At 39.6% G+C, this 72,089-nt stretch overlaps 2 protein-coding genes and 1 pseudogene across 2 annotated transcripts in view; all 3 read left to right on the top strand.

Annotated features, from left to right (window-relative positions):
• LOC133061582 (olfactory receptor 7A17-like) overlaps positions 1–930 on the top strand; it is a 969-nt gene extending 39 nt beyond the window's left edge. The window contains exon 1 of the mRNA XM_061149554.1: positions 1–930. This exon is cut by the window's left edge and continues 39 nt beyond it. Within this exon, the coding sequence (XP_061005537.1) occupies positions 1–930 (930 nt within the window).
• An 11,721-nt stretch (positions 931–12,651) lies between these two features.
• LOC133061580 (olfactory receptor 7A17-like) lies at positions 12,652–45,491 on the top strand (annotated as a pseudogene).
• A 14,858-nt stretch (positions 45,492–60,349) lies between these two features.
• LOC133061579 (olfactory receptor 7A17-like) lies at positions 60,350–71,866 on the top strand. Its single transcript, XM_061149553.1, has 2 exons — positions 60,350–60,846; positions 70,918–71,866. The coding sequence occupies exons 1-2, from the start codon at positions 60,350–60,352 to the stop codon at positions 71,864–71,866; spliced, it is 1,446 nt and encodes a 481-aa protein (XP_061005536.1).
• Positions 71,867–72,089: the final 223 nt, after the last annotated feature.

The following is a 72,089-nucleotide window of genomic DNA, read 5'->3' as shown; positions in this document are numbered from 1 at the left end:
CTTCTGGGATTTTCAGAGGAACCAGAACTGCAACCTCTCGTATTTGGACTTTTTCTCTCCATGTACCTGATCACTGTGTTTGGAAACCTGCTCATCATCTTGGCTGTCAGCTCGGACTCCCACCTCCACACCCCCATGTACTTCTTCCTCTCCAACCTGTCTTTTGTAGACATCTGCTTCACCTCCACCACCATCCCAAAGATGTTGTGGAACATCCAGACCCAGAGCAAAGTCATAACATTTGAAGGCTGCATTACCCAGGTGTATTTTTTCACACTCTTTGTAGTACTGGACATTTTACTGCTGACCATCATGGCCTATGACCGATTTGTGGCCATCTGTCACCCCCTGCACTACACAGTCCTCATGAACCCCCGGCTCTACGGACTGTTGGTGCTGGTGTCCTGGCTCATCGGTGTCCTTCATTCCTTGTTAGAAAGCTTAATGGTGTTGAAACTGTCCTTCTGTACAGTCTTAGAAATCCCCCACTTTTTCTGTGAACTCAATCAGATGATACAACTTGCTAGTTCTGACCCCTTTCTCAATAACATACTGATATATTTTGCAGCTGTCCTGTTGGTTGGTGGTCCCCTCTTTGGTATCCTTTACTCATATTATAAGATACTTTCCTCCATACGTGGAATCTCATCAGTTCAGGGGAAGTATAAAGCATTTTCCACCTGTGCATCTCACCTCTCTGTTGTCTCCTTATTTTATTGTACAGGTTTAGGAGTATACCTTAGCTCTGCTGGTACCCACAGCTTACACTCAAGTGCAACAGCCTCAGTGATGTACACTGTGGTCACACCCATGCTGAATCCCTTCATCTACAGTCTGAGAAATAAAGACTTAAAGAGGGGTCTGAAAATACTCTTTGAAGAGGTAACTCTAAAATGTCATTTTGTCCTTGGGCTTAAGAAGTGCCCATGATAGCAGAGCTCAAAGCCTGTGCCAAACATTGCCAGTCTTTTATCATATTGTGGAAGTAGAACATTGCCTCTTTTATTTTCCTTGGAATTTCTAGCTTGATTTTGACTTCATACAAGGTGTGCCACACACTTGTATGTTTTGTCATATCTCTGATATGCATGATTTTTCCCTTTTTCATTTTCCTACTCTCACAATTGCATTTCTAGTCTTGGATGTGAAATATTTGAAAATACCCTTTTATCTCAAGAGTCTACATGGATCTCTTAAGAATTATTTCCTCTAAAATAAAATATGTCATATTGAGTATTTTTTATTTTATTTGACTAAAAGAAATAATCATGAGCTGTACCATTCCCATAAGTGGGGTGAAAACTTCTTGGCAGTCAGAATATTTGTAAGTTTACAACAGATGAAAATCTGAGACCATCATTTCTAACTTTTGCAAAAACCATTCTTTACATATCACTACATTAATTGCTCTTTTTGATAATACAAATTTAACATACTGGTTGTTGTCACTGATCAAGGGTATTTTCTACTCATTAAGCTCTTATTTTCTGCACAGTCTTGTGTCTACTCTATCTACCATAGTCACTAGCAATATCTGAAAATAAAATACATCTCCTAGTGGAATCTATGAAGTCACCTATTACTAATAGATATAGTATGGCTACTATGGCCTTGGAGTGGGCTTCCCAGGTGATGCTAGTTATAAAGAACCCACTTACCAATGCAGGAGACACAGGAGATGTGGGTTCAACTCCTGGGTCGGGAAGGTTCCCTGGAGAAGTAAATGGCAACACACTCTAGTATTCTTGTCTGGAGAATCCCATGGACAGAGAAGCCTGGCAGTTATGGTCCACTGGGTCACAAAGAGTAGGACACAGCTGAAGTGACTAAGCCTTAGAGTAGGGTTAAACCTAAGTACGATGAAACAAAATATTAGTCTATGAAAAAGATGTATTTTCCAGACAGTTCACATACTCATCAACATATGGGCCATCAGTGTTCATTTATAAGGTATATTCATTGAGCTGAAGGACTGGAGGCACGTTTTGGTTTTTTATTAAATTATTTTCTTGTGTCTGTTTGAAATTTCCACTGCCTTCACAACATTTGATTCCTTCCATTCCTCAGAATGAAATAACATCCACTCTTCAAAATTTTCTCACAATTGCTAAAAGGGCAGAGAATGAACAGTATTAATATCATCCACTATATATTACCCTTCATAATTATAGGATGACTCACTGGAAAGCTTGGGTTCCTGTTGTGCAAATATGCATATCTTTTCAGCCTCTCCACATGACCTCAAAGGGAGTCACTTTTCCATTTTTTAAATTTATTTTGGCATATTTTTGTTTTGTATTTTATATAAAATAAAGTTGAGCAACAGAGTAGTCATGACAGTTATCTTCAAATTTCAAAACAAATATTTTGAACAAGCAGAATGAGACGATTAAAATTACCTTCAATTCCATTCAGTTTTATTATCACATCAGTTAGCTGTGAAACTGAGCAGGACCTTGTGGGGTCTTCCCAGAGACAGACCCTCTTGTGGCTCCTTCATCTTGTGTGCTGAGAATTTTAGCCTCTTAGGCTTTCCCTGAGCTCCAAAGAACAGATTTAATCAGAAAAGTGTGAAAATGCAGAACAAAGGAAAACTGTCAAGTAAGACAAAACAAAGTCAAGGACCTTTGAGCTTCCCTGGTGGCTCAACAGTAAATATCTGCTTACCAGTGCAAGAGATAGAGGTTTGATCCCTGGATCAGAAAGACCCCCCTGGGAAAGAAAATGGCAACCCACTCCAGTATTTTTGCCTGGAAAATCCCATGGACAAAGGAGCCTGGCAGGTTACTATCCATGGAGTCGCAAAGAATCAGACACAACTTACTGACTAAACAAAACAAAACACAAAATAGCAATAGCCTAGCCATAAAACAACGTCAGGGCTTCCAGGGTGCCAGTAGTAGTAAGCAACTCGCCTGCCAATTCAGTAGATGGAGGTTCAGTCCTTGGGTTGGGAAGATCCCTTGGAGGAGGGCATGACAACCTACTCCAGTATTCTTGCCTGGAAAATCCCATGGACAGAGGAGCCTGGCAGTCTATGGTCTGTAGGATCTCAAAGAGTCAGACACGATTGAAGTGACTTAGCACGCACAAAACAAAGTTAAGGACCTTTGCTCCTCTTCAAGGGCTATACATAATTCCCCTTTTTTAACATTACGGTTTTTTCCCAGCTATTCTTTTTCTTTAATTAATTTATTTAATTGGAGGATAGTTACTTTGCAATATTATGATGGTTTTTGCTAAACATCAATATGAATTAGCCACAGATATACATGTGTCCCCTCCAACCTGAACCCACCTCCCTCCCCATCCTATCCCTCTAGGTTGTCACAGAACACTGGCTTTGAGTGTCCTGCTTCATTCATCGAACTTGCACTGGTCATCTATTTTACATATGGCAATGTACATGTTTCATGCTATTCTTTCAAATAGCTCCACCCTCGCCTATAGATAATTCTTGCACCATAGGTTTGAGTCATCCTGAAGAGTCTAAAACTCCAATCAGGTGGAAAATCTTAACTGCACGCTGACCACAGGCTCCTAGACCCCAGACCAGTTGGAATAAGAAGATTGATGACTGTGATTCCAAAAATATTATTCTGTTAACTTACCACCAATCAATCAGAATAATGGCACACAATCTGGTCTCACAACTTTGACCCAGTCTCTCACACTGTCTTTAAAACCTCTTCCCAGAAATGTATCAGAGATATGGGGTCTTTTGAGCATGAGTTGCTCATTCTCCTTGTTTGGGACCCTGCAATAAACCCTGTGCTTTGCTGCATCACAACCTGGTGTCAGTAGATTGGCTTTACTGCACTCAGGGGAGTATACTCAAGTTTGGTTCAGTAACAACCGCTATATACAAACTTGCCTAAATAGAACAGATTAATAGAACATCTCTATTATCTAATGTCATGACAGGATGGGGACTTGTTCTGATCTCTGCAGGGCTTTTCATGAGTCTGTTGCTCTTCAGTCCCTAAGTCATGTCTGACTCTCTGTGACCCCATGAACTGCACCATACCAGGCTTTCCTGTCCTTCACTATCTCCTGGAGTTTGCTCAAACTCATGCCCATTGAGTCAATGATGCCATCCAACCATCTCATCCTCTGTCGCCCCCTTCTCCTCCATGAGTCTAGTGTAGTCAGACATGAAACTCTATGTTGTGATTCTAAGACTCATCCATGATGTCGTGTGAGGCTGTACTCCTCTTCTGTATAAAACTCCTTTGATATATGTAGGCTAATGTCCCAGTTTTTAGGGGGGAAATGAGTTTATTAAGTGTGAGTTGTCTTAATATAATTTAACTACCTTACATGTGTGTGTGCCCAGTAGCTCAGTCATGGCCAACTCTGTTGCGATCCCATGGACTGAAGCCCACCAGGCTCCTCTGTCTGTGGGATTTCCCAGGCAAAGAATACTGGAGTGAATTGCCAATTCCTTCTCCAGGATATCTTCCTGACCCAGAGATGGAACCTGTGTCTCCTGCATTTCCTGCACTGGCAGGCACATTCTTTACCACTGATCCATCTAGGAAGTCTTTAGCTACTTTAATATCCACATAAGAAGCTTTGCTTTATCCCACTTAGAAGCAAAACTTCCCACTCCTGTTAGATGTGATTCAGTTACTTTTGCTCCAGATACTACCATGACATGCATACTGGAATTTTTAAATATTCATAAATTGATTAAAGCATAGTTACATATAATAAATTGAACCCAGTTAAAAATCATTAAAATTAAAAGTATATACAACCTAGTTCCATTTCTATATATCTTGAGAAGGTACCCAATAAGTTTTGCTGCTTTGCTATGAACTTTTAATAAATGGAATTCCCCTGGCCTCTGTTTGCTTACTTCTAAAGGTAATGTGGAATAATAAACATAACTTCTGAGGGATGCTGTGAGAAAATAGGAAATCTATAAAAATAGCTGTATAGCTTAAAAATTCATATGTAAGAGGCACATGTGTGTGCATTAATTGTATATAATCTTCTCTCAAATAAACACGTCAATATACATGCAAGCACATGCACACAGAAACATTTATAATCCAATTTTTTATGTTGAAAGAAACTTTTAAAGAAAGTTGGAATATAAAGAAATTATTAGAACAAATAATTTCACAATTTGTATAGAATTACAAAAAACCTCAAATAGCCAAAGCAATCTTGAGAAAGAAGAATGGAACTGAGGGAATCAACCTGCCTGACTTCAGGCTATACTACAAAGCAACAGTCATCAAGACAGTATGGTACTGGCACAAAGACAGAAACATAGATCAATGGAACAAAATAGAAAGCCCAGAGGTAAATCTATGCACCTATGGACACCTTATCTTCGACAAAGGAGGCAAGAATACACAATGGAGAAAAGACAGTCTCTATAACAAGTGGTGCTGGGAAAACTGGTCAACCACTTGTAAAAGAAAGAAACTAGAACACTTTCTAACACCATACACAAAAATAAACTCAAAATGGATTAAAGATCTAAACATAAGACCAGAAACTATAAAAGTCTTAGAGGAAAACATAGGCAAAACACTCTCTGACATATATCACAGTAGGATCCTCTATGACCCACTTCCCAGAGTATTGGAAATAAAAGCAAAAATAAACAAATGGGACCTAATGAAACTTAAAAGCTTTTGCACAATGAAGGAAACTATAAGCAAGGTGAAAAGACAGCCTTCAGAATGAGAGAAAATCATAGCAAATGAAGCAACTGACAAAGAATTAGTCTCAAAAATATACAAGCAGCTCCTACAGCTCAATTCCAGAAAAATAAGCAACCCAATCAAAAAATGGGCCAAAGAACTAAACAGACATTTCTCCAAAGAAGACATACAGATGGCTAACAAACACATGAAAAGATGCTCAACATCACTCATTATCAGAGAAATGCAAAAAAAAAAACCACAATGAGGTACCACTACACGCCAGTCAGAATGGCTGCTATCAAAAAGTCTACAAACAATAAATTCTGGAGAGGGTGCGGAGAAAAAGGAACCTTCTTAAACTGTTGGTGGGAATGCAAACTAGTACAGCTATTATGGAGAACAGTGTGGAGATTCCTTAAAAAGATGGAAATAGAACTTAAAAAGCTGCCATATGACCCAGCAATCCCCCTGCTGGGCATACACACCAAGGAAACCAGAATTGAAAGAGACATGTGTACTCCAGTGTTCACTGCAGCACTGTTTACAATAGCCAGGACATGGAAGCAACCTAGATGTCCATCGGCAGATGAATGGATAAGAAAGCTGTGGTACATATACACAATGGAATATTACTCAGCTATTAAAAAGAATGAATTTGAATCCATTCTAATGAGGTGGATGAAACTGGAGCCTATTATACAGAGTGAAGCAAGTCAGAAAGAAAAACACCAATACAGTATATTAATGCATATATATGGAATTTAGAAAGATGGTAACAATGACCCTATATGTGAGACAGCAAAAGAGACACAGATGTATAGAACAGACTGTTGGACTCTGTTGGAGAAGGGGAGGGTGGGATTATTTGAGAGAATAGCATTGAAACATGTATATTAACATATGTGAAATAGATCACCAGTCCAGGTTCAATGCATGAGGCAGGGTGCTCAGGGCTGGTGCACTGGGATGACCCTGAGAGATGGGATGGGGAGGGAGGTGGGAGAGAGGGTCAGGATGGGGAACACATGTACACCCATGGCTGATTCATGTGAATGTATGGCAAAAAAAAAAAAAGAAGAAGAAATAAAAAGAAAATTTTAATTTAAAAAAATAAATAAAAAATAAAGAAATAAAAATAATGAATGTCTGAATTAACATGAAATTCAAGGGATATAGAAATTTAGGCAAAATAATTTAAGTTAAAATGGGCTTCCCTTGTGGCTCAGTGACAAAGAATCCACCTGCCAATGCAGGAGACACGGGTTCAATCCCTGGGTTAGGACGATCCCCTGGAGAAAGAAATGGCAAACCACTCCAACTTTCTTGCCTGGGAAATCCCATGGACAGAGGAGCCTGACAGGCTTAGTGACTGAACAAAAATTGTGCGATATTACTTTTGATAAAAATGACATCTTAATTATCAGACCCACACTTAATAATTAGACCCACACTTATATTTATGGAATGAGAACTCAATGTACCAACTAATAGGGCAAATATATCCAAACTGACTCATTTTTGTCTCCTATTAAAGTGGGTCACTCATACAAAATACCTTAATCCAGAGGAGACCAAATGACTGAATTGAAAAACTTAAACTCAGTTCCTGTGAACTGTACTTTATTGGCTAAATGACTCAATTCATTCCTACTGCTGCATAACAAATTACTGCACTAGTGCCTTAAAAATTAAAGTCCTAAGAATCAGAAGTCTAGTTTCATCTCAGTGGGCTGAATACAAGGTGTCTGTGAGAACTGGGATCCACCTGGATGCTCCAGGGAAGAAAACTTCCCTAGATCACTTTCTAGTAGGCATGTGTATTCCTGATCAAGTGGTTCTTTTGTTGTTTTTGTTCACTGTTGTTCAGACACTAAGTCTTGTCCAACTCTGTGACCCCACGGACTGCAGCACTCAAGGTTTCCTTGTATTTCATTATCTCCCAGAGTTTGCTCAAACTCATTTCCATTGAGTCAATAATGCCATCCAATCATCTCATCTTCTGTCATCCCCTTCTCCTCCTGCCCTCAATCTTTTCCAGCATTAGGGTCTTTTCCAATGAGTCAGTCCTTCGCATCAGGTATTACTTTGTCACCTTCAAAATGTGCAGCATAGCATCTTCAAATCTCTCTCTGATTCCAGTTCATCCTCTAGTCAACACATTTAGAGGACCATTAAGATTACTTTATACAAACCTGGATAATCCAAGCTAATCTTCTCATTTTAAAGTCAATGATTAACAAATTTTTAATCTACCAGCATTATGCTGTAAGCTAACATATTCAAAAGTTCATGGGATTAGGATGTGGACAGCATTTTAAGGCCCATATTCTGGCCACTACAAGGCTTTTTCTGTTGTATGTTATTTGATGTCATTCAAAACCCCTTACATAAAAATTAAACAGAATTTATCACAGCCTCTGCAGTGAGTGAAAACTTTTCTTTCAAAGTTACATACAAAAATGATTTGGGGGGACTTCCCTGATGGCCCAGTGGTTAAAATTCTGCCCTTCCAATGCAGAGGATGAGGGTTTGATCCCTGGTCAAGAAACTAAGATTCCACATGTTCCCTGGGGTACAGCCAAGAAAAAATGATTTTGGAGAGAGAACACAGAAACATTCCTGTAACTGAATGTAACACAGGACCAAAGCTTTGTTACTCAAAGTATGACCTACAGACTAGAACCTGCAGCTTCACAGTGCTCAGGATCTTGTTAGCAATGCAGCGTCTTAGAGCCCAAGAGACATTCAATCGGAATTTGCCCTGAATTAGAATTCCTGGTGATATATTTGTATGCACAGTGGAGTTGGAGAAATGTTGGTGTAGATGAGTTTTCTCACATTCTAGGGGTTAACATTTGGGGCAGGATAATTACTTGTATTGAATGTAATCCCATGTGTTGTGAGTGTTTAGCAGCATCCCACCTCACATTGACAAATAAGTTCAGGAGCAAAACCATCTCGGCTTGAGAAACACAACCCAAAGTCTGAGAACTGGAACCACACTGATAAAAATGCATTAAAGATTCCATCCCTAAATTGGTTTGTAATGTTCAGCAGAACATTAAATGCCTCTCAGACTCATTCCTGAAATGGTAAATGGAGTTATAATAGTACTACTTCACAGAAGGAACTTCTCTAAAAATTAAATCAGATCATCCCTATAATGTACTAAGATAATGAAGTGAAGTGAAATTTGCTCAGTCATGTCTGATTCTTTGCGACCCCATAGACTATACAGTCCATGGAATCCTCCAGGCCAGAAAGCCAAAATATTGGAGTGGGTAGGCTTTCTCTTCTCCAGGGGCTCTGCCCAACCCAGGGATGGAACCAAGATCTCCTACATTGCAGGTGGATTCTTTACCAGCTGAGCCACAAAAGAAGCGAGAAGGGAACTAAGATAGATAATGGTACATAAAAAATCTAAACATATCTCATAACTTACAAACATTTTATAATAAGGAGCAAAATGACAGCTCTCTCCTTATATATAAATGTAAAATGCCAATTGGTTTTGGCAAAGCTGTCAGGGAGCCAAGGAGTGCACTGTACAATGTTTTACATTAAAAGAACAAAGTTGTCCCTCCTATGATGAACTGAATAATAAATTACTCAGCTATAAAAAAGGAATGCATTTGAGTCAGTTTAATGAGAAGGGAAAACCACTAGACCATACAGGTATGACCTAAATCAAATCCCTAATGATTATACAGTAGAAGTGAGAAATAGATTTAAGGGACTAGATCTGATAGACAAAGTGCCTGATGAACTATGGATGGAGGTTTGTGACATTGTACAGGAGACAGGGAGCAAGATCATCCCCAAGAAAAAGAAATGCAAAAGAGCAAAATGGCTGTCTGAGGATGCCTTAAAAATAGCTGTGAAAAGAAGAGAAGCCAAAAGCAAAGGAAAAAAGGAAAGATATACCCGTTAGGATTCAGAGTTCCAAAGAATAGCAAGGAGAGATAAGAAATCCTTTCTCAGTGACCAGTGCGAAGAAATAGAGGAAAACAATAGAATGGGAAAGACTAGAGATCTCTTCAAGAAAATTAGAAATACCAAGAAAACATTTCATACAAAGATGAGCTCAATAAAGGATAGAAATGGTATGAACCAAAGAAGCAGAAGATATTAAGAAGAGGTGGAAAGAATACACAGAAGAACTGTACAAAAAAGATCTTCATGACCCAGATAATCATGATGGTGTGATCACTCACCTAGAGCCTGACATCCTGGAATGTGAAGTCAAGTGGGCCTTAGGAAGCATCACTATGAAAAAATCTAGTGGAGGTGATGGAATTCCAGTTGAGCTATTTCAAATCCTAAAAGATGATGCTGTGAAAGTGCTTCATGCAATATGCCAGCAAATTTGGAAAGCTCAGCAGTGGTCACAGGACTGGAAAAGGTCAGTTTTCATTCCAATCCCTAAGAAAGGCAATCCCAAAGAATGTTCAAACTACCACACAATTGCACTCACCTCACATGCTAGCAAAGTATGCTTAAAATTCTCCAAGCCAGACTTCAACAATACGTGAACCGTGAACTTCCTGATGGTCAAGCTGGTTTTAGAAAAGGCAGAGGAACTAGAGATCAAATTTCCAACATCCTCTGGATCACCAAAAAAGCCAGAGAGTTCCAGGAAAAAATCTATTTCTGCTTTATTGACTATGCCAAAGCCTTTGACTGTGTGGATCACAGTAAACTGTGGAAAATTCTGAAAGAGATGGGAATACCAGACAACCTGACCTTCCTCTTGAGAAACCTGTATGCAGGTCAGGAAGCAACAGTTAGAACTGGACATGGAACAACAGACTGGTTCCAAATAGGAAAAGGAATACGTTAAGGCTGTATATGGTCACCATGTTTATTTAACTTATATGCAGAGTACATCATGAGAAATGCTGGGCTGGAGGAAGCACAAGCTGAAATCAAGATTGCTAGGAGAAATATCAATAACCTCAGATATGCAGATGACACCACCCTTATGGCAGAAAGTGAAGAACTAAAGAGCCTCTTGATGAAAGTGAAAGAGGAGAGTGAAAAAGTTGGCTTAAAGCTCAACATTCAGAAACCTAAGATCAAGGCATCCAGTCCCATCACTTCATGGCAAACAAATGGGGAAACGGTGGAAACTGCGGCAGACTTTATTTGGGGCGGCTCCAAAATCACTGCAGATGGTGACTGCAGCCATGAAATTAAAAGACGCTTACTCCTTGGAAGAAAAGTTCTGACCAACCTAGACAGAATATTAAAAAGCAGAGACATTACCTTGTCAACAAAGGTCCGTCTCATCAAGGCTATGGTTTTTCCGGTGGTCATGTATGGATGTGAGAGTTGGACTATAAAGAAAGCACAGAAGAATTGATGTTTTTGAACTGTGGTGTTGGAGAAGACTCTTGAGAGTCCCTTGGACTGCAAGGAGATCCAACCAGTCCATCCTAAAGGAGATCAGTCCTGGGTGTTCATTGGAAGGACTGATGTTGAAGCTGAAACTCCAATACTTTGGCCACCTGATGCAAAGAGCTGACATTTGAAAAGACCCTGATGCTGGGAAAGATTGAGAACAGGAGGGAAAGATTGAGGGACCACAGAGGATAAGATGGTTGGATGGCATCAGCGACTCAATGGACATAAGTTTGAGTAAACTCTTGGAGTTGGTGATGGACAGGGAGGCCTGGTGTACTGCAGTCCATGGGGTTGCAAAGAGCAGGACATGGTTGAGTGATTGAACTGACTGACTGAATGAGATGGGTGAACCTAGAACCTGTTATACAGAGTGAAGTAAGTCAGAGAAAGAAAGACAAATATGGTATATTAACTCATATATAGGGAATCTACAAAGATGGTATCAACGATCCTGTGTGCAGGGCAGCAAAGGAGACACAGACATAAAGAACAGACTTTTGGACTCAGTGGGAGAAGGAGAGGGTGGCATGATTTGAGGAAATAGCATTGAAACATTTACATTACCATATGTAAAATAGATAGCAAGTGGGAGTTTGATGTGTGACACAGGGCCAAAGCCGGTGCTCTGTGACAAGCTGGTGGGATGGAGGTGGGGGGAAGGTTCAACAGGGAGGGGACACATGTACACGTGTGGCCGATTCATGCTGATACATGGCAAAAACCATCACAATATTGAAAAGTGATTATGCTGCAATTAAAATACATAAAGTTAGTCAAAAAAGAGAAGAGAATAATTTTCTAAGTGTTTTGCAAGGTATGTAGCCCCCCTTGAAAAACTTTGCAAGTCAATGTTTTAATGACTCATCGAACCTGTTCAAGAAAGTTGCTTCAGTCTCACATCAGTCAGCCAGTGCAGTTGCTCAGTGATGTCCAACTTTTTGCAACCCCATGAACCGCAGCACGCCAGGCCTCCCTGTCCATCACCAACACCTGGAGTTTATGCAAACTCATGTCCATTGAATCGTTAATGCCATCCAACCATCTCATCCTCTGTCGTCCCCTTCTCCTCCTGCCCTCAATCTTTCCCAGCATCACGGTCTTTTCAAATGAGTCAGCCCTTCGCATCAGGGGCCAAAGTATTGGAGTTTAGAAAATTTAAATTCAGGGTTGAGATAACATGCTGGGAGTTTAGACCTCTGGAAAGCAAGTGAGTTAATGGAGAAGGATCAATAAAAACTGAATTCACCTGGCTTATAAGTGGTATCCTAGGAGCAAAGAAACAGTAGGGGAAAAGCCTTTCTGTCCAGATGAAGTCCCACAGGGAATTACAGGTTGTAGCACCATGAGGGAAATGTATCTAATGAGCAGACATAGAGAGCTGTAAATACCTCCTCTGCTGCATCCTGGAGCTTGTACAGCCTGGGCATGATTGAGACGCAGTTTTTGCTCTTGGAGTCCTGAGGCTATAAAAGGCCAAAGCTTGACCCCTTCCTGCTGTCTTGTCTGGGGACAGAGCTTCAGTCTTCCTCCTCAAGTGTCCAGGAAGGGATTCAGATTTCCACACAAAGAACTTCTCAGAGTTCCCATGCAGGTGAGTCCAAGAACCCAAAAGACAACTGATGAAAAAAATCAGAGAAAATGAAATCCAAGAATGTTTACCTGATGCCATTTGAGCACCAGCCCCACCCAGAGCACAGAGATCACTGTGATGGTTTGTTTGCTGGATTAAATATCAAGGTAACTTTATGATACAAAAAAAGAGAAGTGAACATTGGATTCAGTAAGGCAACGTTCAGGGATGACAATTAAATGATAGGAATGGAAGCCCAATTTGAAGAGAGATGAGAGGCATAAAGTACTTCCAGTAAAAGTAGAACATGTATCCAAATATTTTATCAATTAACTGGAGGGCTGATATGGGTATCAACTATGTTGTTGTTGTTCTTTAGTCACTAAGTCGTGTCTGACTTAGTGACTTGCAACCCCATGGACTGCAGCCCGCCAGTCTCCTCTGTCCATGGAACTTCCCAGGCAGGAATATTAGAGTAGGTGGCCATTTCCTTCCCCAGGAGATCTTCCAACCCAGGGATTGAACCAGCATCTCCCGCACTGGCAGGCGGATTCTTTACCACTGATTCATCAGGGAAGCCCCAGGGTGTTAATTATGGAGGAATATACAATGAAGAGATTTCTTACTAATTTTTATGATGGGCCATAATTAACCATGTTTTTATATTGAGAAAGATCCATGTCAAGGATAGCCTGGAAATACATGTTTGCAACAATAGTACATGTATTTCATAGTATCTGAGACATCTATTTCACAGTGCCTTCTGTGAAGTAAATAAAAAATTTGTTAAGATGTTAAAGGGTATGTATGTGCTAATGATCTTACTTTGGAATTATTTCATTTCTCATGAGGCTAACTATGTATGTGATTTTGTTAGCCATTTACTTTCTCTACCACGAATTATCTGAGTCCTTTGCTTTTTAAAATTGAGTTAATTCTCTTTTTATATCAAGATGTAAAAGTTCTTTAGCAAAACATCTTTATTGAGACACTTGATGTATAGATATTATATATACTAAAGGTATAAAACCTAATGCAATGACATGTGTATAAATTATGAAAAGATCATCAGGTCAAGCTAAGTAACAACAGTTACTGTTTTGTGTGTTTGTGTGTGTATGTTCGACTTCCCTGATGGCTCAGACGGTAAAGCGTCTGCCTACAATGCGGAGACCCAGGTTCAGTCCCTGGGTCGGGAAGATCTCCTGGAGAAGGAAATGGCAACCCACTCCAGTATTCTTGCCTGGAAAATCCCATGGGCAGAGAAGCCTGGTGGGCTACAGTCCATGGGGTCACAGAGAGTCGGACACGGTGTATGTTCAGAAGATTTAAGATCTTTCTACTTAGCAAATTTCAAGCGGTGAGCCCTTCGCTTTTGTATGGTAGGATGAAAGAATTTTGCTTCTGTTTTTCATTGCACTCTTTCAAATAAAGAATTAGAGTTTTCCCACAAGCTGGATCTTTGCCTTTTATTTACTTTATGTACATACATATATATTTAGCTTCCCTGGGGACTCAGTGGTAAAGAATCCTCCTGTCAGTGCGGGAGACAGGTTCAATTCATGGATCAGAAAGATCCCCTGGAGAAGGAAATGGAAACCCATTCCAGTATACTTGCCTGGGAAATCTCATAGACAAAGGCGTCATGTGTTCTTTCCATTGCTTCCTTTTATGAAAGAAAAAAAACTGTCATTTTAATATTCTTCACTTGCAGATTATTGTTCTAAACAAAGTGATAGTGAAAGTTCTGCATGCTTAGTGCTAAGAAACTGCCTTTATATGTTTTTCCAAAAATTTTGCATCTGCTATTCCTTATTATTATTTTGAACTTTTGAATCTAAATCCATTTCCAAATGTTGAATCACACTTGTCCATTATTTGAAAGGCATTTTCCACCACTGTTTGACCGAAGATCACCCTTAACTTCCTTAAGCACATTGAAATCACCAAATCTTCATAGAAGATGAAATGATAAATTAGACCCTACAGTTTCCCTACATTTTAAAAATATTCTGTTATATTCTTTTGTTTCCAAGTCATTGACAATGTAATTTTATTTTATGAGCCTCATTCATGTTGTTAAATTCTTTTATTTCATGTCTTTACATAAATGTCAAAGTCCAAGAACAACAAATAGATGAATTCACATGTGAAAAGGGAGAAAGAAATTTGCCTCCTCTGCTATCAGACCATGTTAAAACAGTCATATATATATATATATAAAGGAAGCCCATTATACAGAGTGAAGTAAGCCAGAAAGATAAACACCAATAAGGTATACTAACACATATATATGGAATTTAGAAAGATGGTAATGATAACCCTATATGCAAGACAGAAAAAGAAACATAGATGTATAAAACAGACTTTTGGACTCTATGGGAGAAGGCAAGGGTGGGATGATCTGAGAGAACAGCATCGAAACATGTATATTTTCAAGTGTGAAACAGATAGCCAGCCAGTCCAGGTTGGATGCATGAGACAAGTGCTCGGGGCTGGTGCACTGGGATGGCCCAGAGGGATGGGATGGGGAGGGAGGTGGGAGGGGGGTTCAGGATGGGGAATACATGTAAATCCATGGCTGATTTATGTCAGTGTATGGCAAAAACCACTGCAATATTGTAAAGTAATTAGCCTCCAACTAATAAAAATAAATAGGAAAAAAAGAAATTAAAAATAAATAAATAAAATAAAATTGTGCTTTAGAAAATATTTTTATTATCATTTTCTGAAGACTTTCTTATATATCAGATGGTAATTTTCTGTCTGCATAGGCAATGATTTTTTTTTCAATCTAACATTTGTCTATGGTATTTACAGTTCTATTTTTGCTTTACAAAAAATGTTTTAAAATTATATAATCAGATATGCCTGTCATTTAGTATACAACTCTGGTTTCTTGTTTGGTATAAATAAATATCCTCTGGTGAAGTTAATTGGTTGTTTAACTGTGGAATATGTATGTCACATATTATGCAGTCATTGAAACGAATAAACAAGAGCTATACCATCTGAAAAAATATATATATATTTTATATACATATAATATACATATATATAATATGTGTATATATTATACATATGATATATATGTTTTGTATATGTATATTATTGTACATATAATATACACATATATATAAAGGAAGCACAGGAAAACCAACTTTTGTTGCCTGCTATTAAAAATAGCCAACATTCAATTCATTGTCATTGTGCTTTGTATACATTCTTTTGTGAAACTTTGCTTATTCCTTTTGCTCATTTTTCTCTTGAGACTGTACAATCCATAAGTGTTTCAGACCATCAAGATATCAGCACTTTATCTTTGGATAAATTTATTTCTGTTATGCATTATTTTTCCTGGAAATCAAGGAAATATAACAGCAAATAAAATATCACCAGAACCAAAGAAGCTTTTCTTTGCCACATTCTCTTAAGAACCACCGGAGATTGTGTTAGTGCTAGTTGCCCAGTTGTGTCTGATGCTTTGCAGCCCCATGGACGGTAGCCCAGGCTTCTCTGTCCATGGAATTCTCCAGGCAAGAATCCTGGAGTGAATAGCCATTGAAATTAGGTCTTTATTACCTTTTGTGTCCACTGTCTCTCACTCTCTCTCTCTCTCCTTCTCTCTTTCTCCCAATATATATGCATATCTTGAAATTAAGCTTTAGAGAAAGAACATATATCTGTATGTATATCTATACACATACAGGCATACTTGTTCAGTGGAAAAATAATTTCTGTATCTTTGATACAAAGCAGAAAATGGACATAAAAAAATCATACTACAAGTTTATTGGTACCTGAGATTAAAAACTAGATTTTCTAGATGCCATTTGTATATAATCTGATCTGATCAGCCTAAGCTGTATCAACCTCTAACACAACGAGCATAATTAGGAATGAAAAATATGTGATAATAACACACCCTCAGAAGTCAGGGTGTACTGCGTGCGTGTGCATGTGTGTGTGTGTGTGCGTGATGTCCTATGGAGTGTGAAATATCATTAGAACAGGGATACTGAGCTCATATTCCAACGTGATTATCATTCATAGAGGCCAGAACACAATCAACAGAAGGTACTAGAGAAGAGTCATTTAAACACACAGGCCACCTTTGCAATAGTTTCATAAACTTCTAGAGGTACATAGTGGCTTCCCAAGTGACTCCAGGGTGAAGAATCTGCCTATCAATGCATGAGATGCAAGAGACACAGGTTTGGTCCCTGGATTGGGAAGATGCCCTGGAAAAGGGAATGGCAACCCACTCCAGTGTTCTTGCCTGGAAAATTCCACGGACAGAGGAGCCTGGTGGGCTACAGTCCATGGAGCTGCAAAGGACTTGGACACAACTTAGTGACTAAACAACAAAGAGGGACATGGTGTGTACTGTGTACACCTGATCTGAGGTCTCAGCAGCAGCAGGGAGGCCACCTGGTTCCTCAACATCCTCTGACACCATCACTCATCACTCTCCCTCCTGCTCATGTTCCTCCAGAGATTGACTTAAAAAGAAAAAACTTTAACATCTAAAACAAGCACATTCTTCAAGGCCCTATTTGCATGTCTTGCCTGAACACCCATGTGAAACAGTAGCCACACTAACTCCTTTCCTCATACTTGCTTTCATTTTCCTCATAGTGTCTGCCACCATCGAACATGCTATATATGATGCTTTATTTGTGATATTCTTTATCCATGATGAAATTTTAGAAGACTTTGTTTCTCAGAACCCTATACACATTGCAAAATCCATGGGCAAATATTAAAATTAATATTGGACAGCAAAATTTAAAAGCAACATTTCAACAATGTGAGACATGTCTATTTGTAGCAAATTTTTCGTGTTATTTTTCCTCTATCCTTGTAGGCGACAAGGAACAACACAGGAGTTTCAGAATTTCTTCTCCTGGGATTTTCACAGGAACCAGAACTGCAGCCCCTCATATTTGGGCTTTTCCTCTCCATGTACCTGATCACTGTTTGGAAATCTGCTCATCATTCTGGCTGTCAGTTTAGACTCCCACCTCCACACTCCCGTGTACTTCTTCCTCTCCAACCTGTCCTTTGTAGACATCTGCTTCACCTCCACCACCATCCCAATGTTGCAGAAACCAATACTCGAAAAACCAAGCACCACACTCGGAGAGTCGGAGAACTCAGCTTTATCAAGCCAGCAGACCCAGAGGAGTTAACACTCCAAGCTCTGAGCCCTGAACAAAGGGGTTACAGAGTTTTTATACAGAGAGGCAGGATTAAGCAGGTTTGCAGGGGCTTGGTGATTACAAAGAGCAGGACAAGGGTGAGTGAGATAAACTCCAGTTCCTAGTATCATGAGTCTCCACTTTCTGAGACTATGTGACCTACATGATCCAGACTTTGCAAGGAGCAAGCTGAGTTATAGAGGCAGAAGGAGCAGGAGGTTATGTGAAATTTTAACTTTTCCTCTTCATTCCCCCCTCTTGGTGCTTCTATCACTCATTGTAGAAAGCATCATCTCATGTTTTGGTAGGACATTCAGAGCTCCCCATCGTTTAAAGGGCTATATTGAGCTATTACCATTTGTAACTTTACGGATTTAATTTGAAAGGTTATGAACTGGGTAGCAGCATTGAGAATACAAGTGCCAAACAAGAGTGCCCGCCACAAAGAATATGAAGACAAGACCAGTTAAAGGGAGAAGCCACAATGCCCAGCTCCAGATACTGTTCCAGTCACCCCAGGAATTAGCTAGTTTCTCTCTCCATTTCATGATTTGTTCCCTTAGCTGTTGGGCCATGTCCCTGACTATTTCTGATTGGTTTACATAAAGGCAGCATTCTTCATTCAAGAAGAGACAGAGTCCTCTCTTTTCAGCTGTCAGTAGGTCCAGCCCTCTGCTATTCTGTAAAACCACCTCAGCCAGGGAGACTAGTTGGTCCTGTAATGAAGAGCACGGCAATAATACTGATTAGAGATAGAGCCAGAATAGACAATGAAAACCCACTGATATTTTGATAGCTGGATCCTCAAGCTTCCACCACGCATTGACCAGCCAGTTGACGGAATGTGGCTGGAGCAAGGCTGAAGAATCCTCAAGCTTCTGCCATGCGTTGACTAGTCAACTTCTGGATGACTAGGGCAGGGCTTAGAGTCCTTCATGGGTGACGGCCGTTGTCTTTGGAACTGGACCTTGAAGGGGGGGGGGGGGGGGGGTCCCAAACTGCCTTCCAGGTGTCATCACAGGAAGCTGCTGACTTCTTGACTCTGGTGTGGTGGATCCAAGGGATGACACCTATAACTTTAATAGCAGTAGAGGTTGCCAGGACGACCGTGTGAGGGCCTGTCCAAACTGGCTAAAGTGTTTTTGTTTTGTTTTGTTTTGTTTTTTCTAATCTTTAACCCATACTTCATCTCTTGGCTCATAGGGATGAACCCAATTGCCCAAAGGAATGGGTGTCCTTTGTAAGGTTTACTGGGGATACAGTGGAAAACTTTTCCCAGGGCCTGGATGTGTTGGGACATCTCCTGGTCAGCTAGCTGTTGGTGGCCTCCCTTGAGCTTTTCTATCACTGGGGGTGGTCTCCTGTACAAGATCTCAAAGGGAGACTAGCCTGAGGACTTTGGGGTGCACTTACATAGGGAGATGAGAGTCCACAGAATAAGACAGCTTGTTCCAGCATTGTTTGGGTGTTAACCAGGGGATATTCTTGTCATACTACTACTCGGGGAAAAAACTTAACAAGAAGGTTAAGGATATATGGCCCAAAGATTAATAGAAGTAGGAAAGATGTTGTGGGGCTAGCCAGGAGAACCAGGTCCAGACATTGGTTCATGACATTAGTGTTTCTCTAGGTAAGAGAAGATGCAAGAATTTGGACTCATAAAAATCTTTACCTAAAAACATTTGACTATCTGAAGGGCTGTTTTTCTGGGTTCTTCCCAGAGCACCAAGTGCCTTATTTTTTTTCTCTCCACCCTGAACTTCTTTCAAGGGGATGTTGAAGGTCAGCATCTTGTAGTGGCTATGATTTAATCTTTGTAGAGGCAGCTGACGAGGGTCAACTTCCAATCAGCAGGGCCCCTTCATAGCCACATATTTGACCATATTTTGGGGACATTTCATGATCATTGTGTCCTGCAGTCCTGGGAAGGCTCATTCCCAGGCCTAACAAAGATTCCATTGACAGGCCACTCAGTGTGTTGTGACTAGACCAGGCCTTGTAAGGAGCAAAAGTCTCTGGAACATACCTGCCTTACTAACCTCTAGGTCCAGAAAAATATTTGCTCTTGTTGCTTCTTCCCGTATCTAGAGTTACACTATTACAATTATTGATCTCATATGAAACTGCATATCAGCAGTTTATCACAGGCTCGGTCACACATTTAGTAATGTAAGAAATAATCTTCTGAAGCAAGCTACATAGAAAATAATATAGCTAGCAGCTATTAGTAAGGTCACAAGCAAGAATTTAAGTCAAGATCTTTTATTGGGTATAGCTCAATATACCCCAGGTCATCTGACTCAGTTAAATAATTATAGCCAACTGTTCATCTCCTGGTTGTACATCATGGAGCATCAGACCTTTATCCAGAGATTGGTTACTGAGATAAGCTTTAGAAACAATCTTAGAGTGTACTTTTTAATAACTTAATTAAACTTTTTAGCAATATAACATAGCAAAGAACTATCTCAGAAGTGAGTAAGCACAGACCTTAATTCACAAACTAGAACTTAATATTCAGTGAAACATGAATTTTTTTTTTTTTTTTTAGAACTCATTGTGAGGGCATTAACAATGTAGCCAGGGAAGGCTTTAACCCATCAAATAAAAATGAGGTCTGTCAGGAAGCTGGGAAAAGCCAAGCAGCCATCTTGGATTTCCCATAGCCCTGGCTCTTTGATTTTCAGCTGTTGTTTATCCATTTTTAATTTCCTGATTTAGAAGCAGACTATTGCCATGTTTTAAGAACATCAGGATAGCAAAAGTCTTACCGTGAGGGGTTACTTTTTGTAGAAGCAGAATGAGCTTTGTCTACATGTACCATAATCTTAAATCTTTATTTACTTTACCAAAGTAACAAAAGATTTTAAAAGCAACTATAAATCACTTAAAGACAAAGAATTTATAATTTGTTATCAAAAGCTGCATTCTAAGAAAACTTTATTTTCTAAACAAAGAGAAGGCCAAATTCTAGCCTGGTACCAGCTTACTGTTAGTAACAAAATTTGTTTATCTCTTTAATCTTAGAAAGTCTTTTCCACAAATCTTGAAGAACTAGCAGTATTCTTCTAAAGGCATGAGACTAAAACCATAGAAGGCATGTTTAAAATCTGATTCTATTGCAATTGACAAAGAAACCTGGTCATAAAATTTTAATATGATAACTAGAATTATAATTGACCATATTTTATCAGGGCATATCAGATCTATATGAATTTCACACAATTTTAAGATATCTATTTAGTAACATCAACCATACAGTATAACCTGAAAAGATTTATCACCCCTCTAGCAGTACTTCCCATGTAATTTAACATGTCCAATGAACCCAGGTAACTACTAAGTTACCTGTCTCAGGGGCCCTCTGAAGCATCCCAAAGTTAGCTAGAAGTCAAGTTATTTAGGAAGTTTTGTCAATAAATATCAAAAGGATTTATAACAGTCAGGTAGGATAATATAAGTTACTGGGAAATAATAGCTATTTACTTAGCCAAAGTTAACAAAAGATTTCAAAAGTAAACATAGGACAGATCAATTAAGAGGTAAAGAAAGTTAAATTTATTATTAAAAGCAGTTCAACATCTGAAGAAAGTTATGTCCTCTTAACAGAGAGAAAGGCTGAATTCAAGTTTTGCACCAGCTTACTTTAAACTCATTTAGGTAAACTTAATTAAATTTATTTTAAACTTGGTCAGTACTAATCATGCACAATTTTTTTTCAGGGTCACTTGCCACAAACCTTCTAATCACTTTTTCTAACAGCCACCTATAAGTCAGACCTACTTTTTTTCCCTTCATAAAATGTAATTTTATTTTTTATACTTTTTTTATTAAAAACATACCTCCTACTTCCTTATTAGATTAACAAACAAGCATTAATACTAGATATTTAATATTGAATATTTCCCAGTTCACATGAATCTGAAATTTATTTAGGATAATTTTTCTTGTATTTAGAATTGTTTGATTTGTAAGCGCTTACTTTTCTTAAGGCCAATTAAATTAGAATTCATTTACAACTTCAACAATATTATCAGAAAAAAACAAAAGACATACACAGAGATATACATAAACCAGACAGACAGATTGACAGAGATCTTGTCGTTTTCTATTTGAGATTTAAAATATCTCTTTTACACCCCCCTACCCCTTTTTTTTTTCTTTGCTTGAAGTTCTAATTTGCCCAAAGCTGAGGTCTCAGGCAAAGTTGGCTGTGTATTTTAAGGACATGGAAAGGGTTAACTTCAAGGTTTCTCCTAGGTAGGCCTTTTAACAAGCTAGTTGTTTTTAATTGTATATGCAAAAAGAACTGTTTTTGCAGTTTCCAAAAAGAAAAATTTCTCTCACTCCATTCAATCAGCAATCTCACACTCACAATCATTCAGAGGTTATCACAATGCCTCCTTTCTCCCGAGTCCCCAGGTTTCCTTAACTGTTGCTCCCTTCCCGGGAGCTCCAAGGAGGTGATGAGTCTCCCAGTTGGAGTAGGATCTGACTGGGGACTGGCCTGGGGCCTTACCTGATCCTGTGGCCATTCCTGGTGGGTTGGTCCGTCCCTCCGATGAGTCCAGTTGGGTCTCGGCCGTCCAGAGAGTCAGAACACTGATCTGAAAGAGAACCTGGAATACCATCAGGTGGCACGCCTCCTTGTTCGTTTCGGGATTTCTTTTTTTTTTTTTTATCTAGATATTATTTATTTCTAGACAATTTTCAAAAACCTTTATTGCCTAATTTGCTTTATTTTTTTTATTATTATTTTTTTTTGATCATACATTGATATGAATCAGCCATAGATTTACACGTATTCCCCATCCCGATCCCCCCTCCCACCTCCCTCTCCACCCGATTGGATTTCTGGTGGATTTCTTTGCTCCAACTCAGCCAAGCCACCAGTGTGGCAACTTAAAGGGCCAGCATGGTTGGAATCTCACTGGGGCCTCCAGAAATGTTGCAGAAACCAGTACCACACTCAGAGAGTTGGAGAGCTCAGGCTTATTATGCCGGCGGGCCCAGAGGAGTTAACCCTCTAAGCTCTGAGCCCCGAACAAAGGGGTTGCAGAGTTTTTATACATGGACAGGCATGATTAAGCAGATTTGCAGGGGCTTGGCGATTGCAAAAAGCAGGACATGGGTGAGTGAGATAAGCTCCAGTTCCTAATATTGTGAGTCCCCACCTTCTGAGACTACATGACCTACGTGATCCACGCTTTGCAAGGAGCAAGCTGAGTTATCAAGGCAGAAGGAGCTGCTGCTGCTGCTAAGTCACTTCAGTCGTGTCCGACTCTGTGCAACCCCATAGATGGAAGCCCACCAGGCTCCTATATCCTTGGAATTCTCCAGGCAAGAATGCTGGAGTGGGTTGCCGTTTCCTTCTCCAATGCATGCACGCATGCTAAGTCTCTTCAGTCATGTCCGACTCTGTGTGACGCTATGGAGCAGGAGGTTATGTAAAATTTTAATTTTTCCTCTTCACCAAAGATGATGTGGAACATCCAGACCCAGAGCAAATTCATAACATTTGAAGGCTGCATCACCCAGGTGTACTTTTTCATTCTGTTTGCAGAGTTGGAAAATTTCCTCCTGACCATGATGGCCTACGATCAGTATGTGGCCATCTGTCGCCCCCCGCTCTATAGAGTCATCATGAACCCCGGCTCTGTTGGCTGTTGGTGCTGGTGTGCTGGATGATCAGTGTCCTGCATTCCTTGTTAGAAAGCTTAATGATGTGGTGACTGTCTTTCTGTACAGTCTTAGAAGTTTCTCACTTTTTCTGTGAACTCAATCAAAGGATCCAACTTGCCAATTCTGACACTTTTCTCAATAACATGGTGATGTATTTTGTAGCTGTGTTCCTGGCTGGTGGTTCCCTCTTTGGTATCATTTATTCATATTCTAAGACAGTGTTCTGCATACGTGAAATCTCATCATCTCAGGGGAAGTATAAAGCATTTTCCACCTGTGCATCTCACATCTCAGTTGTCTCCTTATTTTACTGTACAGGTTTAGGAGTGTACCTCAGCTCTGCTGCTACCCACAGCTTACACTCAAGCGTAACAGCCTCAGTGATGTACACTGTGGTCACACCCATGCTGAACCCCTTCACCTACAGGCTGAGAAATAAAGACTTAAAGAGAGGTCTGAAAATGCTCTTTGGAAAGGTGTCTCTAAAAGGGTCTATTTATCCTAGGACTTAAGAAGCACCCTGGGTAGCAGAGCTCAACATAAGGGCCAAATGTTGCCACTCTTTGATGAGACTCTAAACATAGAACATGCCTCTTCAATTTTGGGGGGAGGGGAAGGGGTGGATTTCTATTTTGATTTCAAATTCTCTATACAATTTATGTAACTCTATTTTACATTTTGTAATACCTCTTATAACCAGGATTTTTCCATTTTTCATTTTTCAAATCTAATCATTGTATTCCCAAGTTTGTTTGTGAAATATTTGGAAGTTCCCACTTATCTCAAGGAACCGCATGGATCCCTTTAGATAATTTCTGTTTTTTTTTTTTTTTAAATCTTTTTTTTTTTTATTAGTTGGACGCCAATCACTTCACAACATTTCAGTGGGTTTTGTCATACATTGATATGAATCAGCCATGGATTTACACGTATTCCCCATCCCGATCCCCGCTCCCACCTCCCTCTCCACCCGATTCCCCCCGAGTCCTCCCAGTGCACCAGGCTGGAGCACTTGTCTCATGCATCCCACCTGGGCTAGTGATCTGTTTCACCATAGATAGTATACATGCTGTTCTTTTGAAATATCCCACCCTCACATTCTCCCACAGAGTTCAAAAGTCTGTTCTGTATTTCTGTGTCTCTTTTTCTGTTCTGCATATAGGGTTATCGTACCATCTTTCTAAATTCCATATATATGTGATAGTATGCTGTAATGTTCTTTATCTTTCTGGCTTACTTCACTCTGTATAAGGGGCTCCAGCTTCATCCATCTCATTAGGACTGGTTCAAATGAATTCTTTTTAATGGCTGAGTAATATTCCATGGTGTATATGTACCACAGCTTCCTTATCCATTCATCTGCTGATGGGCATCTAGGTTGCTTCCATGTCCTGGCTATTATAAACAGTGCTGCGATGAACATTGGGGTGCACGTGTCTCTTTCAGATCTGGTTTCCTCAGTGTGTATGCCCAGAAGTGGGATTGCTGGGTCATATGGCAGTTCTATTTCCAGTTTTTTAAGAAATCTCCACACTGTTTTCCATAGCGGCTGTACTAGTTTGCATTCCCACCAACAGTGTAAGAGGGTTCCCTTTTCTCCACACCCTCTCCAGCATTTATTGCTTGTAGACTTTTGGATAACAGCCATCCTGACTGGCGTGTAATGGTACCTCATTGTGGTTTTGATTTGCATTTCTCTAATAATGAGTGATGTTGAGCATCTTTTCATGTGTTTGTTAGCCATCTGTATGTCTTCTTTGGAGAAATGTCTGTTTAGTTCTTTGGCCCATTTTTTGATTGGGTCATTTATTTTTCTGGAATTGAGCTGCAGGAGTTGCTTGTATATTTTTGAGATTAATCCTTTGTCTGTTTCTTCATTTGCTATTATTTTCTCCCAATCTGAGGGCTATCTTTTCACCTTACTTATAGTTTCCTTTGTAGTGCAAAAGCTTTTAAGTTTCATTAGGTCCCATTTGTTTACTCTTGCTTTTATTTCCAATATTCTGGGAGGTGGGTCATAGAGGATCTTGCTGTGATTTATGTTGGACAGTGTTTTGCCTCTGTTCTCCTCTAGGAGTTTTATAGTTTCTGGTCTTACATTTAGATCTTTAATCCATTTTGAGTTTATTTTTGTGTATGGTGTTAGAAAGTGTTCTAGTTTCATTCTTTTACAAGTGGTGGACCAGTTTTCCCAGCACCACTTGTTAAGGAGGTTGTCTTTTTTCCATTGTATATCCTTGCCTCCTTTGTCAAAGATAAGGTGTCCATAGGTTCGTGGATTTATCTCTGGGCTTTCTATTCTGTTCCATTGATCTATATTTCTGTCTTTGTGCCAGTACCATACTGTCTTGATGACTGTGGCTTTGTAGTAGAGTCTGAAGTCAGGCAGGTTGATTCCTCCAGTTCCATTCTTCTTTCTCAAGATTACTTTGGCTATTCGAGGTTTTTTGTATTTCCATACAAATTGTGAAATTCTTTGGTCTAGTTCTGTGAAAAATACCGTTGGTAGCTTGATAGGGATTGCACTGAATCTATAGACAGCTTTGGGTAGAATAGCCATTTTGACAATACTGATTCTTCCAATCCATGAACACGGTATGTTTCTCCATCTGTTTGTGTCCTCTTTGATTCCTTTCATCAGTGTTTTATAGTTTTCTATGTATAGGTCTTTTGTTTCTTTAGGTAGATATACTCCTAAGTATTTTATTCTTTTTGTTGCAATGGTGAATGGTATTGTTTCCTTAATTTCTCTTTCTGTTTTTTCATTCTTAGTATATAGGAATGCAAGGGATTTCTGTGTGTTAATTTTATATCCTGCAACATTACTGTATTCATTGATTAGCTCTAGTAATTTTCTAGTAGAGTCTTTAGGGTTTTCTATGTAGAGGATCATGTCATCTGCAAACAGTGAGAGTTTCACTTCTTCTTTTCCAATCTGGATTCCTTTTACTTCTTTTTCTGCTCTGATTGCTGTGGCCAGAACTTCCAATACTATGTTGAATAGTAGTGGTGAGAGTGGGCACCCTTGTCTTGTTCCTGATTTCAGGGGAAATGCTTCCAATTTTTCACCATTGAGGGTGATGCTTGCTGTGGGTTTGTCATATATAGCTTTTATTATGTTGAGGTATGTTCCTTCTATTCCTGCTTTCTGGAGAGTTTTAATCATAAATGAGTGTTGAATTTTGTCAAAGGCTTTCTCTGCATCTATTGAGATAGTCATATGGTTTTTATCTTTCAATTTGTTAATGTGGTGTATTACATTGATTGATTTGCGGATACTAAAGAATCCTTGCATTCCTGGGATAAAGCCCACTTGGTCATGGTGTATGATTTTTTTAATATGTTGTTGGATTCTGTTTGCTAGAATTTTGTTAAGGATTTTTGCATCTATGTTCATCAGTGATATTGGCCTGTAGTTTTCTTTTTTTGTGGCATCTTTGTCTGGTTTTGGAATTAGGGTGATGGTGGCCTCATAGAATGAGTTTGGAAGCTTACCTTCATCTGCAATTTTCTGGAAGAGTTTGAGTAAGATAGGTGTTAGCTCTTCTCTAAATTTTTGGTAGAATTCAGCTGTGAAGCCATCTGGTCCTGGGCTTTTGTTTGCTGGAAGATTTTTGATTACAGTTTCGATTTCCTTGCTTGTGATGGGTCTGTTAAGATCTTCTATTTCTTCCTGATTCAGTTTTGGAAAGTTGTACTTTTCTAAGAATTTGTCCATTTCATCCAAGTTGTCCATTTTATTGGCATAGAGCTGCTGGTAGTAGTCTCTTATGATCCTTTGTATTTCAGTGTTGTCTGTTGTGATCTCTCCGTTTTCATTTCTAATTTTGTTAATTTGGTTCTTCTCTCTTTGCTTCTTAATGAGTCTTGCCAATGGTTTGTCAATTTTGTTTATTTTTTCAAAAAACCAGCTTTTAGCTTTGTTGATTTTTGCTATGGTCTCTTTAGTTTCTTTTGCATTTATTTCTGCCCTGATTTTTAAGATTTCTTTCCTTCTGCTAACCCTGGGGTTCTTCATTTCTTCCTTCTCTAATTGCTTTAGGTGTAGAGTTAGGTTATTTATTTGGCTTTTTTCTTGTTTCTTGATGTAAGCCTGTAATGCTATGAACCTTCCCCTTAGCACTGCTTTTACAGTGTCCCATAGGTTTTGGGTTGTTGTGTTTTCATTTTCATTCATTTCTATACATATTTTGATTTCTTTTTTGATTTCTTCTATGATTTGTTGGTTATTCAGAAGCGTGTTATTTAGCCTCCATATGTTTGAAGTTTTAACAATTTTTTTCCTGTAATTGAGATCTGATCTTACTGCACTGTGGTCAGAAAAGATGACTGGAATGATTTCAATTTTTTTGAATTTTCCAAGACCAGATTTATGGCCCAGGATGTGATCTATTCCGGAGAATGTTCCGTGTGCACTTGAGAAAAAGGTGAAGTTGATTGTTTTGGGGTGAAATGTCCTATAGATATCAATTAGGTCTAGCTGGTCCATTGTGTCATTTAAGGTTTGTGTTTCCTTGTTAATTTTTTGTTTAGTTGATCTATCCATAGTTGTGAGTGGGGTATTAAAGTCTCCCACTATTATTGTGTTACTATTAATTTCCTCTTTCATACTCGTTAGTGTTTGCCACACATATTGTGGTGCTCCTATGTTGGGTGCATATATATTTATAATTGTTATATCTTCTTCTTGGATTGATCCTTTGATCATTATGTAGTGTCCTTCTTTGTCTCTTTTCACATCCTTTATTTGAAAGTCTATTTTATCTGATATGAGTATTGCGACTCCTGCTTTCTTTTGGTCTCCGTTTGCATGAAATATTTTTTTCCAGCCCTTCACTTTTAGTCTGTATGTGTCTCTTGTTTTGAGGTGGGTCTCTTGTAGACAGCATATATAGGGGTCTTGTTTTTGTATCCATTCAGCCAATCTTTGTCTTTTGGTTGGGGCATTCAACCCATTTACATTTAGGGTAATTATTGATAGGTGTGGTCCCGTTGCCATTTACTTTGTTGTTTTGGGTTCACGTTTATACAACCTTTCTGCATTTCCTGTCTAGAGAAGATCCTTTAGCATTTGTTGAAGAGCTGGTTTGGTGGTGCTGAATTCGCTCAGCTTTTGTTTATCTGTAAAGCTTTTGAATTCTCCTTCATATCTGAATGAGATCCTTGCTGGATACAATAATCTAGGTTGTAGGTTATTCTCTTTCATTACTTTCAGAACGTCCTGCCATTCCCTTCTGGCCTGGAGGGTTTCTATTGATAGATCAGCTGTTATCCTTATGGGAATCCCTTTGTGTGTTATTTGTTGTTTCTCCCTTGCTGCTTTTAATATTTGTTCTTTGTGTTTGATCTTTGTTAATTTGATTAATATGTGTCTTGGGGTGTTTCGCCTTGGGTTTATCCTGTTTGGGACTCTCTGGGTTTCTTGGACTTGGGTGGCTATTTCCTTCCCCATTTTAGGGAAGTTTTCAGCTATTATCTCCTCAAGTATTTTCTCATGGCCTTTCTTTTTGTCTTCTTCTTCTGGGACTCCTATGATTCGAATGTTGGGGCGTTTCACAGTGTCCCAGAGGTCCCTGAGGTTGTCCTCATTTCTTTTGATCCTTTTTTCTTTTTTCCTCTCTGCTTCATTTATTTCCACCATTTTATCTTCTACCTCACTTATCCTATCTTCTGCCTCCGTTATTCTACTCTTGGTTCCCTCCAGAGTGTTTTTTATCTCATTCATTGCATTGTTCATTTGTAATTGACTCTTTTTTATTTCTTCTAGGTCTTTATTAAACATTTCTTGAATCTTTTCAATCTTTGTTTCCAGGCTATTTATCTGTAACTCCATTTTGTTTTCAAGATTTTGGATCATTTTTATTAGCATTATTCTAAATTCTTTTTCAGGTAGATTCCCTATCTCCTCCTCTTTTGTTTGACTTGGTGGGCATTTTTCATGTTCCTTTACCTGTTGGGTATTTCTTTGCCTTTTCATCTTGTTTAGATTGCTGTATCTGGAGTGGGCTTTCTGTATTCTGGAGGTCTGTGGTTCCTTTTTATTGTGGAGGATTAACCCAGTGGGTGGGGTTAGACGATTGGCTTGTCAAGGTTTCCTGGCTAGGGAAGCTTGTGTCAGTGTTCTGGTGCGTGGAACTTGATTTCTTCTCTTTGGAGAGCAATGGAGTGCCCAGTAATGAGTTTTGAGATGGGTCTATGTGTTAGGTGTGACCTTGGGCAGCCTGTATGTTGATGTTCAGGGCTATGTTCCTGCGTTGCTGGAGAATTTGCATGGTATGTCTTGCTCTAAAACTTATTGGCTCTTGGGTGGTGGTTGGTTTCAGTGTAGGTATGAAGGCTTTTGGACAGTCACTTATTACTTAAAGTTCCATGTAGTCAGGAGTTTTCTGGTGTTTTCAGGTTTTGGGCTTAAGTCTCCTGCCTCTGGATTTCAGTTTTATTCTTCCTGTAGTCTCAGGACTTCTCCAACTATACAGCCCTGATAAGAAAACTTCTATGTTAATGGCTAAAAGATTCTCCCCCGTTAGGGACACCCAGAGAGGTTCACAGAGTTACATGAAGAAGAGGAGAGGGAGGAGGGAGATAGAGATGAGCAGGAGGAGAAAAAAGGGGACTCAAGAGGAGAGAGACAGATCTATGCAGCTGTCTGTTCCCAGAGTGTTCTCCGTAGCCCAGTCACCTACAAAGAATCACAGAATCGGATTGGGAAGAGAAGGGGAAAGGAGGAAATAGAGGTGTTCTGAGGTAGAAAACAGAGAGTCAAGATTGGGAGAGAATAATCTTCGATTTAAAAATAGGGCTTCTCTTCTTTTTTTTTTTTGTAAGGTTATAGTGTATTGAAAATGAAAATTAAGGAGTAGTAGAGGAGTACTAGAGGACTTTAAAAGAAATAAGAGAAAAAGAAAAATAGAAAATAGAAGAGAAAAAGGAAAGAAAAAAAAGAAGAAAAAAGAAAAAAGAAAGAAAAAGAAAAAAAATTTTTTTTTCCCTAATTAAAAAAAAATCATAAAAATCTATGGAAATGAAAGTTAAGGAGTAATGGGGGAGTAATAGGGGATTTTAAAGGAAAATAAAAGAGAAGAAATAAAAAATTAAAAAAAGAGAAAAAAAAAAAAAAGAGAAAAAAGTAAAATTATATCTAGGAGTTTCTCTGGAGCTGTTATGGTCAGTGTGGGTTTGGCTCAGTTTCAGATAGCTCCTCGTTCCAGCTTACACTTCTCGATATCTACAGGCCCTTTCCGGTGTAGTCAGTGTTTTCTAGAGGGTTTTTAATCTGTTTCACCAGTCCCTTCTGAAGCGGTTCCCTTTGTTTATTTGGCTTCTGTATGCCGGTCTCTTCAGAGCCTCATTTCCGCCCTGACACAGGCGGGCGGATGTGGACTCTTATTCAGGTAGCTAGTTCCGTCGCTCTGCGGGGCAGGGAGGGGCTGGCGCTGCGGGGCGGGGCTGACGCTGCCGGGAGGGGCTGACGCTGCTTTCTCCATCTGCGCTGCTCAGGCTCCCGGCCGCTCTATATGGAGTGCGCCCCGCGCTGCGCGAGGTTTCAGCCCTCGGGTGTTCCACAAAAGCGCGAAACGAAAAGCTGCGCCTGCTCTCTGTGCCTTCCCCGTCAGAGCGGTCCAGGCAGCCAGGGGCTCAGTGGGCGCACTCTCCCCAGGTGTGGCACGCCCCCTCCCTTCCGCGGACCCAGTCTCAGTTTCAGCTGGCGCCAGTCGGGTGCGCGCGCCTTCTGCCCTCTGCGACCCCAGCCCCAGTCCCCGCCTGCGCTGGTCGGGTGCCTGCGCCCTGTGTCTCGCCGCGACCTTCCCCTCCCCCCTGCCTCCCGCCTCCGGCGGGGCTTGGCCAGTCCGCAGACTGCGTGCTCTTCTCTGGACTTTCTCGGTCTCTTTGTTCTGCGAACGGCCGGCAGTGTGTTCGGGCCGGTTAATTTACTCTCCCTCTTTTGGTCTCCCAGAGTTCAAGTTGGCAACTCACAGAAGCTCCCTCCGATTGTCCTCCGGGCACTCAGGCCCGGACCCTACCCCAAGCAATGCGGCCTAAGACTTCCCGGGACGGATCTCCGTCCGCAGCTCTTTCGTCTCACTTTTTATCTTTTATATTTTGTCCTACCTCCTTTCGAAGACAATGGGCTGCTTTTCTGGGCGCCTGATGGCCTCAGCTAGCGATCAGAAGTTGTTTTGCGAAGTTTGCTCTGCGTTCAGTTATTCTTTTGATGAATTTGTAGGAGAGAAAGTGGTCTCCCCGTCCTACTCCTCCACCATCTTGGCTCCTCCCTTTAGATAATTTCTTCTCAAATAAAATAGATCATATGGAGTACTTGCTGTTGTTGCTTTTGTTGTTGCTGATTCTGAGAGGGTAACAGGCAGGAAGGCCAGGGATCTCCAAATGGAGGAAATAGGCTGCAAGTGCCAGACATTTTTATCTCTCTTAAGCTGCAGGAGGAAACAAACTGGTGATATTTTTTTCTTCTCTGTACAAATTTAAAAGGAGGTTTCTCTTAATATGCTCTGTTGCCATGACACCTGGTTTCACCTGAAGCTAACTATTCTCAAAACCTTGAGTTAACCAATACATTTTTCTTATGGAAATGTTTGTCTTAAACTATGTTAATGTGGTATGCATTTACCCCAGACTCTGTAAGTTCCGCCAAATGGCTCAGAAGCTACTTGACAGACCAGTATGTTATACTCAGATATTGTTCCCCTAATCTAAGCAAATGAAACTATTTGTACGGTAATCTGCCCTTCTACAAGATTCAAGTCAATCATTTTATGGCCTGGGATAAATTGTCTGGTGCCATTCTGAGTTTTAAGATATTCCTTTCTTTTCAATAACAGACTGCGAGTGACTATATAACATCCAGCTGAAGACTAGCAGGGGGTACTCTTTTGCCCCCTTCTGATGCCTATGTCAGAAGCTTTCTCTATGTCCTTTATACTTTAATAAAACTTTATTACACAAAAGCTCTGAGCGATCCAGCCTCGTCTCTGTCCCCGTATTGAATTCGTCTCCTCCGGAGGCCAAGAATCCCGGCGTGTTATCGTTCAGCAACAACCTTTCAATTCCAAGCCCTTACTTGTTGTTGGAGCAAGCAATAGAGACTCTTTGGAAAGCCTGCAGACCAAGAAAATGGTAAGCAAGTGTCTCAAAGAACCATTTTTCTGTGTTTGAATGCTTGTTTCTTTTATAGAAGAGAGTGGTAAAGGGTAGGTAAAGTTAAAGGGAATGAGGTGTTGCAATTGTTTCCTAGTTCCACCCAGGCTCTGGAGGGAATGTAGTCATTTCTTCTTTCCTGAAGCCATTTACAGGTGGACATTATCAGGATGTTTTTTGTGAAGTAAACAAAGATAATTTAGTTTAGATTCAGACATGGGGGTTCTATCCCTGGGCAAGGAAGATCTCCTGGAGGAGAGCATAGCAACCCACTTCTTGACTGGAGAATCCCATGGACAGGGGAGCCTGGAGGGCTACAGTCCATAGAGTCACAAAGAGTCAGACACAACTGAAGTGACTATGCACGCACGCACAGACATGGGAGGCAGGGTTCCAGGAGATGGGCCATTATGTCTACTTCAAGCCATAGGCACTATCCCTTTAGTGATTAACTTGTACCCAAAGCACGAGTCCCCTGGAGGAGAGCATGGCAACCAACTCCAGTATTCGTGCCTTGGACAGAGGAGCCTGGTGGGCTACAGTCCACGTGTGTGCATACTCAGCCACTTTAGTCATGTCCAATTCTTCACAACCCCATGGACTGTAGCCCATCAGGCTCCTCTGTCTATGGGATTCTCCAGGCAAGAATACTGGAGTGGGTTGCCATGCCCTCCTCCAGGGGATCTTCCTGACCCAGGGATTGAACCTGTGTCTCATGTCTCTTGTGGTCACAGGTGTTGCGCAAACATCCACAATCTTCCAGCTTTTCCATGTGACCTCTAAGGGACCAAAGTGGTGTCACTTGTTCATACAGTTATATGAAACAAACTTGAGCAACAGAGTAATCATGAATATCATCTTCAAATATCAGAACAGATGATTAGAAAATGTAGAATCAGATTACTACAATTATCATCACCTCTCTCCAATTTGATGTTTGTTTCAATTAGCTATAATTGCTCCATAAATGTGGACAAGACTGGAAGAAAGTTGGAGTGAGAGAGAGATTTGAAAATGCTTTACAGCTGGTTTGGAAATGGAGAACATGCTCTAAGCAAAAATACGCATGTGTCCTTTACAATCTGTAATAGAAAAGGAAATGCATTTTCCAATGGAGCATCATGTAGCATCACAGCCCTAAAGATATCTTGATTTTAGTCCAGTGAGACCCTTTTCAGGATTCCACCCTCCACAATTTAAGATATAAATTTTTTTTTAGAAGCCACTCAAATGGTAGTTTGTTATAGAAGCAATAGGAATCAAACACATATATACGATTTAGTTTGAGAGAACTAAGTTTAAGTCTCTCAATTCACTCATTTAGCTTCCCTTGGGCAATGGCATTTTGTGTTGAAACCCTACGTTAAGTAGAAGAAGAAAATGAGAGTCAAACTGAAGATATCCTGCCCCGTTAACTGAAACAACAAATTTCTCACTGAAAAATTGGGAATGTGTGTTTTATTTTGAGGCCATTAAGGAATTAATGTGGGAAAGTAGGTCTATTAAAATTAGGATCATCCATTATAATTTAAATATTTTCAAATTTATACACTCTTTCAATCCCATGAAAATTCAAACATTCATTTTTTTACTTCTATTCTTTCCAACTTTCTCTCAAGTTTTCTTTCAGTATTATAGATGGGACTACAAATGAACATATGATTGTACATATGTATGTGTGTGTGCATGTATGTGCTCGGTCATGCCCAACTGTTTGCAACTCCATGGACTTAGCCTGCCAGGCCTCCCAGTCCATGAAATTTTCCAAGCAAGAAATACTGAAGTGGATTGTCATTTCCTTCTCCAGGGTATCTTCCCGAGCCAGGGATTGAACCCGAGTCTCCTTTGTCTCCTGCATTGGCAAGCAGATTCTTTACCACTTGCGCCACCAGGGAAGCCCAAATGAGGGTGTGAGAGTGTTTATTTGAAGATGTACAAATGCACACACACACATAATACACATACTCCTTACTCCCAAACATTTTCTTTAGACTTATAAAGTGTTTTTACACATTTTTGTAACTTACTAAACTTATTTGACAAGTAAAGCGGGATAAAATTATTTGGTATATAAAGTGGGGTAAATGTATTCAGTGTTATGATTTAATACCCATGTGCTGTGCTGTACTTATTAGCTCAGTCATGTCCAACTCTTCGAAAACCCCTGGACTATAGCCCGCCAGGCTCCTCTCTCCAGGGGATTTCTCAGGCAAGAATACTGGAGGGGGTTGCCATTTCCTTCTCCAGGGAATCTTCCTGAACCAGGGATCGAACCCATGTCTTTTGCATCTCCTGCATTGGCAGATGGATAATTTACCACGAGGGCCACCTGGGAAGCCCCCTTCAGCAGAGGAAGGACACAAGATTGAAGGATTCAGAGACCCAGAGTCAGAAACTGTGAATCTTTTTTTTTTTTTTTTTCAGATTAATCAGATTGAGGAAGTACAGCTTGCTCCTTCTGTTTATTTTCTTGCATTTTCATTTCTTTGATTTCAACTCCTCTGTACAGTTTGTGTAACTCACTTCATTAAATCTTGTGATCTGTCTCATATTCAAGAGTTTTCCCATTTTGTGGTCTTCCCATTCTCTCAAATGTATTCTCAAACTTGATTCTGAAAGGTTGTTGCTGAACGATAAGACGCCAGGATTCTTGGCCTCCGGAGGAGACGAATTCAATCTGGGACCAGAGACGAGGCTGGATCGCTCAGAGCTTTTGTGTAATAAAGTTTTATTAAAGTATAAAGGAGATAGAGAAAGCTTCTGACAGAGGCATCAGAAAGGGGCAGAAAGGGTACTGCCCTGCTAGTCTTTAGCTGGATGTTATATAGTCACTAGCAGTCTGTTAATGAAAGAAAGGAATGTCTTAAAACTCAGAATGGCACCAGATAATTCATCCCAGGCCATAAAACGATTGACTTGAAATCTTGTAGAAGGGCAGATTACCACACAAATAGTTCTGTTTGCATAGATTAGGGGAACAATATCTGAGTATAACATACCAGTTTGTCAAGTAGGTTGAGCCATTTGGCAGAACCAACTTGAAGACAGAGCCTGGGGTACATTAACATAGCTTAAGACAAACATTTCCTTAAGAATAATGTATTGGTTAACTCAAGGTTTGAGAATAGTTAGCTTCAGGTGAAACCAGGTGTCATGGCAACAGAGCATTTTAAGAGAAACCTCCTTTTAAATTTGTATAGAGAAATAAATAAATAAATAAATTTGTATAGAAAAGGGAAAAAAAATATTGCCAGTTTGTTTCCACCTGCCACTTAAGAGAGATAAAAAGGTCTGGCACTTGCAGCCTATTTCCTCCATTTGGAGACCCCTGGCCTTCCTGCCTGTTACCCTCTAAATTCCAAACAGTTAGGGAATTACCATTTTTTCATATGACTAGATGGATTCCTTAAGAACAATTGAGTCTCAAATAAAATATATACTGGAAGTCTCTCAGTCATGTCCCACCCTTTGCGACCCCATGAACAGTTCATGGAATTCTCCAAGCCAGAATACTGGAGTGGGTAGCCTTTCCCTTCTCCCGGGGATCTTCCCAACCCAGATATCAAACCCAGGTCTCCTGCATTACAGGTTCTTTACCAGCTGAGTCACAAAGGAAGCCCCAAATAAAATACATAGTACCAAGTATTTTTCTCTTTTCTTTTACTAAAAGAATAGTCATAAGTTTTACTGGTGCTGTGGGAAAAAAACTACTTTAGGCACCCATAGCTACTCATATGTTTAAAAGAAGGAAAATCTCTGACCACAGATTTCACTTGTGTGAACTTCATTCCTTTGTATATCACTACCTTAACTACTCTTCCTGGTATTCTGGAATTCAACATACAGTGTTTTATAATATGGCCTGGTTAAAGCCACGCTTTCCGGGAAACAAACTCACTCAGAAGGACAATGCAGATAGTGGAGTGCAGTTTATTACACCGGCGGGCCCAAGGCAGAGTCTCCTCTTAGCCAAGGACCCCTACCAGCATTTGTGAAAATTTTTTATACCCCATGTGTACGTGTCCAAACCCACCACCCCAAATTCCTTGAGACTTACATAAACAAAGGAAGGGTAAATACAACTGCAATAACCCCATCATTCACGTGTTATGTGTTCAAACAGTTAATAATCAATAAGCCTGTGGTCACATTCCAACCAGTTAATAATCAATAAGCCTGTGATTACATCCCGATAGATACGGAAAAAGTTTATGACCTATCCGGAGGCAGGGGTGATTAGGGTATGTTTCCTCTTAGGCGATGAGTAACCTGGATGTGATCTTCAAGGTTCCCCTGCCCAGAGGGGGTCTTATCCTTCTATTATTGTTCCCATAGGCGCTAAGCACAGAGTTCAGAGTCCACTGGAGAGGTGGCCGCACACGACCAGCACGGACAGGCCTGAGATGGAGTCCAGGCCCTATGAATTCCTTTCTTCAGCATTGAATGTTATTTTCCTCATTAGAATCTTATTCTCTTCTTCATATCTATGCCCACAATACCTACCACAGTCACTGACAGAAATAGATTATAAAATACATGTCTTTATGTGGGAGAGGGATGCTGGGGGGAAGGCATAGTTAGGGAGTTTGGGATGGACTTGTACACACTGTCATATTTAAAGTGAATAACCAACAAGGACCTACTGTATAGCTCAGGGAACTCTGCTCAGTGTTATGTGGCAGCCTGGATGGCAGCGGGGGTTGGGGGAGAATGGATACATGTATTTGTATGGCTGAGTCCCTTTGCTGTTCACAACATTGTTTGTTAATAAAATAAAAAGTTTAGAAGAATTGTATACAAAACTTTTCACAGCCTCTGGAATGAATACATACACTTTTCTTCAAAATGTCATGCAAAGGTAATATGAGGTAGGGAAAACTATGTACAAGACGCTAAAACAGCCTGACTTACTCATGGAGTGGCCACAGTCCAGTACCAGCTTCATCAGCATCATCCAGGATCTTGTTAGAAATGCAAAGTCTCTTGACTCACAAGGCAGGACAAGCTGAATCAGAAACTGCATTTGAACCAGCATCTGGGTGACTGGTATGCACAGTGAAGTGGAGAAAGTGTTGGTCTAGAACAGGCTAATTCGCTTTCTCATTGTTGACTTTTTGTGACAGGATCATTATTTGAGCTGGGTACTGCCCTGGGCTGGAGAAGGGCATGGCAGCCCACTCCAGTATTCTTGCCTTAAGAATCCCATGGACAGAGAAGCCTTGAGGGCTATGGGCCATAGGGTTGAACATAGGGCTATGGGCCATAGGGTTGGACAGGACTGAAATGACTCAGCACACATGCACTGTCCTGGGCATCATAGATGTTTAGCAATATCCCTTCAATATGACCAGATATCATGCCGGACAAAGGTATGTCTGATTGAGAACCACTGGCCCAGAGTTTGAAAGGTAGAAACAAACTGGCAGAATTCCAATAAAGGCCACGTACCCTAACTTGGATTATAACTGGCAAATCACTCATCCACAGGAAACCTATTTCTGCAATGGAAAATGGATTTTGTAAAGTACTATCTTATGGAATGTTTGTTTCTAAAAACGAAAGCATATCATTCCTATGAAGTGCTAAGATCTGTATGTCTCAAGCTTAACGAACATTTTCTAACGAGAGGTTAACTGTGACAGCCCCTAACTTATGCTGTATGTATGAAGCTCCTAATTATTTTGGCAAAACTGTTGCGAATCCAAGCAGCATACTGCCCAAGTTTTTTTTTTTTTTTTTTTTTCTCTAGTTGCAGTGAGAAGCCTTCTCATTGCAATGGCCTCTCTTGTTGCAGAACATGGGCTCTAGAGTGAGCGGGCTTCCACAGTTGAGGCACATGGGCTCAGTACTTATGCAGATTCTTAACCACAGGACCATCAGGAAAGTTCTGCCCAAGGTTTTATATTAAAATAACAAAGTTATCCAACTTATTGAAGATGGGAAGAGTAATTTTTCAAGGGATATGAGGAGCTCTGACCTACCAATGTTTTGATTAGGAACCTAATCAAGACAGTATCCTCTCTGAGACTCGAGAAAACTTGAACTCAGACTTGTGAAAAGATGCTGCTATTTAAGGTTTGTTCTCCTAAAAAGACAGGAAAGATCATGGAAAAGGAAAAATAATCACTGAATGAATTCAACTGGCTTTTAACATTGTCTCCACACAGAGAATGAGTGGAAAAATTCTCTTATCTGTCCAGACCAGATCAGTGTCCCACAGGAAAATTAATTATTAGAGGCTGGTGTAACAGGAGGGAAATGTGCTAATGAGGAAACACAGGGAGCTGTAAATATCTCCTCTGCTGCATCCCTCAACCTGTGGGTCCTTCGGATGGAGAAGACGTGACTGTAGATTGTGGACTCATAACTCTGCCCAGAGGACCAATGCTTGACTGCATCCCACTCTCTTGTCTGGAAGCAGAGCATCTTTCTTCACCATGAACCATCCAAGAGGAACTTGGATGTCTATATGCAACCTTCCTCTCAGAGACCCCACCCAGGTGAGTCCAAGAGCCCAGTAAACCCTGCAGGATATCAACCAGAACTGCAGCCAAGAACATTTACCTGAGTTCACCTGAGAGCCAGCCCAGACTAGCCCAGAGCCAAGACCACTGAAGTTGTTTGTTTGCCATGATTGATTAACATTTTAATTTGTGATGCCCAAAATAGTAGTGAATATTGAACTCATTAATGCAAGGGTCAATGTTGACCATTAAATGACTCAATTTGGAGAAGGAATAAGAGGTATAAGATGCTTCCAGTAGAAATAGAACCGAAATCCAAGGAACTTTGTGATTAACTGGAGTAAAGATATAGGGTATTAGCTGTGGAGGAATGTAAAGTGATGTAGGGTATTTTTTAAGAAGGGGCATATTTGACTATGATGAGTAAGATCCAGACCAAGGAATGCTGGCAAACATTTCCCTGCAATAGCAGTTCATGAGACACACATTTCTAAGTATCTCCTCCCTCTTAATATTCAAATATTTTTTTTAATTTATTACATGTAAATGGGTAGTGTTTAGTCACATGCAACACTCTGTGACCCAGCAAGAATACTGGAGTAGATTGCCATTCCCTCCTAATGGGGATCTTCCCGACTCAGGGATCAAACCTGTCTCTTGCATCTCCTACATTGGTAGGCAGAGTCTTTACCTAGCACCACCTGGGAAGCTCATAATTGGGTAGTGCAAAAGTGAAAGTGTTAGTCGATCAGTCATGTCCAACTCTGTGACCCCATGGACCGGGGTCCGCCAGGCTCCTCTGTGGGATTCCCCAGGCAAGAATACTGGAGTGGGTTGCCATTCCCTTCTTCAGGGGATCTACCCAACTCAGGGATCAAACCTGGGTCTCCTACATTTCAGGCAGATTCTTTACCATCTGAACCACTAGAGACGCCCATAAATGGGTAAGCTAGAGCTTAATTTGCAATGAATTCACTCACTGTAAGGCTGAATGTATTTCCAGATCAGTTAGCCTGTTAATTTCTGGATTTAAAATTGCCTGTTCAGGGAAATCTGCTCAATGTGATGTGGCAGCCTGGATGGTAAGGGAATTTGGGGAAGAATGGACACAGGTATATATATATGGCTGAGTCCCTTCACTGTCCACCTGAAACTATAACAAATTTGTTAATCAGCTATACTCCAATACAAAATAAAAAGATTTTAAAAAGTAAAATAAAATTGTCTGTTCAATCCATGGATTAAGAAGTAGACATCTTTGGCAGGGAGGTGGAGAGGAGAAGGGGGCATTTTTCACCCCAATATATAGCCCTATTTAAAAGTGCTTCTTTGAGACTTCTGGCAGTCCTCTGGTTAAGACTTTGCCTTCCAATGCCCAGGTGTGAGTTTGATCCCTGGTCAGGGAGCTAGGATTCTACATGCCTTGTGGCCAAAAAATCAAAACATAAAACAAAAGCAATGCTGTAACAAATTTAATAAACGACTTTCAAAATGGTCCACATCCAAAAACAGGTGTTTTTGTGGGTTTGCTTTTTTTTTTTTTTTTTTACTTTTTTAAATTTATTTAATTGGCAGATAACTGCTTTACAGTATTGTGGTGGGTTTTACCATACATCAACATGAATCGGCCACCAGTATTTATATATACCCCATCCTGAGCCCCCCCACCTCCCACTCCACTCTGTCCCTCTGGGTTGTCCCAGAGCACCGGCTTTGGGTGCCCTGTGTTCTTTTGCAATACTGAGCTTTATTCAGGGCAAGATAAAAGACTAAAGACATTAGGTTACATGTAGTTAAGAAGTTGTTAGGGCTTCCCTCTTGGCTCACATGGTAGAAGAGTCTGCCTGCAATGCATGAGACCCAGGTTCAATCCCTACGTCAGGAAGATCCCCTAGGGAAGGTAATGGCAACCCACTCAGTACTTTTGCCTGGAGAAGTCCACTGACAGAGGAGCCTGGCAGGATAGTCCATGGGGTTGCAAAAAGTTGGAAAGACAGAGCGACTAACTTTCACTTTCAATTTCAAGATGTTGAGATGTTGTTAGGGGCTTCCCAGGTGGCACTAGTGGTAAAGAACCCACCTGCAATGAGATGTGGGTTTAATCCCTGGGTGGGGAAGATCCCCTGGAGAAGGAAATGGCAACCCACTCCAGTACTCTTCCCTGGGAAACCTCATGGACAGAGGAGCCTGGCGGGCTCCCGTCCATGGGGTCGCAAAGAGTCAGACATGACTGAGCACCAAGGTGTTGTGAAGGTAGAGTGTGTCCCCAGTGAAACTGAACTGAATTCCTGAGTGAAAAAAATAAAATATTTGTGACTAAAAAATAAGCAAATAAATAAAATCCCCTGCTTTTCATTAAATTCACTTCATTTCTATTTGAATATTGGGCCTTTATAATGATGAACAACAAATAGTTATTTGGGTTTTGACTTGGCCCAACTTGAGAATTTTTGCCTCTAGTGGGGAAATTAAATTGATTTTAATATACTGACATCCCTGGCATATTTGTTTTGCCCTTTTTTTAATGTAATTTTTGTTCTGCTTTTGGAAGAAGTTTTCTATACTGTCCTGTTGCCTTTCTTTTCTTTTCTTTTCTTTTTTTAACTTTATAATCTTCTTATTGTCTTTATGTTTTACCAAAGCTTTCTTTACTCTTCCAAATGTCAAAATTGTAAGGGAAATATGAATATGTAAGAAGTTTAACACAATTTTACTTCATCTACTCAACCAAAGATGTTAATATTGGGGGTAAATTTCAGATAAAAATTATTTTTAAAACTTTGTATTCTTTTTTTTTTTTTCAATAACACCTTTGCTGGAACATAGTTTACATAATGGGGGCTTCCCTGGTGGCTCAGATAGTAAAGAATCTGCCTGCAATGCAGGAGACCCGAGTTCGATCCCTGAGTCAGGGATCCCCTGGAGATCCCCTGGAGAAGAGAATGGCTACCCAATCCAGTAGTCTTGCCTGGAGAATTCCAAGGGGAGAGGAACCTGGCAGTCTATAGTCCATGGGGTCACAAAGAGTCAGATATGACACTACATAACTCACTATTTTAATGTGTATGTTTAAGGGGCCTTTAACATTTACAAAGTTGTGTATTGATTACTGTTGTCTAACTCTAGAACATTTTTATCACTTCCCAAAGGAACCCCACATCATTAGAGTCACACCCTCTGCCTCTTTTTTTTTTTTTCTGGCCCCCAGCAACCACTAATCTACTTTCTCTATAGATTAGCGTACTCTGGACATTTCATATAAGTGTGATCATACAAAAAATAAAGGAAAATTGCCTGTTCACGTCCTTTGTTCTAGATAGTGAATTTCAGCATGTTTGGTAAGTTTTTTGTTTTGTTTTTAATTTTCGTTGAAGTCTAGTTGTGTTAGTTTCTGCTGTACGGCAAAGTAAGTCAGTTGTATACAAACATATATCCCCTCTTTATTGGATTTCCTTCCCATTTAAGTCTCCACAGAGCAGCTTATGAAAAGATGCTCGCCATCACTAATTACTAGAGAAATGCAAATCAAAACTACAATGAGGACTTGGCCTTCACTGAAAATCTACAAACCATAAATGCTGGAGAGGGTGGGGAGGAATGGGAACCCTCTTGCACTGTTGGTGGGAATGTAAATTGATGCAGCCATCATGGAAAACAGTATGGAGGTTCCTTAAAAAAACTAACCATAGAACTGCCATATGACCCAGCATGTTTTTTATTCCTATTTTTTTTACTGTATTCTTTCAAACTAAGAATTGAAATTTCATCATCAATTTGCTGTTCCCCATTTAGATACTTTATGTGCCTGCCTGCTAAGTTGATTCAGTAGTGTCCGACTCTGCAACCCCATGGACTGACATGCCAGGCTCCTCTGTCCATGGGATTCTCCAGGAAAGGATACTGGAGTGGGCTGCCATGCCCTCCTCCAGGGGAGCTTCCCCACTCAGGGATCAAACCCAAGTCTCTTAGGTCTCCTGCATCTGCTGGCACGGACTTTACCACTAGCACCACCTGGGAAGCCCATTCAGATATTTGTGCAGAAGGTCTGAGAGTTTCTACATTTCTGTGGTAAAATCTGTGTCAATTTTATGTTCCCTCCATTATTGGTTTTTTTTTTTAACTGAAGCAATTGTGTTCACCTAAATATTCTTCACTTGCAAATCCTTACCTTAATCAAAAATGAAAATGAATGCTCCTCTTCATACTCAATGCTAATAAGCCATGCTTTATGCATGCTTTCAACTACTTTCCTCATCTTATTCTTAGATCTTTTAAATTTAGAACTATCTCTAAAAGTTGCATAATGTTCAATCTCCATTTAAAAGGGGTTTCTCTTTACCTTTGTCAATTTTCTTCCAAATGCAGAATTGAATGGATATATTTCTGTCTAAAAGGAAATTATACACAGATAGTGCTTCCATCTCATATTTTAAAAACTGTTGAATTATTTTATATATATATATATAATTATATAATTATTATATATTACACATATCTGTGTAATCCAAAATTGAAGTCATTATTAAGTTATAAGTACTGTATTATCTTTTCTTTTAGAAATTTAGTTTTGATTTTTCCTTAAACTGTCTTTTGTATAGGTGTTTTTAATATATAATTTCATAAAGCACCAAAGATACATAACAGCAACAAAGGACCCCTTGAGACTTGAAGTTTCAGCAGCAGGGAGACCACCTTGTTCCTCAATATTTTCTGACACTTTCTCTCCTCACTCTTCCTCCTGCTCATTTCTCTCACCCCCTGGCTTCTTTTTTAGACTGGAACATCTTAAAGAAGCACCCTCCTCAGGCCTTCACTTTGATTTCCCCTTGCCAGGCACACACTTGCCAGGTATGCTCATCCACTCTCTTTCTTCCTTTATGCCTCTGTTCAAATATCACATTTTTTACAGGTCTTGCTTAAACATGCATTAAAAAGTAGCACTCCCTTTTCACTCTCTCCCTTATACATGCTTTTGTTTTCTTTGTAACACTTCTCACCATCTGGCAAGCTATATGATTTTCATTTGCTTACATATGGTCTCCATAATGGGCTTTTGAGAGCTTCTGCTTTTTGACACCCTATACTCCCTGCATAGACATTACCTGGAACATTGTCCCAAGTCAATTTATATTTTGCAAATGCATGAAAGAATTTCTCATTAAAACTGCGAATATGTGACATCTTTGAAAAAAATGAGAAAAGCACAAGTTTGCTTCTTAGAGATGACACAGGAGTTTCTCTAAAGTGGACCAAATCCATGAACAAATATTGAAATTAATTTCCTAATGGGAAACTTCAAATGGAAGCACTTGCAATGTGACTAATGTACATTTGTGTGAAAATTAGTTGTGCTATTTTCCCCTTTTCTGTTAGTCACCTCCACCACATGGCACAAGGGAATCAAACAAAAGTTTCAGAATTTCTTCTTATGGGATTTTCAGAGGATCCAGAACTGCAGCCCCTCATATTTGGGCTTTTCCTCTCTATGTACCTAATCACAGTATTTGGAAACCTGCTCATCATCCTGGCCACCATCTTTGACTCCCACCTCCACACCCCCATGTACTTCTTCCTCTCCAACTTATCCTTTGTAGATATCGGTTTCACCTCCACCACCATCCCAAAGATGCTATGGAACATCCACACCCAGACCCAAGTTATAACCTATGAAGCCTGCATCTTCCAGATGCATTTTTTCACACTCTTTATAGGATTGGACATCTTCCTCCTCACCGTGATGGCCTATGACCGCTTCGTGGCCATCTGTCACCCCCTGCGCTACACGGTCATCATGAACCCCCGGATCTGCGGACTGATGGTGCTGGTGTCCTGGATCATCAGTCTCCTGCATGCCTTGTTAGAAAGCTTAATGGTGCTGCAGCTGTCTTTCTGTACAGTCTTAGAAATCCCTCACTTTTTCTGTGAACTCAATCAAATGATCAAACTTGCCAGTTCTGACACTTTTCTCAATAACATGGTGATGTATTTTGTAGCTGTGTTCCTGGCTGGTGGTTCTGTCTTTGGTATCATTTATTCATATTCTCAGATAATGTTCTGTATATGTGAAATCTCATCATCTCAGGGGAAGTATAAAGCATTTTCCACCTGTGCATCTCACCTCTCAGTTGTCTCCTTATTTTATTGTACAGGTTTAGGAGTGTACCTTAGCTCTGCTGCTACCCACGGCTCACACTCAATCGTAACAGCTTCAGTGATGTACACTGTGATCACACCTATGCTGAACCCCTTCATCTACAGTCTGAGAAATAAAGATTTAAAGAGGGGTCTGAAAATGCTCTTTGGAAAGGAAAATATAAAAGTGTCTATTGTCCTAGGGCTTGAGAAATGCCTGTGATAGCAGATCTCAAAACCTGAGCCAAATATTGCCAGTCTTTGATCAGATTATGAAAGTAGAACATGCCTCTTCTGTTTTTCTTGGAGTTTCTATTTCAACTTCTCTATACAACTTATTTAACTCACTTTTATTTTTTATGGCATCTCTGATATCCAAGAGTTTTTTCCCTTTTTTTATTTTTGTACTCAATTGTATTCCCAACATTGGAGGTGAAATATTTGAAAATTCCCATTTATCTCAAGGGATTTCTTAAGAATAATTTCTTCTCAAATGAAATATATCATACTGACATGTTTGACTCCTTGTGACCCCATGGACTGTAGCCCGCCAGGCTCCTCTGTCCATGGGATTTTTGCTTGTTGTTTGTCTAAAAGAGTAGACATGAGCTGTAAAAATCCTATGTACCAGAAAACTTCTCTATAAATAGCTATTTATAAGTTTATAACAGAGGAAAACCTGAAACCACTCTTTTTCACTTTTGTTAACATCATTCTTTGCACATCACTACCTTAATTGGTCTTCTTGATTATCCAAACCTTAACACATTGATTGTTATCACTGATCAAGGTTGCTTTTCTATTCATTAGGATCTTAGTCTACTACATAGCTTGTGTCCACTTGAGGCAGGAGGTAGACGTCCATCCCCCACCCAGGGTAAAGCAATTGGAGATTAATCCCCCGTACATTGAAACTCTAAGATGAGAATAATAGGAAACAAGAGAGGAGGCTGGACCTTGCTCAGACCACATATCTCTGATTCCTGAAGTGAGGAGATGTCCCCAATCACACACGTGTAGAAAGGCTCCTTGGAGGTCAAAGGGGAGTGATGTCAAGGGATGTTCTACCCACAGGCCTCTTTGGTAGAATCCATCTTGGCTAAGAAATGCATGTGCACACATGGGAGGATTCTGGGATATACCATATATGGACTGTGAACCATGTAAATCAAAAGTATTGGCCTAACAAAACCAGGAAGAAATGCCCCATGAAAGTAATTCTAATTGCCACAAGGGTGAAGCTCAGAGACTCTCTGAGTCCACCCATGTGTCTATCCACAGGTACTGTACTCTTTTTTTTTTCCTATTAATAAATAAAAATATTCTTAAAAATACTTTTCCTCTTTAAAAAGTGTTTTTTTCCTCTTACTTTTCTTTGTGAAAATTTTTTTCTGCAACACTGAAGGGCCAGGGCCCTTGTCTCTGACTACTGGTCTAGTGGCTAGAATTCCTTGCTCTCACCGCCACGACCTGAACTTGATCCCTGCCTAGGAACCCAAGACCCACTTCAAGCCATCGCAGTCTGAGTAGGATCACACTGGGTCTATCATACTCATTGACAAAAGTGATAATAAAATACATGCCTCCAAGTCAAATCTATACAGAAAGACAAGTATAAAAATAGATTGATATAATATGGCCTTAGAATGAATTTTACTTTAAATATAATGAAGCAAAATGCTAAGTCATTCATTTTGTTATTGCTATTGTTCAGCACTCAGTCATGTCCAACTCTTTGCGGCTCCATAGACTGCCGCACGCCAAGTTTCCCTGTCCTTTACCATCTCCTGTAGCTTGCCCAAACTCATGTCCATTGAGTTGGTGATGTCATCCCACCATTTTATCCTTTGTCATCCCCTTCTCCCCCCACCTTCAATCTTTCCCAGCATCAGGGTCTTTTCAAATGAGTAAGTTCTTCACATCAGATGGCCAAAGTATTAGAACTTCAGCCTCTACATCAGTCCCTCCAATGAATATTCAAGATTGCTTTCCTTTAGGATTGACTGGTTTGATTTCCTTGCAGTCCAAGGGACTCTCAAGAGTCTTCTCCAACACCACAGTTCAAAAGCATCCATTCTTTGGCTCTCAGCCCATCCTTATGGTCCATTTATTACATTTATTACTATGCAAGTTTTTTTCAGACAATTCATTGACTGATTGAAATATGCACTATCAGTATCCATTTGTAAGTCATGTCTGACTCCTTGTGACCTCATGGACTGTAGCCCGCCAGGCTCCTCTGTCCATGGGATTTCCCAGGCCAGAATACTGGAGTGGGTAGCCATTTCCTTCTCCAGGGAATTTTCCCAACCCAGGAGTCAAACACAGGTCTCCCGCATTGGCAAGCAGATTCTTAACCACTGCACCACCAGAGAAGCCCATCTGTAGGATTTCCCAAGCAATTATTGTTTCAGTTATTGTGAAACAGAATGGGACCTTGTGGGGTTTCCCAAGGGCAGACACACATACTCTGTGTCCATACCTCTTGTTCATAGAAAAGCTTCAGTTTCTCAGATCTTCCCCAAGTTCCAAGCAGCAAATTTAGTCAGAGAAGTGAGAACATTTAGAAACAGAGGAGAACAGTCAAATGGAAAAAATGATAGTTTAACCATAAGACAAAGTCAAGGACATTTAGTTCCTCCTCAAGGGCTGTAGATCATATACCAAATGATATCCTTGCATTGTTTTTCAGATACTAAAATTCCCACTCAGTGGGAAAATATTAACTACATGCTGACCACAAGCACATAGACCTCAGACCTGTTGGAACCAAAAAATTGATGACTGAGATTCCCAAAAAGATCACCCTGTTACCTTATCAACAATGAATCATAATTTTGCACAAGCTGATCACACATCCTGTGGCTTTCTCCTCACTCTGTCTTTAAAAATGCTTCATACAGAGTGAATTAAGTCAGAAAGAGAAAAACAAGTATTACATTAATGCATGTATGTGAAATCTAGGAAAATGGTACAGATGAGCCTATTTGCTGGGCAGGAATAGAGATGCAGACGTAGAGAACAGACATGTGGATACAGGGCAGGGGAGGGAGGGTGGGATGAAATGGGATTGACTATACACACTATCATGTGTGAAATAGATAGCTAACAGAAAGCTTCTGTATAACATGGGGATCAGCTTGGTGCTCCATGATGACCTAGAGGGGTGCAATGGGAGGGAGGTCCAAGAGGGAGGGGATATATATATACATGTGGCAGATTTACTTTGTCATACAGCAGAAACTAGAACAACATGGGAAGCAAGTATATTCTAACTAAAAACAATAGTAATGAATAAAGTTTATACCTAGATACTTGAAAATGGATAAGTAAATAAATAATTAATAAAAAATAAAATATCTCCCTGAAACATTTATAGATGATGAAATGTTATTTAACCAGGTTGATCTTGTGCACTATGTTAACTTACTGTATTGAAATGTGTATCCATTTTTTAATATATAAATGATAAATTTATCAAATCATAACTACATGCCATATTCTGTACTCATTTAATGTGTACAAATTGAAGAAATTTAAATGTCATTTGCTAATTAAGACTATATACTACCTGCTTCTATATACACAGTCGAAGAAGGTACATAACAAGTTATACATAATTAAGTTTTTACTGCTGTGTTATGTACTTACTAAAAATTTAATCCCCCTGGCCTCTTTCTCCTTAATATGGAATAACAAACATAACTTCTGAGAGATATTGAGAGAAAAAATGAAATCTGTAAAAATATTTGTACAGTCCAAAGAACACAATCAAGGGCAAGGAATATGTATGTCTGTACATTACCTGTTTACATTTTTCTCTCAAATAAACACACTCACACACATATATGTAAATGCAAACAGTTTCATTTATAATTCTACCTATTATGTTAAAGAAACCTCTACAGAAATTTAGAGGGTAAGTAAATGAAAATATTGAATGTTTGAATTACAATGAAATTCATGGATTGTAGAACTTAATACAAAAAATCATAAAAATCATGAATGTGTCATATTACTTTGAATAGAGATTAATATTTCTATCTTAATGCCTCAAAGTCAGAACCACACCTATATTCTATATTTATGGAATGGGGAATTCATTGCATTAGATAATGGGGAAAACATCTCCAAACTGACTAATTTTCTTCTACTAATGTGAGGTTTCAACAATAAACAAAGCTAGTGGAGATGATGGAATTCCAGTTGAGCTATTTCAAATCCTAAAAGACGATGCTGTGAAAGTGCTGCACTCAATATGCCAGCAAATTTGTAAAACTCAGCAGTGGCCACAGGACTGGAAAAGGTCAGTTTTCATTCCAATCCCAAAGAGAGACAATGCCAAAGAATGCTCAAACTACTGCCCAGTTGCACTCATCTCACACACTAGTAGAGTAATGCTCAAAATTCTCCAAACCAGGCTTCAACAATATGTGAATTTCCAGATTTTCAAGCTGAATTTTGAAAAGGCAGAGGAATCAGAGATAAAATTCCCAAAATCCTCTGGATCATTGAAAAAGCAAGAGAGTTCCAGAAAAACATCTATTTCTGCTTTGTTGACTATGCCAAAGCCTTTGACTGTGTGGATCAAAATAAACTGTGGAAAATTCTGAAACGGCTGGGAATACCAGGCCACCTGACCTGCCTCTCTCAGGTCAGGAAGCAACAGTTAGAACTGGACATGGAACAACAGACTGGTTCCAAATAGGAAAAGGAGTATGTCAAGGCTGTATATTGTCACCCTGCTTAATTAACTTATATGCAGAGTGCATCATGTGAAACGCTGGGCTGGATGAAGCACAAGCTGGATCAAGATTGCTGGGAGAAATATCAATAACCTCAGATATGCAGATGACACCACTCTTATGGCAAAAAGCAAAGAAGAACTAAAGTGCTTCTTGATGAAAGTAAAAGAGGAAAGTGAAAAAGTAGGCTTAACGCTCAACATTCAGAAAACTAAGATCATGGCATCTGGTCCCATTGCTTCATGGTAAATGGATGGAGAAACAGTGGAAGACTTTATTTGGGGGGGCTCCAAAATCACTGCATATGGTGATTGCAGCCAAGAAATTAAAAGACAATTACTCCTTGGAAGAAAAGTTATGACCAACCTAGACAGCATATTATAAAGCAGAGATATTACTTTGCCAACACAGGTCCGTCTAGTCAAGGCTATGGTTTTTCCAGTAGTCATGTCTGGATGTGAGAGTTGGACTATAAAGAAAGCTGACTGCTGAAGAATTGATGCTATTGAAGTGTAGTGTTGGAGAAGACTATTGAGAGTCCCTTGGACTTCAAGGAGATCCAACCAGTCCAACCTAAAGGAAATCAGTTCTGAATATTCATTGGAAGGACTGATGTTGAAGCTGAAACTCCAATACTTTGGCCACCTGTTGCAAAGAGCTGACTCATTGGAAAAGACCCTGATGCTGGGAAAGATTGAAGGCAGGAGGAGAAGGGGATGACAGAGGATGAGATGGCTGAGTGGCATCACCGACTCAATGGGCATGAGTTTGAGTAAACTCCGGGAGTTGGCATTGGACAGGGAGGTCCGGCATGCTGCAGTCCATGGGGTCGCAAAGAGTCAGACATGACTGAGTGACTGAACTGAACTGAATCCAGGGGAAACTAAATGACTATATTAAGAAAGTTAAAATCAGTTCCTGTGAACCATATTTTATTGGATAAAATGTGGACATTGCATTCCTATGCTGCTTTAGCAAATTACTATACTAGTGGCTTGTGGCTTCTCAGGTGGCACAGGGATAAAGTGTCTTCCTGCCAACATAGGAGATGTGGATTCGATCTGTAAGTTGGGAAGATCCCCAGCTTGTTTATATTTGGAGTAAACATTTCTTACATGGAGTAGGAAATGGCAACCCACTCCAGTATTCTTGCCGGGAAAATCCCATGGACAGAGGAGCCCAGCAGTCACAAGGTATGGGACACGACTGAGCACTGAGCATGCATATTAGTGGCTTAAAAAAATTAATGTAGAGATCAGAAGTCAAAACTCATCTCTTCAGGCTAAGTATAAGATGTCTGTAAAAGTGATCCATCAGGACACTCCAAGGAAGAAATGCATTGCCTTCTTTTTTTTTATTTTTTTTTAATTTTTTTTGGGGCAGGGGTTTGTCATACATTGACATGAATCAGCCATGGAGTTACATGTATTCTCCATCCCGATCCCCCCTCCCACCTCCCTCTCCACCCGATTCCTCTGGGTCTTCCCAGTGCACCAGGCCCGAGCACTTGTCTCATGCATCCCACCTGGGCTAGTGATCTGTTTCACCATAGATAGTATACATGCTGTTCTTTTGAAACATCCCACCCTCACCTTCTCCCACAGAGTTCAAAAGTCTGTTCTGTATTTCTGTGTCTCTTTTTCTGTTTTGCATATAGGGTTATCGTTACCATCTTTCTAAATTCCATATATATGTGTTAGTATGCTGTAATGTTCTTTATCTTTCTGGCTTACTTCACTCTGTATAAGGGGCTCCAGCTTCATCCATCTCATTAGGACTGGTTCAAATGAATTCTTTTTAACGGCTGAGTAGTATTCCATGGTGTATATGTACCACAGCTTCCTTATCCATTCATCTGCTGATGGGCATCTAGATTGCTTCCATGTCCTGGCTATTATAAACAGTGCTGTGATGAACATTGGGGTGCACGTGTCTCTTTCAGATCTGGTTTCCTCAGTGTGTATGCCCAGAAGTGGGATTGCTGGGTCATATGGCAGTTCTATTTCCAGTTTTTTAAGGAATCTCCACACTGTTTTCCATAGTGGCTGTACTAGTTTGCATTCCCACCAACACTGTAAGAGGGTTCCCTTTTCTCCACACCCTCTCCAGCATTTATTGCTTGTAGACTTTTGGATAGCAGCCATCCTGACTGGCATGTAATGGTACCTCATTGTGGTTTTGATTTGCATTTCTCTGATGATGAGTGATGTTGAGCATCGCCTTCTTAGATCACTTCCTGTAGGTTACCTGCATTGCTTGTCTCATGGTCATTCCTCATCTTCAATGGCAGTAGCATCTCTCTGCTGACTCCAATACTTCTCTCTCCACCACATTTAGGGGACCACTGCCATTATTTATACCAACCTGGATAATCCAAGGTAATCTTCTCATCTTAAAGACAATGTTTAGCAAATTTATTTTATCTGCTAGCTTTAGCCCCCTTTATGTCAGCTAACATATTCAAAAGTTCTTAGGATTAGGATGTGGACATCTTTTTGAGACCCTTATCTTGTCTATTCAAAGTCTTTTTCTGATATATATTATTTGATGTCATTCAAGAGCCTTTATAGAATTGAATACAGAATTTATTAGGGCTTCTGCAGTGAGTAAAATATTTCTCTTACAAAAATTGCACAAAAAGTGAATTTTGGTATAGATCTAAACTTACCAATGACTAACTCTAACACAGGACCATAGCCTTGTTAAAAAGTGGCCCACAGGACTTCCCTGGCTGTCCAGTGATTAAGACGTCACCTTCCAACATAGGTGGTGCAGGTTCTTTCCCTGGTCAGGGAGCTAAGACACCACATGCCTCGAGGCCAAAAAACCAAAACATAAAACAGAAGCAATTAAAAAAAAAAGAAAGAAAGTGACCCACAGATCAGGACCTGCAGCATCACACCTCTAGGAGTGCTAGAAATGCAGAGTCCTTGGGCCCACTGTGAGACATACTTACTCAGAATTTGCACTTGAATTAAAATCCCTAGTGATTTGTATGCACAGTGAAGGGGAAGAAGTGTTGATGTAAATGTGTTTTCTCCTGTTCTTGCTGTTAACATTTGGGGCAGGATAATTATCTGTGGGTGAGTGCTGTCCTGTGTGTTATGGCTGTTTAGCAGCATCCTTCCTGACATTGCCAAATAGCCCCCGGAGCAAAACCACCTCTGGCTGAGAACCACAACCCAGAGTTTGAGAACAGGGAGCAACCTAATAGGATTCAATCAAGACTTCCTCTCAAAACTGGCTTGTAATTTTCATCAGAACATTAAACACCTCTAAACCTCACTCCTAAAACGGAGGATAGAGTTATCTTAGCACTATCTAACAGAATGTTCTCTAAACATTAAGCCAGATCATCCCTATAATGTGCTAAGTAAGGTAGGTTATGGTGCTTGACAAAATGTAAATGTCTCATAACTTACAAACATATTTAATTAGGTGCTAATTGATAGATCCAACTTCAGATATAATTTGAAATTCTTAAAGGTTTTAGCAAAATCATCAGGAAACCAAGGACCGCATTGCCCAGTGAATTACATTAAAGGAAGAAAGTTGCCCTCTCACAAAGAGGGGAATAATAATTTTCTAAGGGTATCATAGACAGTGTTCCCTCCACAGGTCAACGTTTTAAGACCCAGAGAACCTATTGCCTCAGTCTCACACGTTGCAGAAAGCTAAACTCATGGTTGGGATAAGGCGCTGTGAGTTTAGATCCCTGGCAAGAGAATTAATGGAGAGGGGTTAATAAAAGCTGAATTCTTGGGGCTTCCCTGGAGGTCTAGTGATAAAGAATCTACCTGCTAATGCAGAGGACACAGATTCTATTCCTGGTCCAGAAAGATCCCACATGCCTTGGAGCAACTAAGCCCATGTGCCACAACTACTGAGCCTGCACCCTAGAGCCGGGGAGCCACAACTACTGAAGCCTGTGTGCCTGGAGCCTGCGCTCCACAACAAGAGAAGCCACTGCAGTGAAAAGCCCACACACCACAACTAGAGAAAGCCAGCATGCAGCAACGAAGACCCAGCACCAACCAAAAATAAACAAATTAAAAAAATTTAAAAAAAAAACTGAATTTCCCTGGCTTAAAACCTAACACCCTGAGAACAAAGACTCAGCAGGAAAAGTCCTATCTTGTCTAGACCAAGTCCCACAGGGAAATCATGTACGCATAGGTAATTGTAATATAAGGGAAATATACCCTAGGAGAAAACATGGAAAGCGACAACTATTTTGTCTGCTGTATCACTGAGCTTCTAACACCTGAGCATGGATGAGATACAGGTTTTATTCTAGAGTCCTAAATCTGGCTAAAGGACAATGTTTGATCTCTTTTTGCTCTCTTGTCTCAGGACAGAGCTTCAGTCTCTATCACCAACCATCTAAGAGATTTCAGACTTCCAGGCAGAGAACTTCCTCTCAGAGTTCCCATGTAGGTGAGTCCAAGAGCCCAAAAGACACTGCTGGGAAGGGTCAGAGAGAAAGAAATAAAGCATGTCTGCATGAGGTCACCTGAGAATCAATTCAGCCTAGCCCAGAACCCAGAAAACTGTTTGTTTGCTTGCTTAATTAAATATCAATGTACTTGAATAATGCTAAAAGTGAAGGAAACACTGAAAGCAGTAAGGCAGTGTTCAGTGATGCCAATTAAATGATAGGAAATCAAGCACAATTAGAAGAGCAAAGAGAGGTTAAAGTGCTTCCAGTAAAAGTAAGACATATGCTGCATTAGCAAATACTTCCTTCCGTTGTGAGAGCTGTCTTTTCATCTTGCTTGTGGTTTCCTTTGCTGTGCAAAAGTTTTTAAGTTTAATTAGGTCCCATTTCTTTATTTTTGTTTTTATTTTCATTACTCTAGGAAGTGGGTCAAAAAAGATCCTGGGTGATTTCTGTCAAATAGTGTTCTGCCTGTCCTCCACTAATTGCTTTATACTGTCCAGCCTCACATTTACATCTTTAATCCATTTTGAGCTTCTTTTTGTGTATGGTGTTAGAGAGTGTTCTCATTTCATTCTCGTATGTGTCGCTGTCCAGTTTTCCCAACACTACTTATTGAAGGGACTGTCTTTTCCCCATTGTATATTCTTGCCTACTTTGTCAGAGATTAGATGACCATAGGTACTTAGGTTTCTGTCTAAGCTTGCTATCCTGTTCCATTGACCTATATGTCTGTCTTTGTGCCAATACCATATTGTCTTGATTACTGTAGCAGAGCTTTGCAATAGAGTCTGAAGTGAAGGAGCCTGACTCCTCCAGCTCCATTTTTCTTTCTCAAGATTGCTCTGGCTATTTGGAGTCTTTTGCGTTTCCAGACACTTTGTAAAATTTTTTGTTCTAATTCTGTGAAAAATGCCATCGGTAACTTGATAAGGATTACGCTGCATCTGTAGATTGCTTTATGTAGTCTGGTCGTTTTCACAATATTGAGTAATACTCTTCCAATCCTAGAACAAGGTTATTCTCTCCATCTGTTTCCATCACCTTTGATTTCTTTCATCACTGTCTTAGAGTTTTCTGAGTATAGATATTTTGCCTCCTTGGTATGTTTCTTCCTTGATATTTTATTCCTTTTGTTGCAGTGGTAAATGAGATTGTTTCCATAATTTCTCTTTCTGATCTTTTGTTGTTAGCCCTAGTAGTTTTCTGGTGGCATCTTTAAGGTTTTCTATGTGCAGTATATGCAACCAGTAATATGCAATCAGCAATAGCTTTATTTCTTCTCAATCTGGATTCCTTTTATTTTCTAACCAATTTTATTGAAACAAATTTCATCATGTAAACTCAACCATGCAGAAAAGTCAATGTTTCAATAAGTAAGATTTTAGCAGCTGAAATAGAAGCATTTGTTAGTGCACTGTTTGCTTTCTGAAACCTCTAATTCCTCAGAATGATACTGTTTTTTAGAATTCCATATTTAGTATCGATTTATGCCAGGTAAGATTACATATTAAAAACATCTATAAAGATTCTACAGTTTTACATTGTGGGTTGCTATGCAGACAAGAAAAATAAGTTAAATAATATGAAAGGTATGCAAGATATGGGCTTCCCAGGTGGTTCAGTGATAAAGAATCTGCCTGCCAATGTAGGAGACCTGGGTTCAAGCCCTGGGTCAGAGAAGATGCTCTGGAGAAGGAAATGGAAATCCAACCCAGTATTCTTGCCTGGAGAATCCTCATGGACAGAGGAACCTGGCAGGCTACAGTCCTTGGGGTTGCAAAAGGATCAGATACTACTTAGTGACTAAACAGCAACATGGCAAGATAGAAGGCAGGAAAGAATATCTAAAAATTTGGGTTTTAATTAGCAGTGTTCATGTCAGATAATAAGGTGGGGCTTTTTTACCATAAAGATATTAATAACTGATTTAGCTGCCTGATTAGTATTTCCACACATCACTGCATATTAGTGACAAAACATCAAAGATACCCAGAAATGTGGAATCCCTCATGTGCTCTAACTGTTGGTATTTTATCTGGTATAAATTATAGCTCAGCTTGAATGAACATATTTGTTGGGATGTTAATACAACAAACTTAAACTCAAAGTTTAAGAACAGGAAGATTAAATTTCTTGGCCCACAAAATAATAGTGGCTAAAAGTTCGTGACTTGTTTCACTATTTATTTTACGTGCTGATCAGATGAGCAAGTAGACAAGTGAAAGTTTTTCTAACAGTCTTAAAAATGTTGTGATTTGAAGATGTACTTTTTCTTTAGCTATTATGCATAAGGTTTTGTTTTGTCTTTCATCTTTTTTTACTTTTATACAAAGGCAGCATTTTCTAAGTTATTTTGTTCTGTGTTGCAACCTTTTTTTGGTTCTTTTAAACTGTGATAGGGCTTCCCTATCAGTTGGTAAAATAGCTCAGTTGGTAAAAATCCACCTGCAATGCAGGAAACCCCAGTTAGATTGCTGGGTTGGGAAGATCCACTGAAGAAGGGATAGGTTACCCACTCCAGTATTCTTGGGCTTACCTTGTACCTCAGCTGGTAAAGAATTCGCCTGCAATGTGGGAGACCTGGGTTCAATCCCTGGGCTTGGAAGATCCCCTGGAGAAGGGAAAGGCTACCCACTCCAGTATTCTGGCCAGGAGAATTCCATGGACTGTATAGTTCATGGGGTCCCAAAGAGTTGGACACAACTGAGCGACTTTCACTTTCAAGTTGTGATAGGATGGTAACTGATGCCTTTCATTTTGTTTAACTGATACAAAATAAGCCAGGATCTGATCAAAAGTGTTTCATAAAATCTTCCTTAACCTATTGAAAGGTGCTTTGATGAATTTTTCTTTGGTCTGTAGGATAAGGACTGAACTGTTGACTTTACTTGCTACAGTTACCATCACTTTTTTCTGTGATAAAACTACTGAAATTTGCTTTCCTGGGTAAAGAAATATTGCCTAAAGATGTCTGCTGTTTGCTTTCAGGGCTTGTCCTTGGATGATATTGTCTATTTCTATGAATATGAACATGATATTTTGCTTGTTACCACTGGGTCTTTTGCTTGTTTGCTTGTTTTGAGGTATCTTGTTCTTCTCAGTGGTCTTGTGTTAGCACTCAGGTAAGCTTTTTCTCCTTAGCCAGTCAAATGTTAAACACTCAGTTCAGTTCAGTTCAGTCGCTCAGTCATGTCCGACTCTTTGCGACCCCAGGGATTGCAGCATGCCAGGCCTTCCTGTTCATCACCAACTCCCAGAGTTTACGCAAACTCATGTCCATTGAGTCTCTGATGCCATCCAACCATCTCATCCTCTGTCATCCCTTTCTCCTCCTGCCTTCAATCTTTCCCAGCATCAAGGTCTTTTCAAAGGATTCAGCTCTTTGCATCAGATGGCCAAAGTATTGGAGTTTCAACTTCAACATCAGTCCTTCCAATGAATATTCAAGACTGATTTCCTTCAGGATGGACTGGTTGGATCTCCTTAGTCCAGGGGACTCGCAAGAGTCTTCTCCAACACCACAGTTCAAAAGCATCAATTCTTCGGTGCTCAGCTTTCTTTATAGTCCAACTCTCACATCCATATGTGACTACTGGAAAAACCATAGTGTTGACTAGACAGACCTTTGTTGGCAAAGTAATGTCTCTGCTTTATGATATGCTATCTAGGTTGGTCATAGCTTTCCTTCCAAGGAGTAATTGTCTTTTAATTTCTTGGCTGTAGTCACCATATGAAGTGATTTTTGAGCCCAAAAAAATAAACTCTGCCACTGTTTCCACTGTTTCCCCATCTGTTTGCCATGACCTGTTGGGACCAGATGCCATGATCTTAGTTTTCTGAATGTTGAGCTTTAAGCCAACTTTTTCACTCTCCTCCTTCACTTTCATCAAGAGGCTCTTTAGTTCTTCTTCACTTTCTGCCATAAGGGTGGTGTCATCTGCATATCTGAGGTCATTGATATTTCTCCTGGCAATCTTGATTCCAGCTTGTGCTTCTTCCAGCCCATCATTTCATATGATGTACTCTGCATATAAGTTAAATTAGCAAGGTGACAATATACAGCCTTGACGTACTCCTTTTCCTATCTGGAACCAGTCTGCTGTTCCATGTCCAGTTCTAACTGCTGCTTCCTGACCTGCATACAGAGTTTTCAAGAGGCAGGTCAGGTGGTCTCTTGAAGAATTTTCCACAGTTTATTGTGATCCACACAGTCAAAGGCTTTGGCATAGTCAATAAAGCAGAAGTTGATGTTTTTCTGGAACTCTCTTGCTTTTTCGATGATCCAGCAGATGTTGGCAATTTGATCTCTGGTTTTTCTGCCTTTTGTAAATCCAACTTCAACATCTGGAATTCATGGTTCATGTACTGTTGAATCTTGGCTTGGAGAATTTTGAGCATTACTTTACTAGTGTGTGAGATGAGTGCAATTGTGCGGTAATTTGAGTATTCTTTGGCATTGCCTTTCTTTGGGGTTGGAATGAAAACTGACCTATGAAGGTCATTTTTTTTTATCATGTCATTGTTCATCTCAGATGTTGATTGAAGTTTCAAGAATGATGGCAGTGGGTTTTGAAAACAGTCTTATACTTATTGGTTTGGAGTTTCACAGAGATAAGTATATTTCACGGTTAATTGTTGAGCTGTAAGACAACTAACCAGGCTACCCAAGTGACTCAGTGGTAAAGAATCCACCTGCCAATGCAGGAGATGAGGGAGATGCCTGTTTGATCCCTGAGTCAGGAAGATCCCGTGGAGAAGGAAATGGCACCCACTCCCAGTATTCTGGCCTGGAAAAGCCAATGGACAGAGAGCCTGGCCAGCTACAGTCCATGCGGTCACAAAGAATCAGACACAACTGAGCAATTGGGCAGGCACCTAAGACAACTAACCATTTAAAACTGAAAAACAGTTCATTGTTTTGTAACAATTCAGTTTTTAAACATAGACATTTCAATTAAAACATGAATTGCATTTATAACTCAATGCAAATCCAACAGTTGTATTTGGAGTTAAATTATTTTTAAAAATGTATTTAATGAAAAAATTAAAAAATAAATAAACATGGATTATAATTAGTACTCCCTTTTCACTCTCTCCTTTATATCTCCTTTTCTTTTTCTTTTTTTTAATATCTTATTTGTTTATTTGGGCTGCTCTGGGTCTTTGCTGCTGCATGTGGGTTTTCTGTAGTTGCAGCGAGCAGGGGCTACTCTTCATTGTGGGGCACGGACTTTTCATTGTGATGGCTTTTCTTATTGCAGGGCAGAAGCTCTAGGTGCACGGGCTTCAGTCGTTGCAGCACATGAGTTCAGAAGTTGTGGCACACAGGCTTAGCTTCTCAAAGACAAATGTGATCTTCTCAGACCAGAAATCAAAGCCACGTCCCCTGCATTGGCAGGCATATTCTTAACCACTGGACCAAGGGAAGTCTTTCTTTTTCTTTTTCTTCATAACACATGTAACTATCTGACATGCTATGTGATTTTTATTTGCTTATGCTTTTTCTCCATAATTGAATTTTAGGAGTTTTTGTTTTTCAGCACCCCTACACTCCCTGCATAGGTGGTACCTGGAATATTGTTGAAATTCAATTTGTGTTTTTAAAATGCATAAAAGAATTTCTCTTTAAACAATAAGTAAAGATTATTGTTTTTTATTTTTTATTGCTTTATTTTCTTTTTATTGTTGGGGCTTGGAAATGAGAGTAAGAGAAGTTTGCTAATTATAGATGACACAAGGAATTCTCTAAAGGGGATCAAAGCCATCAACAAAATATTGAAATTAATTTATTGTTGGCAAAATATAGAATAGTTATATTTCAACAATGTGATAATGGCCATTTGCAAGGAATGCAGTCATGTTATTGTCCCCTTTCCTGATAGTCACTTCCACAAAATGGAACCAAGGAACATAACAGGAGTTTCACAATTTCTTCTTATGGGATTTTCAGAAGAAACAGAATTGCAGCCCCTCATCTTTGGGCTTTTTCTCTCCATGTACCTGATCACTGTATTTGGAAACCTGCTCATCATCCTGGCTGTCAGCTCAGACCTCCACCTCCACACCCCCATGTACTTCTTCCTCTCCAACCTGTCCTTTGTAGACATTTGCTTCACCTCCACCACCATCCCAAAGATGCTGGTGAATATACAGACAGAGAACAAAGTTATAACTTATGAAGGCTGCATTATCCAGATGCATTTTTTCACACTCTTTATAGGATTGGACATCTTCCTCCTGACCGTGATGGCCTATGACCGCTTCGTGGCCATCTGCCGTCCCCTGCACTACATGGTCATCATGAACCCCCGTCTCTGTGGAGTGCTGGTGCTGGTATCCTGGATCATGAGTGCGCTGCATTCCTTGTTAGAAAGCTTAATGGTGTTGCGACTGTCCTTCTGTACTGACTTGCATATCCCTCACTTTTTCTGTGAACTCAATCAGATGATCCAGCTTGCCTGTTCTGACGTGTATCTCAATAAAGTAGTGATATATACTGTAGCTGTGCTACTGGGAGGTGCTCCTTTTGCTGGTATCCTTTACACTTACTCTAAGATAGTTTCCTCCATACATAGAATCTCATCAGCTCAGGGGAAGTATAAGGCATTTTCCACCTGTGCATCTCACCTCTATATGGTCTCCTTATTTTATTGTACTGGCATAGGAGTGTACCTTAGCTCTGCTGCTTCCCACAGCTCGCACTCAAGTGCAACAGCCTCAGTGATGTACACCGTGGTCACACCCATGCTGAACCCTTTCATCTACAGTCTGAGAAATAACGAATTAAAGAGGAGTCTGAAAATACTCTTTGGAAAGAAAACTATCAAAGAGCCTATTGTCCTAGGGCTTAAGAAGTGCCCACAACAGTAGAGTTCAAAGCCTGAGCCCAGTGTTGCTAGGCTTTGAGCAGACTGTGGAATTAGAACATGCCTCTTCTGTTTTCATTCAAATCTCTGCTTTGGCTTTGACTCTATACAATCTACATAACTCGCTCTTAAGTATGATATCTCTGATACCTAAATGTTTTATTCCTTTACCATTTTCTTACTCGCCCAATTTTGTTACCAAACTTGGGTTTGGAACATATGAAAGTTCCCATTTATCTCAAGGGACTACATGAATTCCCTAGGAATAATTTCTTCTCAAATACAATATGTCATTTTGTGAATTTTTTTCTTTCATTTGACTAAAAAAAAGAATAGTCATGAATTGTACTGTGTGTGCTCAGCTGCTCTGTCATGTCCAACTCTGAATCCCATGGACTGTAGCCCACCAGGCTCCTCTGTCCATAGAATTTTCCAGCCTGAACACTGGAGCAGGTTGCCATTTCCTACTCCAGGGGATCTTCCCTACTCATATGGTTAAAAAAAAAAAAAAAAAATTACTCTTGATAATCACAGCTGTTTATAACAGAGGAAAATCTGAGATCACTATTTTTCACTTTTGTGAATAATATTTCTTTGCCTATCACTACCTTAATTGCTTTTATGATAACCCAAACTTTACCATACTGCTTGTTAAACTGATTATATGATATTTTTCTATTCTTCACAATCTTATTCTGCTGTACCACCTGTGTCCACTGTGTCTACCATACTTGCTGGCAAAAGCTGATGTTACACTAAATGTCTTCAAGTACAATCTATACAGAAAGACAAGCATGAAAAAGTACACCAGACTCCTTTGTCCATGGAATTCTCCAGGCAAGAATACTGGAATGGATGCCATTTCCTTCTTCAGGGGATCTTTCAGACCCAGGAATCAAACCCAGATCTCCTGCATTGTAGGCAGATTCTTTACCATCTGAGCCACCAGGGAAGCTCTCTATGACAGAGTTGACCTTAAATATAATGAAGCAAAACATCAAATCATACATTTATTACTATGCAATTCGAGTCTTTTCTGGCAATTCATCTTCTCATTGAAATAAAGACTATCAGTGTCCATTTGTAAGATGTATTCATTGAGTTAAAGGACTGGAGGGATATTTTGAGTTTTTATTAGTTACTTTCATCTTTCTGTTCAAAACTTTCCAGTGCTTCCAGGAAATATCATTCCTTCCAATTTTCCTAAATGAAATATCTCCCACCCTTCAAAATTTTGTCACAAACACTGAAGGGACAGAGAACGAACAATATCAATATCATGAATTATGTCTCACTCTCATACTTAAAGGATGACTCACTTCAAACCTCAGATTCTTGTTCAGGTATGTGATTCAAGGTCACAGGTGTTGTGCAAACATCTATGTCCTACCTCTCCATGTGACCTGAAAAGAACCTCAGTGGGGTCACTTTTTCATACAGTTATACAAAATAAACTCGAATAACAGAGAAGTCATGAACAAATGTCAGAACAAATGTCTGGAACCAGTAGAATCAGATTTTTGCAACAGCCTTCAGTTCAGTGCAATTTGTGTACTGAGCCAGTTAGCTGCCACTGGATACAAACTTTCCTACAATAAAACTGCTTAATGGAACATCTTTATTATCAAATGAGGTGGTCCATTGAGGAGTTATTCTGACCTCTGCAGAGCTTCTCATGAGTCTGCAGTCAGGCATGAATCTCTATCTTGTGCTTCTAAGGCTCATCCATGATGCTGTGTGTGGCTATACTGTTCTTCCATTTTCAACTAATTTTTGTCGTTTTACTTTTTTAAACATGTAGGCTAAATACTTGCAGGAAAATGAGCTTAATAAGTGTGAATTGCCTTAATTTAATTCCACTACTTTAATATCTACTTATGAAATTTTTTTTTTTCCCAATTAGAGAGACATTTCCTTCCCTCGTGAGTTGTGACTCAGCTACCTGTGCTCCAGATCCTATGCCTGCATGCACACTGGAATTGATAAATACTAATAAATATATTCAAGCATGGCTACATGCAATAAGCTGTACCCCTTTAAAAGTCATTAAAAACTTAAAAATATACACTGCCTGGTTCTATTTCTATACATATTGAGAAGAAATAAAACATTTACTGCATTGTTATCAGTTCAGTTCAGTTCAGTCATTCAGTCATGTCTGACTCTTTGTGACCCCATGGGCTGAAGCACGCCAGGCCTCCCTGTCCATCACTAATTCCCAGAGCTTGCTCAAACTCATGTCCATTAAGTCGGTGATGCCTTCCAACCATCTCATCCTCTGTACATCCCCATCTCCTCCTGCCTTCAATCTTTTCCAGCATCGGGGTCTTTTCCAATGAGTCAGTTCTTCACATCAGGGGACCAAGTATTGGATTTCAGCCTCAGCATCAGTCCTTCCAATGCATTCAGGACTGATTTCCTTTAGGACTGACTGGTTTGATCTCCTTGCAGTCCAACAGACTCTCAAGAGTTTTCTCTAACACCACAGTTCAAAAACATCAATTCTTTAGCGCTAAACTTTCTTCAAGATCCAACTGTCACATCCATACATGACTACTAGAAAAACCATAGCTTTGTTGGCAAAGCAATGTCTTTGTTTTTTAATATGCTGTCTAGGGTGGTCACAGCTTTTCCTCCAAGAAGCAAGTGTCTTTTAATTTTATGGCTACGGTCACTGTCTGCAGTGATTTTGGAGCCCAAGAAAATAAAGTCTGCCATGGTTTCCATTGTTTCCCCATCTATTTGCCATGAAGTGCTGGGACTGGATGCCATGATCTTAGTTTTTCAGTGTTGAGTTTTAAGCCAATTTTTTCACTCTCTTCTTTCACTTTCATTAAGAGGCTCTTTAGTTCTTCTTTGCTTACTGCCATAAGGGTGGTGTCATCTGCATATCGGAGGTTATTGATATTTCTCCTGGCAATCTTGACTCTAGCTTGTGCTTCATCCAGTCCAGCATTTCTCATGATGTACTCTGCATACAAGTTAAATAAGCAGGGTGACAATATACAGCCTTGATGTACTCCTTTTCCAATTTGGAACCAGTCCATTGTTCCACATCCATTTCTAACTGTTGCTTCTTGACCTGCATACAGATGTCTCAGGAGGCAAGCAAGGTTGTCTGGTAGTCCCATCTCTTGAAGAATTTTCCACAGTTGGTTGTGATGCAAACAGTCAAGGCCTTTGGGATAGTCAATAAAGCAGAAGTAGATTTTTTCTGGAACTCTCTTGCTTTTTCTATGATCCAACACTATATTTTGCACTGCTATATATTGTTATAAATGTAATCTCACTGATCTCTGTTTCTTTACTTCTGTTGGTATCAAGGAATAATAATATATAATATGAACATAATAATAATGTATGATAATAAGCATAATTTCTCAAGTATGCTGTAAAAAAAGAAACCTGTAAAAATATTTATGTAACTAAAAGGAAACAATCAAGTATAAGAGGTACGTGTGTGAGATGAGCATTTTATGTATGTATATTTTCCTCTCAAACAAACACATTCACACACACATAAGTACATGCATGCAGTCATTTATAATCCCATTTATTTTATTGAAAGAATATTTTACCAAAAGTTGGAGAATAAGGAAATGAAAATAATGAATGTCTGAATCAACATGAAATTCAAGGAATGTAGAAATTTAGACAAAAAAATTTAAAGTAGATTCTGTGACCTTGCTTTTGATATAAGTAACTTGTCATAAAGGCCTCAAAATCAGAAACACATTTATATTTATGGAAAACAGAATTCGATCCACCAACTAATAAGGCAGGTATTTTTGACCCTAATTTTCTTCTCCTGTTAAAGTGGGGTTTCCACTCAAATTCCTTTATCAAGGGAAAATTAAATGTCTAAATGGAGAAGCTTAAAAGTGACTATATTTTATTAGATAAATGTGTGTATTGCATTTGTATTTCTGCTGTAACAAATTACTACACTGTGCTTTTAAAAATTGAAGTTCTAAGGATCAGAAGCCCATATTCCTCTTATTGGACTGAATTCAAGATGCTAAAACTGAGGCCTATCTGGATGCTCTAGGGAAGAATAAATTTTCTTTCTTGAATTACATTCTAGGGGCCACCTGTACTCCTTGTCCCAAAAATGGTTTGTAATCTTCACCAGAACATTGAATACCCCGGAGCCGCAATCATGAAATGGAGGGTGAAGTTATAATAGTGCTACCTCACAAAAGGAACTTCTCTAAACATTAAACCAGATCATCCCTATAAGATTCTAAGGTAGGTTATGGTTGCTTGATGAAATCTATCTCACAGCTTACATGCATTTTTAATTAGAGGCTAATTGATAGCACTTAATTTCAGACATGTGGGTTTCCCTAGCAGCTCAGACAGTAAAGAATTTGCCTGCAATGTGCGAGACCCAGGTTTGATCCCTGGATTGTGAAGATCCCCTGGAGAACGGAATGGCGACACCCTCCAGTATTCTTGCCTGGAGAATTCCAGAGACAGAGGAGCCTGGAGAGACACAGTCTGAGTTTGTGAAGAGTTGAACACAACTGAGTGACTGAAATTAAATTCCTGAAGGTTTTAGCAAAAGTGTCAGGAAGCCGAAGAGTATACTGTCCAATGTTTTACATTCAAGGAACAAAGCTGTCCCTCTTATGAGGAGGGGAATAACAACTTTCTAAGCATATCATGGGCTATACCCACACCACAAGTCAATGCTTTGGAGATCCAAGGAACCGATTCAAGACAATAGCCTCAGTCTAACATGTTGGAGAATCTTAGAAATAGTGTTGGTATAAGGTGCTGAGAGATTAGACCTCTGGAAGGCAGCTAAGTTAATGGAAAAGGGTTAATAAAAACTGAATTCTCCTGGCTTATAACCTGGTCCCCTGAGAAAAGAGCATCAGCAGAAAAAAGATTCTTTCTGTACAGACCAAGTGCCATAGGGATTCTTCTGCTTATAGGTCATTATAACAAGAGGGAATGTACCTAATGAGAAGACAGAGAGAGCTGTAAATACCTCCTCCGCTTCATCCCTGAGCTTGTACAACCTGGGCATGATTGAGACACGGTTTTTGCTTTTGTAGTCCTAAGTCTGGCTAAAGGACAAATGATTGACCCCTTCCTGCTGCCTTGTCTGGGGACAGAGTTTCAGTGTCCATCATCAAGCATCAGGAAGAGAATCAGACTTCCACATGGAGACCTTCCTCTCAGAGTCCCCATGCAGGTGAGTCCAGGAGCCCAAAAGATCCTATAGGGAAAGGTCAGAGAGAATGAAAGCCAAGAATGTTTACTGGAGGTCACCTGAGAACCAACTCAGCCTAGCCAAGAGCCCAGAAACCACAATAGTTGTTTGCTTGCTTAAAACATCAGTGTATTTTGATGACACTGTAAAGAGACGTGAACATTGAATTCAGTCAGGCAACATTCAGTGATGCCAATTAAATGATAGGAATGGAAACTCATGTAGAAGAGAGATGAGAGGAATAAAGAGTTTCCAGTAAATATATAACACATGTGCAAGTATCTTATTAATTAACTGGAGTAGAGAAGTAGGGTATTAGCTATGGTGGGACGTAAAATGAATTAAAGACGTTTCTTCCTAATTTTTATCATGGGGCATATTTAACCAAGTTTCCATATTGATGAGAAAAAACCACACCAAAGAATGCTTACAAGCTCAACTTTGCAACAACAGAACACATTCTTCATAGCCTAAGAGGCATATTTTCACAGTGTCTGCTGTGACATAAGTGAAAAAAAAAAGAGCTAAAAAAGGGTACACTAATGATCTTACTTTGCAATTATTTCCATGACTCCAAATACATGTGTGGGTTTGTCAGCCATTTACATTCTCTATTTCAAATCACCTACGTGAGTCCTCTGCTTTAAGTTGGGTTATTTGTCTTTTTGTTAAGTTGTCTCGGTTCTTTCTTAAAACACTTGCTTTGAGGTAACTTTGACATAGAAATGTTGTACATATTTGAGGAATATACAATATCTTTATACATTGATATGAATAAATTTTGTAAAGATCATCAAATCAAGCTAATTGTCATGTCCATCACCTCTACAAGTTTCTGATTGTGTGTTTGTGTGTGTATGTTGAAAGGATTTAAGATCATCAAATTTATCAAATTTGAATCTTTCAAATCTTATCAAATTTCAAGGAGTAAGCCCTTTGCTTTCATATGGTAGGATCAGGGAACTTTTACTCCTGTCTTTGGCTGAAATGTTTCAAAAAAGAGTATTTTTTAAAAATACATCTTTTTTTATTCAAAAAAATAGAGAAGGTAAGTGGCTATAAAAAGCACCTCTGCTTTTTCTTTTATTTCCAAGTTGTTAGCAATTTAATTTTAAATTATGACATTGATTTAGTTAAGTTATCACTATTTCATTTGCTTATATAATTTGCTTGTAGATTTTGATTCCATTTTGTTACGTAAATTGTTTTGAAACTAATCTACTTAACCTAAGTTCATTCTCACTGATATTTTCCCCATTAGTTTTTAGTTTATTTTAAAGCTTCTTTCTATATTATGCACACATACATACACATACTTTTATACAAATGCAACAATAGAATTCTATACATATTGATAATGCTGTTTATGTTTGATTTCATCATTTTTCCTAACTTTCCATTTTCCTTCTTACTCAAAACACCTTACTGAAAACCCTGCTTCCAGTCACCAGGGTGATGATGATTCATTATTTTTATGGCTATATAACATTTCATGGTGTTATAACTTCAATGGTCATTCATATTCTCTTTTTTATTAAACTTGTTATTCTGTATTGGAGCATAGCCAATTCACAAAGGTATGATAGTTTCAAGTGGACAGCAAAGGTACTCATTCAAACATATACAGGTATCCATTCTCCCCACACTCCCTCTCATCCAGGCTTCCACATTGAGCAGAGTTCCATGTCCTACACAGTAGGTCCTTGTTGGTTTTCTATATTCTTTTTCATTAAATTGCTATTATATCAATGCTGCAAAATTTTTTACAATAGTGAAGCACAGACTGTGGATGACTTTGTCCCCCCAGGGTTCATCTAGCAATATCCAGAGACTTTTATGGCTGTCGTATATGGGGGCTCAGTAGAGCTCAGGGGTGCTCTAAGCATCCTACAGTTCACAGGACACATTCCACCACAAACAATGATCTGGATCAGAATGTCAGTCATGCCAACACTGGAGAACCTGAGTTAAAGACTGTTGCTGTTATCATTTAATCACTCAGTTGTATCCAACTTTTTTGTGACTCCATGAACTGTAGCCCACCAGGCTCCTCTGTCCATGTATTTCCCAGGAAAGAGTACTGGAGTGGGTTGCCATTTCCTTCTCCAGAGGATCTTCCTGATCTCGGGATCGAACCACGTCTCCTGCATTGGCAGGTGGATTCTTGGCTGCTGAGCCACCATACCTGTACTTTGAATATTTATAGCTGTCTACAAGTATTTTCCTAAGATGTTATAACACTTCACATCTGCCAGAAAATTCAGAGAGTACTAGTTCAAAAGTTCTCATCCCAAAATGTAACAAATCTTTTTTTCCTAGCAGTACGCTATGAAAAAGATTTCTTGTTTTTTAACTGTATACCGAGTTAAAACAAAGATTTATACATTTTGTCATCATTTTGATTATTTGTTATTATGCACCCAATATTATATGCCAACTTTCCTGCAGTTATCAGCCTTTCAAATCATTTTTGCAAGTGAATTATTTTTCAGTTGAGTTTGGGTACTCAGGAGACCTAAAATTTTAAATTTTTATTCTGTTGTATATGTCTGTTTTACTATCCGCCTTTCTGCCTTATTTAAGATGTTTTCCCCAACTCATCGGGTTTTGTTAATTTTACCTGTTTACTTATTTATTTTTGGCTACGCTGGGTCTTCGTTGCTGCGCGTGGGCTTTCTCTATTTGTGGCCAGCGGGGGCTGCTCTCAAGCTTCAGTGCACAGTCTTCTCATTGCTGAGGCTTTTCTTGCGGGCCTTTGTGGTGCACAGGCTTCAGTAGTTGTGGCACATGGGCTTAGTCACCCCATGGCATATGGAACCTTCCCGGACAAAGGATTGAACCCTTGTTCCCTGATTTGGCAGGTGAATTCTTATTCATTGGACCACCAGGGAAGTCCAACCCATAGCTTTTTTTTTTTTTTTAATTGGAGGCTAATTACTTTACAATATTGTAGTGGGTTTTGCGATACATTGACATGAATCAGCCATGGGTATGCATGCTTTTATATGTAGATTTCAAGATGTTCATCTTCAATGCGTTCATTACTCTCACACTGAGGTGGTCATCTCTTAATTTTTTAAAAAATGTTGGAGGGAGGAAAGAAACTATACTTTTTGCAATACAGATGTTTACACCTGCTTTTATCAGCAATTCAATCTTTCTCAATAAATTGAAATACACCCTTGTCATATATTAAATGTTCATATATAATAAGACCTAAGTCCCAATTCTGAATAATAACTGATCATGCTATGTGCTTGAACATTCTAGGAACATTATGTAGTGTTTTGTTTTATATCTTGATCACTGGCAAATTAATTGATTCACACTGATATTGTAATTTATTACTATTTCAATGCTTGTTTAATTCATTTTCAATGCTCCATTCAATTTACTTGTTTTGAAACCGTATTACTTAACCTGGTTTCACTCTCTTTGTTATTTTCTTTATTTCCTAACTTTTTATTTTTCTAGATTCATTTTTGTACAAGGTCGCATATATTTACAAACTCAATTAAAATACAAAGGTGAATTTTTTAAAAAGATATAATGGTATTTGCTGCAACATGAATGGACCTAAAGACTGTCATACTGAGTGAAGTCAGACATAAAGGAGAAATATCACATGGTATCTCTTATATGTGGAATCTAAAAAGAAATGATACAAATGAATTTGCAAAACAGACTCATGGATATAGAGAATGAACTTATGGTTGCCATAAATATATATGTTTTAGTTATATACGTTTTATTTGTACATATGTTTTATTTGAGGTAGTCTTTCTCCATGATGGGATTTTAGGAGATTTTGTTTTACAGAACCCTATCAGTTCAGTTCAGTTCAGTTGCTCAGTCATGTCTGACTGCCACCCCATGGACTGCATCACGCCAGGCTTCCCTGTCCATCACCAACACCTGGAGCTTGTGCAAACTCCTTTCCATCAAGTCTGTGATGCCTTCCAACCATCTCATCCTCTTCTCCTCCTGCCTTCAATCTTTCCCAGCATCAAGGTCTTTTCCAATGAGTCAGTTCTTCACATGAGGTGGCCACAGAACCCTATACACATTGCCAAATTCATGAACAAAATACTGAAATAAACTTTTTACAGCAAACTCCTTTCCATCAAGTCTGTGATGCCTTCCAACCATCTCATCCCCTTCTCCTCCTGCCTTCAATCTTTCCCAGCATCAAGGTCTTTTCCAATGAGTCAGTTCTTCACATGAGGTGGCCACAGAACCCTATACACATTGCCAAATTCATGAACAAAATATTGAAATAAACTTTTTACAGCAAAATATAAATAGTGGCATTTCAGCAACGTGAGCAATGTCCGTTTGTACCATAATCAGTCATTTACTTTCCTCTTTCCTTGCAGTCACCTCCAACACATGGCACCAAGGAACATAACAGGAGTTTCAGAATTTCTTCTCATGGGATTTTCAGAGGATCCAGAATTGCAGCCTCTCATGTTCAGACTTTTCCTCTCCATGTACCTGATCACTGTGTTTGGAAACCTGCTCATCATCCTGGCTGTCAGCTCAGACTCCCACCTCCACACCCCCATGTACTTCTTCCTCTCCAACCTGTCCTTGGTAGACATCTGTTTATCTTCCACCACCATCCCAAAGATGCTGTGGAACATCCAGACACAGAGCAAAGGTATCACCTATGAAGGCTGCATCACCCAGATCTATTTTTTCACACTCTTTGTAGTCCTGGACATCTTTCTCTTGACCGCAATGGCCTATGACCGCTTTGTGGCCATCTGTCACCCCCTGCACTACATCGTCATCATGAACCCCTGGCTCTGTGCACTGCTGGTGCTATTGTCCTGGATCATCAGTCTCCTGCATGCCTTGCTGGAAATCATAACTGTATTGCGGCTGTCATTCTGTACAGTCTTAGAAATCCCTCACTTTTTCTGTGAGCTCAATCAGATGATCCAACTTGCCAGGTCTGTCATCTTTCTTGATAAAGCAGTAATGTATTTTATCCCTCTGTTGCTGGCTGGTGGTTCCCTCGTGTGTATCCTTTATTCCTACTCTAAGATAGTTTCCTCCATATGTGGAATCTCATCGGCTTGGGGGAAGTATAAAGCATTTTCCACCTGTGCATCTCACCTCTCACTTGTCTCCTTATTTTATTGTACAGGCATAGGAGTATATCTTCGCTCTACTACTACCCACAGCTCACACTCAGATGCAACAGCCTCAATATTGTACGCTGTGGTCACCCCCTTGCTGAACCCCTTCATCTACAGCCTGAGAAATAAAGACTTAAAGAGGGCTCTGAAAATACTCTACGGAAAGAAATCTATAAAATAATCTATTATCCTAGGGCTTAAGAAATGTCCATGATAGCAGAGCTCAAATCCTGAGCCAAAAATTACTGGTATTTGGTACAACTGTGGGAGTAGAATATGCCTCTTCTATTTTCCTTGGAATTTCTATTTCAACTTCTTCATACAACTTATATAGCTCCCTTTTAAGTTTGGTGATAGTGCTAGTATCCAAGAGTTTTTCCCTTTTTCATTTTTGTACTCTCCCA

This window comes from Dama dama, chromosome 9, assembly GCF_033118175.1.
Source record: "Dama dama isolate Ldn47 chromosome 9, ASM3311817v1, whole genome shotgun sequence".
Lineage (NCBI taxonomy): Eukaryota > Metazoa > Chordata > Mammalia > Artiodactyla > Cervidae > Dama > Dama dama.
The sequence above is the reverse complement of the archived record's forward strand: the minus strand, read 5'-3'. Positions and strand labels throughout refer to the sequence as shown.

What these genes read in the sequence shown, in the direction of transcription:
- LOC133061579 (XM_061149553.1), top strand. Translation starts at nt 60,350, where the DNA reads ATGGAACCAAGGAACATAACAGGAGTTTCACAATTTCTTCTTATGGGA. An exon ending in AGCTTAATGGTGTTGCGACT is followed by an intron (nt 60,847 to 70,917) that starts GTCCTTCTGTAC and finishes CTTTCCTTGCAG; the next exon opens with TCACCTCCAACACATGGCAC.